The 52958-nt window shown below is 39.7% G+C and overlaps 1 protein-coding gene and 1 long non-coding RNA gene across 2 annotated transcripts; both read right to left on the bottom strand.

Annotated features, from left to right (window-relative positions):
• Positions 1-3596: 3596 nt before the first annotated feature.
• Positions 3597-5246, bottom strand: LOC119002221 (uncharacterized). The gene is made up of 2 exons (XR_005069709.1): positions 5113-5246; positions 3597-3863 (listed from the first exon to the last, which is right to left on the bottom strand). It is a non-coding gene; the product is annotated as an uncharacterized LOC119002221 (long non-coding RNA).
• An 836-nt stretch (positions 5247-6082) lies between these two features.
• On the bottom strand, positions 6083-46011 carry LOC119002429 (antigen WC1.1-like). Its single transcript, XM_037068350.1, has 15 exons — positions 45945-46011; positions 36755-37069; positions 31473-31781; positions 31063-31380; positions 27513-27602; positions 27122-27436; positions 25718-26032; positions 17313-17354; positions 16906-17223; positions 16424-16456; positions 15701-15838; positions 15210-15305; positions 14210-14344; positions 6436-6513; positions 6083-6204 (listed from the first exon to the last, which is right to left on the bottom strand). Exons 1-15 carry the CDS (start codon positions 46009-46011, stop codon positions 6083-6085), a joined length of 2691 nt encoding a protein of 896 aa, XP_036924245.1.
• Positions 46012-52958: the final 6947 nt, after the last annotated feature.

The raw sequence follows: 52958 nt of genomic DNA, 5'->3' as shown, positions 1-52958 counted from the left end.
TTTTCCTTCCCCTCGCACTGTTAAGGCTACATATATTTCATTGCTTAAGTTAATGTAGTAACAGGGTTGTGGATGACCATTTAATCTCATTTTTGAGTGACTAAGTTTTTTTCCACTTTGGGACAGCAGATCAGAGGAGCTGACTTCTTCCTGGGAAGATCCTCACAGAAATCCGCTAGGCACAAACATAGCCTGCCCCTGCAACATGACCTCCTGGCTCCTCTTCTCTCTGTCTGTTGGTATCCTCACTGGGAATTTGCCCGGTTGTGCAAACAATTTAATTGTCTTGGTCTCTGCAGTGTCATTCAAGGTTAACTCAAGAGGCTCTTTCACAGTGTGAAAGACTAATTAAATTGTGTCCTTAGGCAAAACAACCCTTTCTGCACTTCTTCTTTTTTTATTTTTAATATATTTTATTGATTATGCCATTACAGTTGTCCCATTCCCCCCCTTCATTCCCCTCCACCCTGCACACCCCCTCCCCCACCATCCCTCTTTTAGTTTATGTCCATGGGTCACAAATTCTTTAGATTCTATATTCCCCTACTATTCTTGCCCTCCCCCCTATCTATTTTCTACCTACCGTCTATGCTACTTATTCTCTGTACCTCCTCCCCTCTTCTTCTCCTCCCACTCCCCTGTTGCTAACCCTCCATGTGATCTCCATTTCTATGGTTCCACTCCCGATCCAGCTGTCCTCTTGGTTGGCTTTTGTTTTAGGTGTGGTTGTTAATAACTGTGTGTTTGCTGTCCTTTCACTGTTCATATTTTCTATCTTCTTTTTCTTGGATAAGTCCCTTTAACATTTTATATAACAAGGGCTTGGTGATGATGAACTCCTTGAACTTGACCTTATCTGAGAAGCACTTTATCTTCCCTTCCATTCTAAATGAAAGCTTTGCCGGTTAGAGCAATCTTGGATGTAGGTCCTTGCCTTTCAAGACTTGAATACTTCTTTCCAGCCCCTTCTTGCCTGCAAGGTCTCTGTTGAGGAATCAGCTGACAGTCTGATGGGAACTCCTTTGTAGGTGACTGTCCCCTTATCTCTTGCTGCTTCTAGGATTCTCTCCTTCATTTTAATCTTGGGCAATGTAATTATGATGTGTCTTGGTGTGTTTCTTCTTGGGTCCAACTTCTTTGGGACTCTCTGAGCTTTCTGGATTTCCTGGAAGTCTATTTCCTTTGCCAGACTGGGGAAGTTCTCCTTTATTATTTGTTCAAATAAGTTTTCCACTTGTGGCCATTCCTCTTCCCCTTCTGGTACCCCCAAAATTCGGATGTTGGAATGTTTAAAGATGTCTTGGAGGTTCCTAAGCCTCTCCTAATTTTTTGAATTCTTGTTTCTTCCTTCTTTTCTGTTTGGTTGTTTCTTCCTTCCTTCTGGTCCACTCCCTTGATTTGAGTCCCAGTTTCTTTTCCATCACTATTGGTTTCCTGTGCATTTCCCTTCATTTCAATCAGTTTAGCTTCCATATATTCCTCTAATTTGCAGCTAAAATCAACCAATTCTGTGAGCATCCTGATCAGCAGTATTTTGAACTGTGCCTCTGAAAGGCTGGCTATTTCTTGGTCACTTAGAATTATAGGCTCTAGGGCTTTGAGCTGTTCTTGAGTCATAATATTTGGTCTGTTTGCACCTGTTATGTATGAGGGGCAGAGCCTTAGGTGTTTGCCAGAGCAGGGCAACTCAGTCGCTGGGTTGTGATGCTGTATGTGGGGGCGGGGTCAGAGAGGAAAAAACAATGGTGCTTTGCTCTGCTCCGCTCTCTCTCAGATATTTGTCCCCTCTTCGGCTTCCCACAAGCAAATTGGGCTCCTCTGGTGCTGGTTCCCAGGTGTGTGGGCCGTGTACTCTCCAGGACCCTGTGGGTCTCTCCAACGAACTCTCTGTGAGCCTGGGAGCCTTTCCTGGCCTTTCCACCCCGAGAAAGTCTTTCCAGATGGTGCTTTCAGGCTCTAATTCCCATCGCTGAGGCCCTAGCCTGAGCGGTCTGTCTCACTGTTCGCTCCTTTGCTTGGTTTATCTGCGTGTGAATGTGTGACTGCAATCAGCCAGCCGCCCTGCGCCCTCACTGGGTCCGCCTGTCGCCACCCCACCCTGGGATCCACCAACTGCCTCCACCTCCGCTCCTGGGTGGGTAGGACCGAACAATCTTTCAGCCCAGTCCCGCCCCGCCACTGACTCCGCCCCTCTTACCTGTCTGGCTGAGTGGGTTCGTTGTTGTCGGACTTCCGTACAGTTCAATTTTCACTGTTTTGGCTGCATTTTTGTTTCTAAAACTTCGCTGTCTTTAAATTTAGTTGTGGGAGGGGGCACAGTGTTTCCACCTATGCCTCCATCTTGGCCGGAAGTCTAAACTGTTCTTCTTTAGCCATAATGTTTTGGTCTGTTCTTATCTGTTATGTATGAGAGGCAGAACCTTAGGTGTTCACCAGGGTGGGGCAACCCAGTCTCTGGGTTGTGACTCTGTATGTGGCGGCGGGGTCAAGTTGGTTGTGCGAGGAGGGACCGTGTTTCCACCTATGCCTCCATCTTGGCCGGAAGTCTCTGAGCTTTCTAATGTAGTGTGCTGTTTCCCAAATTTTTATTTAAGGTAGCACATGGGAAGTTTTTAAAAAGTACATTTGTACATATAGTTTGTGAAGTTCAGAAAAATTTCTATTTTGGATATTTTTGGTAGTAATATTCTATGATTGAATAAAATATTTAACTATCTTTTTAAGGTAACAAATGTAAAGAAAATCTTGGTTATATAGTTATGCAGTTAAAATATAGATATGGAAATATTCATTATGCTGGTAGGAAGATAGCTGAGTTTTGGAAATTTTGGTATAACTGATTATAAGTCAGTAGTGATTTTTATGCAGGGGAACTACATTGTTTGGCATGCCTGTCTTTCTTCTCTCCTTTCTTTTTTTCCTTTTATTCAGCCCCAGTAAATATGTAACAATCGTTTGGGATGGGAAGAGTTGAAAGTAAATAGAGGCACTTAAAAAGCTCTTGCAATTGGGAGGTTAGAATTGTTTGGTGTCTGCACAAATACAGTGAGAGAAGAGAATGGAAAAGAGATACCGTTAAGAAAGAATAGAAAACAATTATGGTTTTATGAACCATAAAATGTACAATTTGATGGAGAAGGGAGAGATTTGGGATGTTGAGGAAAAACTGGAAAAGAAAAAAGGCAGAGTAAAATATATTGTTATATAGTAGGTATTTAATACTAATATTCCATAAAATTTTGAGCTAAATAAGAAGAGCTGCCACCATTTCCCTTCTACCTACCAACCTTCACTTTGAGCCTCTCTTTTAGGTTTTAGAGAGGTGAAATATTTTGGAATATTCAGTTATGTGTTTCTGAGTTTATGTTCCTAGAGTAAGCACCTAGTTCAGGACCAGATTTCTGAGTTTTATGCTGGTTGAGGGAAGTGTGACCTTCTCTGATCCTAAAGGAAGGTGAGAACACAGTCTGAGGGGAGGTGACAACACTGACTGTTCAACGAGATTTCATTTGAGGAAAGAAGGATGTTTCTAGACTGAATTTTACATAATTAGATGGGTGAAAATACCTAGATACTTAAAGAATAGCATTCATCTATGAAGCTCAGAGTATTTATTATGGATAATTTCCTTTCATCACAGGTACAGGTAAAAACTCTGCAGTAAGGAAGAAGACAGGGCTCTCATTTATTGAAAAACAATGTTACAGAAGATTCTTTGAAGAGTTACTTGCTCCCAGAATGGCACTACATGGTGCTAAGCTCAATATCATCGTACCCTGGGTCTTCTTGTCTCAGGACCAGACAGGATCCTTTCTCTTCCACGCTGGTGCTGACAGCTTTGCTAGGAGACTGCAGAGAGATGCCTGAAACAGTAAGGAGGATTCTGATTTCAGGGGTGACGAAAAGACAAGACAGAGTCCTATGAGGAAGGAGACTAGTACAAAGTGGCTGCCAGATATGTGTGGGGGCCCAGAGCTTGTGTGAAAGGCTAGACAGAGCGACTTTAGACTGATTCTGCTTCTCTGTGCGGTGTTGTCTTGGTCTCCAGAACTTGGAAGGAGGTGGAAGGAGAATAAAAAAGACATGAATGCTCTCTTCCACGCCAGTGACTTGGTATCTTAAGAAATGGAGGCAGGAAATGACCTCTCAAGAGCACCTCAGATGACCTTGCCTCAACACCCCAGTAACAGACCAAACCTGCCTAAAAGTTTCATGAGAACAGTCTGGGTCCTCTGTCGGATGCTCAAAGGGAGCAGCTCAAGCAGATCCCCCTGCTGCCCAGGGCCACACGCTCACATATTAACAGAAAGCCTAGTCCTAGGGAATGGAGGTTTTTGTCAATTAAAACACTGAGAGGAAATTGTGCCTTAGTTTCCTTTCAGTGCTGAGATGTTATGACTCCAATTTAGGCCACTGCATATTCTGTGTTAATAGTGGGCAATGTCAACTTAAAACATTTGGTTACATGGTTCTTCCAAAACAAATTTTTGTAGTTCAGAAATTTAATTTACATTGATATTAAAAAACTTTCCAGATTCCTTCTCACAATCTGAAGGAGACCCATAATTATTGTCAGAACATATACTTCAGCTTAAGGTATAAAATGGGAACAAAGCCACTGCAACTTGTAGAGATGTTTACATCGATTGATGGTGGACATGCACACAGTATGTTTCTCCTCTCAGAAGAGGTGAAATGGCTACAATATATTGAGATAAAGAAGAAAAAAGCAAACAAAATATAACCAGAGACATTGAAATTAAGAACAATCTAACAATAGCCAGAAGGGAGTGGGTAGAGGTCAGTGGGGAGAAGAATTTTCAGGAACTACTACAAAGGACACATGGACAAAACCAAGGGGGAGGGTGTAAGCAAGGGAGGGAGGTGAGTTTGGCTGGGGTGGAGGGGGGTGGTGGGGGGTAAATGCAGACAACTGTACTTGAACAACAATAAAGTAATTTAAAAAAAGAAGACATGAAATGACTACAGTATACTGGGATAAAGAAGAGCTGATCTTATCTAAGTATCCAAATAAAGACAAACTGACTGGTCCATACTCATCTTCTCCATCACAAGGAAGTGAGGCTACTGGAGACCAAGCTGCCCACTCACCTCTTTGGGAATACCAGACATCACCTCGCTCTTTTGGGAAAGAAAAATTCTCCCTCATGCCAGGGGAAGAAAGAATTTCAGCAACAGGTAACTCTTTAACATCATCATAACCGTCTCCTATGGCATTGACATATTGTCCTGGAGGCTCTGAAAACAGACAAGGATGTAGGTGAAATATCAGAATAGGATTAGACAAGTTGATGCCCTAAGTCCCTTGTAATGCAGAGATTCTAATAGCTAATAAATGTAGATACCATATTCCATTATTGTCTCAAAGGTATATGTTTGATCTCAATATTCTCAGACATTTTTAAAATCTTTTAAATATTCTAGTATATCAAGGTCAATAATATTTTTTTCTAACATGGGCTCTTATACCATAAAACATTAACAAAAGTTATTTTGCTATGAATTTCAGGTACTATTTTCAAGCATATGGTACCGAGTTGTAACATGTATTATGCACATATCAGTGAATAATGGAGGATGAATTTGGACTATGAAAACCTGGGCTGTCCACGTGCCTTCTGAAGCTGTAGGAGATACAGAACTCTTAAGTTCTTCTCCTAAGTCCTTTATAAATAAGAGCTTCTGGTGGTTGATAAGTATAGGCACCAAGCACTCCAATGTACTTCAGGGTTTACTAAAATACTTTTTGGATTAATATACACATAATCCACTAAATGGCCCAAATATACTATCTCAGGATCCAAACATACTTCCCAATGTTCTTTCTTGATACAGAATTTTTAAGGTGATCAGTTTTAGGTGTTTTAATAAATGGCTTTTGAATCTAATAATAATAGATGCATTATAACTGAATGGAAGTAACTGTGGATACAGAAACTCAGTCTGATCTTTTCTTTCTGTGGTCACAGAGTGGGCAGATGGAAAAAACTGTGAACTGGAGAGAAGGGATTCTTTCCATCCTAATCATAAGAGGAATTCTCCTCAGAGGGATTTTTCCTTTTCACCCCCGTCTTCCAAGGGAAGACCAGTCACTACTATCTGGAGCAGAGTCAGAGTCTCCACTCCCCTCCTCACCCCCTGTATAATACAGCAGCTTAGTCACTGAGTCATTAGATGGGTCACCTGATAAGGAGAAAAACATTATGGAAAAATGGTAAAACGTTTTTCTGTAGTAGGAGGTCCAATGTCATTGTTCAAAAAGAAACTTGAGACTTCAGACTTGTAGAGAGAGGTCTTTCAGTTCCTGGGTTAGCAGGAGGCTGATTGTGTGAGGTTGAGTTGGTGGCTGGGTCTGTGTTTGCTGAAGATAACCAGTGACCAGCTCGTGAACAGAAAGGAAGGCATGGAACCCACCTGAGCTGTCCAACAAGTCCTCCTTCTCTGGTTTTACCAGGTAATCAATCTCCTGGTACATGACCTCATCGGGAGCACCTTTGACAGCAGATAGAGCTGGGGAAAGTGACATGAGTGTAGAGACCGCCCTGCAGATGTTCACTTTACCAAGAGACAAAGCCATCAGTGTTCTCCAATGCTCATCTTTGAAACCCGCCCCCGTGGGCTATCAAGGTCCCTTCTTAGCCCTGTGCCCCTTTGGGACGGATCTAGGTTTCCCAACTCTGATTTTGACCCTATGCTGAATTCCGTGGGCACTATTCACATAGGAGGTCATAATTTTTTTAAAAGGAAGCCTACATTATTGAGCAGTTTTATATTCAACCCAGGATAAAGGATTCAATCCTTTCAAATTTTGAAGTCTGTTGAAGAGAAAGGGGAGCTTTGCCAGATAATGGGAAGAAGATCAATACTTGTGCACTTTTCTTTTTAAAAATATTTTATTTATTTATCTTTAGAGGGGAAGGGAAGGAGAGAAGGAGAGAACTATCAATGTACAGTTGCTTCTCATGAGTCCCCTGCTGGGAACTGGCCTGCAACCCAGGCATGTGCCCTGACTGGGAATCAAACAGCGATCGTGTGGTTCGCAGGCCCACACTCAATCCACTGAGCTACACCAGCCAGGGCACTTGTGCACTTTTCTTTATACCACAACTGACCAGTTCAATACCCTTCCCACTACTTTCCAGATCACTTAGCATCCCTATGGCCCACTGTGGTGCTCTGCTCTCTATCTGTGTAGCTGAATCCCCAGGATGGTAAGGGCCAGAAAAAAAAAAAGAGCCCCCAGTATGCTACAGAGGATCTCAGTAAGGAGGAGATGCCAGAGATGAGCTGATCTGGTCTGGTGCCAGAGGAGAGAAGTGGGTTGTGCATGCGGTTTTAGAGAGGTTGATAAATCCAGGAGAACACGTCTTTATCCTGGTTATCTCCTGGGTCCTCAAGACCATGAAATCACCACTCACATACAGTGGGTCTGCCTGAACCCCAAGATGTGATCAACCCAGGTCCTGCCCTGAGCTTTGTCAACCCAAACTGAACCTGGTTTTAAGGAATTTTTACAAAATGTTAGCTGGTAAAACTTTGGAGAATCATAGCTCCCACAACTTTGTAGGATTATTAATACCTGATCAATAGGGCTTTCCTATACTGACATGATTGATTTTTGTCAGAAATATGTTAATTCCATTGTTCAGGCCCCTAATATATATGGGTGTCTTTTCTATCACAGATCAGGCAATAGTCTCTCCTGCAGCCAGAGCACAGAATAGCAGGTTAATTGAAGAAGTACTTTTGGGTACAAAGTCATTTCTCCTTCAATCATAGCTCAAAGCCCTGACCTCTAACTCCCAGAGCACCTCACTCCAGCATCCTCCTTGTGCTGGCCGTTGCTCTGCTTCCAGGGCTCTGGAGCACAGGCCCACAGGGAGGACTCTCTGCCCCTGCACTGCACCTCATCCAGCCAGATGTGCCCTTTTCCTGGGCCAAACGCTGCCTCCTGCAGGGCTTCCAGGGCAGAGCCACAGCCCAGCTGCTGACACACCACCTCAGCCTCTGCCAGGCTTCAGGAGTCATCACACACTGTGCCCCAGGAGCCACTGTGCCAAACCTCCACTCGCCCCGAGCACTCAGTGTCTCTATCCCTCAGTTGGAGCTTGTCTCTGTCTGACAAGGTGGCAGTACCTTGTTACCACCCCTGGTGGGAGAGAAGGAGCCCTGGGAGCCCACAGGGGAGGTGGGAGGGGCTGATGTACCTGTGCAGGGGCCAGCAGTGGGACAGCTCTTGAATCTCATTCCTGCAGAAGCAGACAATGGGGAAGCACTGGGTCAGGGACACCTGGGTGTGGTCTTGCCTCACAACCAGGTTGTTTAGGGTCCTTGACTCAGTCCAGTGACAAGGGAAAACACAGGCCTCATAATTAATCTAATGGCCTGAGTTACTGAGACATTCACTGGATCTTAGCCTCTAGCACCAGAATAAATTACTTTTACTATTTACTTGTTTATCACTCTCTCCATTCCACTACAAACAGAAACACAGACACTCACACACATACACTTGAATGAAAGCTCCCTAGAGTAAGGACCTTGAGTATCTTATTCACCTCTGTGTTTCTGCTATCAAGACAACACCTGGCACATTGTACGCATTCATTCAACAAGTATACATTGAGAATCTCCTATAAATACTCCGTATAAATGCTTGACAAATATTTATTGAATAAATGAGTAGATGAATAAAATCCAGTGAAATGTAATTCTTTTATATTCTCATACCTCAGTAAGAATATAAAGGAAATACAAATTAGTGATAGTGCTTTGTGGTAAAAAAAATAGTGTATATTAAAATAATTAGTTAATAAACACAGAATTGATTTATATTCAATATTGCACTTACATAATTTGTAGTGGAGAACTATAATATTAGTTCTAAACTACTCATCCGTTATTCAGTATGACATGTGGGCAAGCAAAAATTACAATAGTAAGAGGAAACTGCTAAAAAAGGTAATACTCAGAATAGAACAAGTAGAATTCAGAGAAAGATAGGTGAACAATATTGAGCTATTAATAGAAATGTCTGCATAAACATGCAGTAATAAAAATTACATCGAGAGGACACAGAGATAAAAGGGTAAAAATACAACAAGGACATATACATAAACACAAAACAGAAATGTACATGACACTTACAAAATATCAAAATCTGTATATCCTCTCCACATCATTCTATCCAACCTCTACCCTATGCAGAGAATGCCTCAGAGAACGATGGCAGGAATTCTCTGTGGGCTGGCTGCTCACTTTCACGGTCAGAGACTTCACTACCTCCCAATTCATGATGCTTGAGTAGGAAAAATATAATCAGTATAAAGTCGAACATACAAGGTAGGCAAAAGTTGGTTTACATACAGTTGTGAGTATATAAGTTTATGCTAGTTTTTTAAAATTAATTACTTTATGATTTATTTGTATTAGAGCAATAAACCTACTTTTGCCCAACCCTGTATGTTTGGTTTTCAATAGGGAAAAACAAAGAGATGAGAAAAGAGTCAAGGAAAGGAACAAGTTCTGCCTATGATATATCTATTGCCATATTCTCCCCAGCAGTGAATTTCAGGCAACTCCTAGTGTGTTGTTCAAGGCCTACCTGAATGGGCTGTGTATGTGCATGTGTGAGAGAGAGAGAGAGTGAAAGAAGGTAAAATACATTCACCAGTACATAGAGATTATATACAAATAGTGTATTACAAACTTTTGTGTAGATTGGAAAAATGGAAATCAATGTTACTACCAACAAGTAGGCAAATAGTTGCACAAACTGTAGTACTAGTCTGTTATGAATAAGGTGTTTGCTGTTGTTTCACAGATGACTTACCTGGAGGGACATCCATGATATAGGAAGTGATAAAAGCCAATATAAGGATGATATGTATGATATAATTTCAATATTGTGAAAACAAATATCAATACACCACCAAATAAACCCACTTATGGGTATTTACATTGTACTCTTCCCATCCCACATCATCCTTACATGTTTACTAGAGCAGAACCAAAAGAAAGAGAAAGCTGGGAGGAGAGGGTCAGGCATGTCAAACAATGTATTTCTCCTGCCAAAAAACCACTACCATGGAAACTATTCTCATGATTGTGAAGCCTGCAGCTATGGGCAACTGAATATTGGAGGCTTCATCATGACAACGCGCCCACTCACGCATCACATCTGATGCAGTTTTTTCGTGAAACATCAAATCACCCAAGTGACTCAGCTCCCCTACAGCCCAGATATGGTGCCCAGCAGCTCTGGGCTTTTCCCAAAACTAAAATCATCTTTGAAAGGGAAGAGATTCCAGACCTTCAATGAGATTCAGAAAAATATGACAGGGCCGCTGTTGGCAATTGGGTGAACTGTGTGAGGTCCCAAGGTGCCTACTTTGACGGGGACTGAGGCAACATTGTCCAAAGTACAGTGTTGCTTGTATCTTATTCAATCAATGTCCCTTTTCCATATTACGTAGTTGAATAGTTACTGCACAGACCTCATATATTACTACCAAAAATATCTATCATAGAAATTTTTCTGAACTTCATAAACTATATTTACATTTATTTTTTCCAAAACTCCCCATATACTACCTGAAATCAAAATTTGGGAAATAGTACACTACATTAGAAAGCTCAAAACCCATAACCTTTGAAGCTCTCCACATTTGGAACTCTCTTCTTCAGTGCCATTAGCTAGTTCCTTACAGTTGTTTTAGGAACAAGCAATACTGAACTGCTCAGCATTTCCTAAACCATTAGGGTCTTTTGAAACTCTGTGATTTGTACATGTTTTTCCTTTCTGAAATGACCTTTTTTTACTCATGAGCCTTTAATTTATTTTCACTTATCTCTCCCAATTTTAAATAAGTTGTCACTTTAATCATGTCAGTTCAATATGTTAAATTGGTTTAGTGTAATCAACGAATATTAAATGAAATAGGGTCCTGCTGAGGAATATTTATATATTATTTGTTTTGTACTCCCCAAATAACTTATTTAAAAAGTGAATATATTTCTCACTGCAGAGAATATATGTTTTTGCTTTTACTACCACTTTTAATAGGTTCATGACTTGACTGAATGCTCTCTGGCTCTTGTTATCACAATTCCCTTTTCCAGACATGGTAAAACTAAGGTGGGTTCTGTCCCTGTGTGCCACATTATTCAAACACAAGGGACCAACACAGCAACTTCACTCTAGCTAACCAACAATACACTTTTAGAATTTCTGGCTTCGTTCAATCATCAAATGAGTACCATGGCCAATTCATTGCACATCACTTTTTCCTTTTTGTATATCCTGCCAGAAAAGTTTGACTGGATCTCTCTAAGTGGCAGTAATTGCCTGGACACAGTCTGAGTTTTAATCCTGCAATAATCGTCCTAACTACACAATATTAAATGTATTTCCCAGTTAAAGAAGACTAAGCTCCCATTGAGAGGAAATAAGATTGAAAGAGAATTAAAACCTCTTTACTAAGACAGACTCAGACTCTGAATGGCAGCATAAAGCAAAGAGAAACCCTGTCTTTGAGATGCTGAAGACCCTCTTGCTCTAAAGAGGGTTTGAGAGAAAGACTTTGCACCAAACTTTGTGTGAGGACTACTTTCCTGTCACTATCTCCTCTGATCTAGTGCATATCAACCCATTAGTCCCAGAGTCAGCTCTGGGCCAGAGTCAGGTAGATGGATCTGGAACAGTTGGGGAACGTATTTTTTTCTGTTTAGATATAACCTCAGGAATATGATTTATAAATCCAAATCAATATCCAAATTAGAGCAAGAGAAATAAAGTGAAGATCCGCACGGTAACATTCTTGCACTTCTACTCTCCATCACTCAAGAAAAGAAGCATACAGAAATAAATGCTTAGCACTTTTCACAAGAGGCTGTGAAGATTATGTGTTGTGAACCAGAGTAAAAAGAGCAGAGGGACTACAGAGAAATGAGCATGTTAAGTAGAGAGTTAATTTTGGTTTCTGAATCACTACAAAGGAGGTGGTTATTTGAGGGTGTTCAAAAGTTAACATAAAAAGCTCACATCCATTGAAATATGTAAAAGATTGTGTAAATAACATAGGAAAACTACTCATCACTTTGGAAGCAGTAAGTGTGGAAGAAACAAGCAAAGATGTAAAAAAATGATTATGTGTATTTGTAGATCTAAACAAGAGGGAAGTTTAGTATTACACTTCAGTACCGAGCAATCACCTGGTAACTGTTATTCTATTCTCCATCTATATAGTTTTGTCATTTTCTAATGTTATATAAATAGAATCATATAACCTTTGGATGTAACATCCTGCAACTTTTTTCACTGAACATAATATTCTTTTAAGCCCATTCAGGTTGTTGTATGTAAGCCCATTCAGGTTGTTGTATGTATCAGTAGTCCATTCCTTTTTATTGCAGAAGTGTGTTCTTCTGTGAGGATGTATCACACAGTTCAACCATGGCCCCTTAAAGGCATTGGGCTGTTTCCAATATTTTGTTATTACAAATAAAATTGCTTAGAACATTTGTGTAAAGGCTTTGCATGAACATAAATTTTTATTCTCTGGGTTAAATGTCCAATGTAATGCTGCCTCATACGGTAAGTGCATGTTTAGTTTGAAGACACTGCCAAAGTTGGTGTACCCACCAACAATGTATGAGAGAGCCAGTTTCTCTGCATCTTCATCAGTATTTGTTGTGATTGCTATTCTTCATTTTAGCTGCTCTGACTAATGTGCAGTAATCAACCTATGCCTTTTAATCGGACTATTTGGTTCATTTCCATCTAATATAATTATAAAATGGTCAGGTTTAGCAATGCCATTTTGCTCTCTATTTTCTATTTACTCTTTTTCTCTCTTTTGCTCATCTTTTCCTGCCTTCTTTTTATTTAACTGAACATATGTAATATTCTGGTTTAATTCTTCTACTGGCTTTTTAGAGGTTCCAATTTTTAGTGGTTCCTCTAGAAATTAGAATATGCACCATTATTCTATCACAGTCTTGTCAGAGGAAATACTGTACTACATCAGGTAAAGTATAAGGACTTTGCAACAACATGTTTTGATTATTCCCATGTTTAGTGCTACTGCTCTCATATGTATTGTACCTTGTATGGATTTTGATGATTATACCATATCTTTAAATATGTAAAACTCATAAACAAAAGTTCCTGATTCTTCTGTCTATACTCCTTCTGGATCGTCTCTGTCTAGGTCTTCTATTTTTTGCTTTCTTGTCCACTTAGTTGCAGGTCTGGCACAGTGCCAATTTGTCCTCCATCAACTTCCAATGGAGAGAGATGAGTTGATGTAATTTGCTTAGAGTGATTTATAATTAGACAAGAAATGACAAATGGAGAGGAAGTGAAGAATTAAGAGGAAGTGATGGAGAAGAAAGTCTGAATTTAGAAGGATTTGATAACTGCCCTGCCCAGTGAGGCTCAGTTAGTTGGGCATCATCGTGCCAACTGAAAGGTCATGGGTTTCCTGGTCAGGACATATGCCTGTGTTGTGAGTGTAGACACTGGTTGGGGCTTGCACAAGAGGTCCATTTACACAATGAAATACTATGCAACAGTAAAAAAGAAAGAATTCTACCATTTGCAACAATATGGATGGACCTGGAGACTATTATGCTAAGTGAAACAAGCCAGTCAATGACAGACAAATACCATATGATGTCACTTATAAGCAGAGCCTAATTAAAAGCAGAAACTAACATGCAAAGTAGAGGCAGAGACATTGAAAGCATGCAACAGACTGACAGCTGTGAGAGGGGAGGGTGGAGAAGGGGATTGGTTGAAAGAAGGTGAAGGGACTAGTCAATGCACATATATGAATGACCCATGGACATGAACAATGGGGTGGGGATTGACTGTGGGAATGAGGGGTAGGCTGGGTGGAGAAGGGCAAAGTGGGAAAATTAGAACAACTATAATAACATAAACAATAAAATATTTAAAAGAAAAAAGGACAAAGTTATGGAAAAACAGCTACCAAAACTGCAGAGTGCATCCTCGCTCTCCAGGAATCTAAAAGCATGGGAGGATGGCACGGGGTCTAAGTGATGCCATCAAACATATGTAGTCATCCACATTAGAATGTAGAAGAAGAATGGGCTTTAAGAAGTTCAAGTTCATCCTGTTTAGGCCAGAGACAAAATAGGACAGGGATCTATTTGTCCCACTCACCTGGCTGAAAATCTCTCACCCCACTCTTCTTTGGGGGCACTTCCCATTCACCCATCTGAGAGGCAGAAGGAGACTTTGGCACTGGTGCCACTTCTGCATTTTTGTAACCCTCACGCAAGGCGTCAGTCCTCTGGGCTGGAGCTTCTATGGGCAGACAAGGGGGTCCAGTAAAGCCATAGTAAATGGGTTTGTTGAGTTGAACCTGCAGTCCTTTCTGACCCACAGATTCTAATGGCTGCTAAACAGGGGCACCATTCACCTCATGCTTTAACAGGTCTTTCCCCGGCCATCTATTTCATTTCTGTATGCCAATAAACGGGAAAATGATCCAAATAGCTCAATATTTTTCAAAGTAACTCTTATACCATGGGCCATTACTAAAATATTTTATCAGGTTATACTTTCCAGATGTTACTTTTAAAAACAATTTGTGCTCTTGTGACTGAATGAGGGTGGTTCTGGATGCTGAGAGCTTGGCCCCAGCAAGAGGCATCGCAGGGCTGCCAGAGAAGAGAGAGACTGGAGCCCAGTGAGACAAGGAAACCCTCTCATCTCAGTCAGAGGGAGACTATTCCCCCCGGCTCTCATCTCTGGGGAAGTTCCCTTGCCCCCAGTGCCCAGCCAGGGCAGATATCCACCTCTCCTACCTGGAACAGATTTATAGTCACTATTCTACTCACCATCCCTGGTGTAATATGGCAGTTTTGTTACTGAGTCATCTGACAGGAACTCTGCAGTGGAGAAAAACATCGCAAAAACAAACAGAACAATCCTTCCTGCATCCAGAGGCTCCACAGTAAGGCCAGAAGAAATGATGGGTTAGCATGGCTCTCGTGGTGTCAAGGGAAGGCTAGGAGGTCACAGGGGCTGTGAACAGGCCCCTCTTGCCTCTGTGAGCCTGGGGTACATGTGGGGTCCGCAGATGCTAAGAAGACATGGCTCACAGTCAGTGGATGACTGAGAAGTGGAGGTCCCAGGAGAACAAGGCAGGGACACTCACCTGGGCTGCTCAGAAAATCCTCTTTCTTTGGTGTTACGAGATAATCAATCTCCTCATATATGGCCTTGTCAAGAGCATCTTCAAAGCTGGATAAGCCTGAGAAAACCACCAGCAGGTCAGAAATTACCCCTTGACGCAGCGATGAACCAATAGGCTGATCCTTCATTGTCTCCTCTGCTCACAAGTGGAAAAATCCTCAGAGTTTCCAAGCCCCACCCCTAGTCTTATGCCCAAAGCACCATGTCTGCACCTTCTTTCATTGTCTGATCCAAAGCTCAGCTCCTACTTTTTCATCTCACATATAAAGCCATGATTATGAGAGCTAATAGCCCACTCTCCAAAATCAGCCATTAGAGGCTAATGAGGGGCAGATGGATTTTGCAAACTAAGGGCTAAGAACAGATACCTTGCCCAGTTTTCCCCTTGGCACTCCTGCCCCATTTCCTGCCTGCATACACTTTCCATGTTATCCAGTTCCCCCTGCAGCCCACCTTTGTGCTCTGTTCTCCGTCTGTGCAGCTGAATCACCAGGATGATGAGGACCAGGAAGAGAAGGGCCCCTAGAATGAGGCAAAGGGTCCCAGGCAGGAAGAAAATGCCAGGGACAGAACTTGGGCCAGATCTGTTCCCTAAAAGAACAAAGCCAAGAAGATTTGGAGAAGGACATAGGTATAGGGAATCTCACACCAATATTTCCAGAGAGCTCAGGACAGTGACATCCCAGCTTCCAACATAATGGGATTGACTGTGACCCTAGAGGGCACTCTACCAGCCAATGTTCTAAGATAAATTCAACTCTACTCTGGTGTGGTCCATGGAGTGCTGGGGGTTATTAGGAAGCCCTGGAACTACAATAATCTCTGAGGGTCAGGGCACAGCTTCAGCCCCTTCTCTAGAGCATCACCAGACTAGAGCGTCAAACAATCTTGGTATAGGTGTCACCTGCTGAGGAGCAAGGCTCATGGGCAGGTAAAGAAAAACAGATTCTGCAACACAAGAACCAGTGCCCATGGCCTGAGTGTGTGAGAAACTTCTGGCACGGTGAACCTAAGAAGGGGAAGTTTGTCCAAGGAAAACACCCTGATAACTACCCACCACCCAGTTGCTTCTTAGGATCTTTTCTTTTCTCAGTTGGCTAATTCTGTCAGAGATCCTACAGAACATTTCCCAAGAATTTGACCATGGTCTCATATCCATGGATCATGGCACTGTACCTGCTGTAGTGGTTGGTAACATTGATCTTTTACCTAGAGAGAAAGACAGGAGTTGGGAACACAGGAATTGGCCAGAATGCAGGGTAACCCACTTGTCTCACCTAAGCCCTGAAATCTCCCTTTGGTTAGCACAATATCACTGCTGAGTCCTCCCAGCTCCCCTTTTCCCAATTCAGGCCTACAGCCCCTAGATATTCCTTAATACCAACTGCCCATCTTACCCCAGTCCAGCCCATTCTCCCACCCCTGCTCCAGCTCAACCAGAGCCCAACCCACTCTCCACCACTCACCAGAGCACCTCACTCCAGCGTCCTCCNATTCCATTGTTCAGGCCCCTAATATATATGGGTGTCTTTTCTATCACAGATCAGGCAATAGTCTCTCCTGCAGCCAGAGCACAGAATAGCAGGTTAATTGAAGAAGTACTTTTGGGTACAAAGTCATTTCTCCTTCAATCATAGCTCAAAGCCCTGACCTCTAACTCCCAGAGCACCTCACTCCAGCGTCCTCCTCATGCTTGCAGTCACTCTGCCCCCAGGGCTCCGCAGCACAGGCCCACAGGGAGGACTCTCTGCCCCTGCACTGCACCTCATCCAGCCAGATGAGCCCTTTTCCTGGGCCAAACGCTGCCTCCTGCAGGGCTTCCAGGGCAGAGCCACAGCCCAGCTGCTGACACACCACCTCAGCCTCTGCCAGGCTCCAGGAGTCATCACACACTGTGCCCCAGGAGCCACTGTGCCAAACCTCCACTCGCCCCGAGCACTCAGTGTCTCCATCCCTCAGTTGGAGCTTGTCTCTGACTGACAAGGTGGCAGTACCTTGTTACCACCCCTGGTGGGAGAGAAGGAGCCCTGGGAGCCCACAGGGGAGGTGGGAGGGGCTGATGTACCTGTGCAGGGGCCAGCAGTGGGACAGCTCTTGAATCTCATTCCTGCAGAAGCAGACAATGGGGAAGCACTGGGTCAGGGATGGCTGGGCGTGGTCTTGCCTCACAACCAGGTTGTTTAGGGTCCTTGACTCAGTCCAGTGACAAGGGAAAACACAGGCCTCATAATTAATCTAATGGCCTGGGTTATTGAGACATTCACTGGATCTTAGCCTCTAGCACCAGAATAAATTACTTTTATTATTTACTTGTTTATCACTCTCTCCATTCCACTACAAATACAAATACAAAGACACACATATACACCCCCGAATGAAAGTGTCCCTAAATAAGGGCCTTGCATATCTTTTCACTTCTGTGTTTCTGCTATTAAGACAATGTGTTGCACATTGTACACATTTATTCAACAAGTATACATTGAGAATCTCCTGTAAATGCTATGTATAGGAGCTTGATGAACATTTATTGAGTGAATGAATCAATGAATAAAATCCAGTGAAATAAAATTCTTTTAAATCTTGCTGATTAGCAAGAAATTAACATTAATGACATGTGGTAATAAATAGTGAATGTTAAAAACAAATAAGTCTAAAATCATAGAAGTGATTTGTATTCAATATTGCACTTATACTTTTCAAAGGGAAATTATACAACAAATTGTAAACTTTCCTTATAATTTTTTCAATGTGAAAAATGGACAAGCCAAAAAGATGACTATAGGGTCAGGACACTTTTTTTTAAAGAACTAGAACAAGTAGAATTAGAGAAAGATAGATTACTAGTTAGTTAGTTAGACAGAAGTGTCTCTATAAGACTCAAATAAAAATACTAAAAAAAACTACATTAAGAAGACACAGAGATTCAAAACAAAACACACGTAAGAATTGAAACCAAAGAAAATAGACACAAATTCAGAACAACACAAGAAAACAGAAGTATACACAGTACTTGCCATAAAATGTCAGAGAAGATATTATCTTTCCATCTCATCCTGTCAAACCTCCTGTCCTATGCAGAGAACATCTCTGAAAATAATGGCAGGACCTTTCTGAGGTGGTTGTGACTTCAGGATTGAAAACCTCACTACCTCTTATTTATTGTGTTCAACTGATGAAAATTACCATTACTGTAAGGTCTTATCGTTTAATATTTCTTCAGTCTTTCACAAGAGTAAGAAGACAAAAATGAAGAAAGAGAAGCAAGGAAGGGAGTGAGACTCTGCCTATAAAATATCTATTTCTCACTGGTGTGGATTTCAGGCAACTGGCATCATATTGTCCTTATTGTCCACACTACCTGAATGGGGTATAGTGTGGTGGAGGGGCGGGAACAAACCATGAGATGGGAAAAAGTGTTGAGGGAAGAGAAAACACTGTGAAAATGCAAAAGAAGGAAGGGAGAGACGGAAAGAAGAGAGGGAAGGAAAGAAGGAGAAGGGAAGGAGGAGAAAGAAAGAGAAGCAAAGTAACTGTTACCCTTATTCAAACTTCAAGTAGAATGAGACTTGTGGGCTTTGTAAGCTTATTGATTCTGGAGTGCCTATGCGGTTTGGCTTAAGAATCAAGTTGTCGAAAAATCTCAGCATCTTCTATCTAGTTACGAAGAAGACAATTCAAAATAATTAACCTGAGAAAGTAATTTGACCATATCTAAGATTTGTGTGTGTGCACATACCTCCTTATCCTTTGATCTAATAATATAAATATTGGGAGTAATCCTATTGCAATAAACTCACTAGTTTGTAGAGATACACTATGATAATATCTATCAGAAGATTATTTGGATAGGGAAAAATTGAAAATAATTGGACTTCCAATAAATAAGCAAATGTTTACAAGAACTGTAGTACCGACTTCATGTGAATAAATAATTGCCATTATTTAAATGAATTACCTCTACCTGGAGGACAGTGTGGTGACTGAGGGGGAGAGGAGGTTAGGTGGAGGTGGAACAGGATATGAGAAGGATAAATGGTAATGGAACAGCTACCAAAAATAAATAAATTATTAAAAAATCCAATTTAACAATAATATATATGGTTGAATCTCAACTTTGTAAAAACCAATACTAAAACACCATCCACATAAATTCTTTTCTGGGCATGAATTTGGAAACGCTTTAGTGAAAATGGATGAACTAAGAAAATGGTACTTACTAGTCCATTAATCTTGTTTGTGTCAGGAGGATATGAATGAACAAGGAGTCATGGGATAGGATTCTCCTTTTATATCTTATGTCTTTCCTGCTTACAGCAAGGAAGCATTGTTTTTGTAATTTAAATGAAAGAGAAAGGAATTGGCCTTTTTCTAATCTTAAACTAGTAGGAAGAACACAAATTCCCTAGTGCCAAGCCTGGTGCAGACCCAACAGGAGCAAGTGCAGCTGATTCGGTGAAGAGACAGAGACAAGCCAAAGGGGATATAAGGAAAGGCTGGCAGGCCAATCTGCTTGCCTCCAGTGTCTTTTATGTATAACAGTGTTCACTCCCTGGGCGACCATATCAGAGTGGCAAGAGTCTCTTGCGATACTTGCGCTTAGAATAAACCAAAACCTGCCTCCTGGTAACCTCCATCCATCTTGTCAGGGCCCCGCCCCCTTGAGGAGCTCATGGTGAGTCCCCTCCTTTTGCATGGGAAGTCCTCCACAGTGTGAGGCCAATAACCAGGCTACATCTACTCTGGTATTTCTGCTAATTAACCTAATTACAGACTCCCTGTAATGTGGTTTCCAGTTGTGTTTGCAAATGGAACACATGCACCTAGACAGTGAAATGTGCTAGCATCACTTCTAAAGGCAGTTCATGCTACTATGGGTCAACACATTAATCACCTTAGTAATGAAAAGAAATTTATTTCCAGCATTGGATACAACATTCCAGCACCTTAATTCCAACTTTCCACCTTTCATTCACTAGTTGATTCTTGCACCTTTCATGGTTTCTCAAAAGCGTTGTGTGCATTTTCCCCATCACCCTATCCTTTGATATTTTTATTTCTGGTTTCCACCCTCTGCCCAACACTCCACTCTAAAAAGAGGTCTAGTTAGGACAATGAATGGCATACAATGAATTTAATGGGCACACTTCAGTTCTCATTTACTTAGTATCTTAGTAGTATTTAACACATAAGAGTATTCCCTTTTCCTTGAAACAGAATGCCCTGCCCAGTTTTTAAATGTTAATGTTCCTTGGATTCTGTCCTAGGAATATTTATTTTCCTATGATATCATCCATTCTGATGTAAGCATCTCTATGACAACATCCAAATTTGTATCTCCCACCCAGATTTTCTTCCTAAATTCAAGTTGCCTAATGACAGCTGCCTGTACCTGAGTATTCTTATTCTTTGAATTTAACATACCCAAATTGAGCCTGTGGATTTCCTCCCATAAAGTTCTGTTTCCCATATTAAGGAAAGGCACTGCCATATCTCTAGCAGTCAGCTGTAACTCCTCCAAGCTATATTAAGTCACCACTATACCACGGTGCATGTACATTTCCCCTGCAATAATCCTTCATTTATCTTGTACTCAAACGATTTTTTATTTTTATTTATTGCTGAGAGAGAAAGAGAGAGAGAGAGAGAGAGAGAGAGAGAGAGAGAGATAGAGATCAACTTGGTGTTCTACTGATTACAGCATTCACTAGTTGATTCTTGGATGTGCCCTGACTGGGGATTGAACCTGTAACCTTAGTGTATTGGATGATGCTCTAACAACCTGAGCTACCCCACTAGGGCCAAAAGATGTTTTTTTTAAATGCAAAATTGATCAATTTACTTCCGAGTTTAAAAACCTTTCAATTAGTTTAGGTTATACCTTCATGAAAATATTTTTAATTTTGACTACACGCACAGGTTATTAATTTATTCAGAACCCCTATTTGACTGTCTACTGCACGCCACATACTGTTACAGCACTGGACATAGAGTGGAGAATACGAAAGCCAAGCACATCCTAGATCCTATGGGATTATCAAATTAATATGATAGATGTATAATAAACATAAAAATGAATAAATGATGATTTCACACAGTAAGGAGTACTATGAGAACCATAAAATATGCTATGAAATATAAAATTGGTTGGGCAGAGGAATGGAAACCATGCAGGAGAGATACTGAGAAAAGCAATCCGTGTGTTTAGGGATAATAAACATGAATGTCAGAGATATATCATAAGGAATTTTGGGAGAGTAATATCATTTAAATTGGTGAGGGGCCTCACCAAGGAAATAATACTTAAAGTGAGAACTGAATGATAAGAAGTTGACCGGGAAGCCAAACAGATAAAAAAAACGACTTAAGGGCATAAGGTGAATAATACCATTGGTCTGGTAAAAGAATACAAATTAAGGGATGGCCAGTCTGCCTTCCCTTACTTCCCCTGGCCTCTTATTTCATGAATACAAAGAGAGGCAATATACACACGTGCTGAGCGGAAGAGTGATAGGAGAGGAGGACTGAGTGGTGGGTAGGGGAAGGAACATATATGGCTTCGTCGACCAGTGTAAGAAATCTGAGTTTCATCTTAAGCTCCTTAGAAAGCTACTGGTGGCTTTAAAAAAGAAAGGACAAGAAATGAAGAGTAAAAAAAGAGAAAATATATACAAACTAAATTTTAAAACTTGTCTCTGGCTGACAGAGAAAAAAATATATTATGGAAGAGAAAGAATGAACCTAGGTGACCACAAGCAACTGTTGGCTAATCCAGGCAAGAGGTTCTTTTCTGGACTAAGATGATGATGAAAATAGAAAGAACAGAAGGTTAAGGATAGACCCAAAGAGAGAGCCAACAGAATTTGCTGTTATATTGGAGTAGAGGGGAAGGGAAGTGAAAGAAGTAAAGATTCTCTCCTATCTATTGAGCTTAAGTAATGGTAGTGACAGTAACTGCAATGAGAAATATAGTAGGGAGGAAAGATTTAGGTACAGGGATTGAGTAGGCAGAATAAAATATCCTGCTTTGTAGTAGCTAAGTGAGGGGAAGTAGGAGGTGAAGGATTGAGCGAACAAAAAAAGAGCTCATGGATATAGACAACAGTATGGTGATTGATGGGAGGGTGGGGGTATAAAGGGACTAAATGGTGACAGGAAAACTAAAATAAAGATTAAATTAAAAATCCTGCTTTGGAATAAATTTGAATGGCCTATTAATATTCAGTGGAGATATCAGGTAGCAACAGAAAATGGGTTTGGAGTTAATGACAAAGAACAGCTGTGGAGTTTGCTGTCAGTAGATAGAAGTTATTTAGGTGATGGGCCTTAGGAAGGGAGTCCAGGAAGAAACAAAGAGGAAAGTGTGTGATACTGAGCCCTAAGAGTATCTAAAATCTCAGAGGCTGAAGACAGGACCTCCAACTCTGTAAGAATAAGAGCAACAATCAATGAGGAAAAATAAGGAGAACAATCAGTGAGATAAAGAGATCATTAGAAGGCAAAAAAAAAAAAAAAAAAAGGAAAGCGAAGTCAACCTGTTGAAAGTCGCTGAAAGGTCAAGAATAATGAAGACAAAAAGGTTTGTTATATTTTATTTTCTGACTGATTCTGAGAAATGGTGGAGCCTAAAACTTAAATGGATAATGTAGGAATAGTGTAAGACACAGAAGTGTGGATACAGTGAGTCATTAATGACCATACTTTTGAGAACAGGGCTGTGGAGCAGAGAAAATAAGGATGGGGTAGTAGGCAGGGAGAGAATCTAGGCTGAGGAAGAATCTAGGTTGTTTTTCAGGTATTTTTTATAATGTGAGACACTTGAGGCCATACCAAGAGACTGGGAGAAGTTGATGGTGCTGAGGAAGAGGGCATAACTGAACAACTGAAGACGTTGACAAGGTGAGTGTGTTTAGAATATGCTGCCCAAGAAGAAGAGCTGGCCTACGATTTGGACTAAGGCCGCTGATGGTGGGACCAAGTAGAAAGGCTGTGCACAGATCACAAGTTGGTAAATGTGTTGAAAGGAAGATGAGGAGCTGTTTCTATTCTAATTTGTCAGTGAGTTAAGACGCAAGATTGTGGTCTTGAGAATGGACAGTAGGAATCAGGTTTTTCTTAATATTCTTCTATTGTTCAATTACAGTCATCCCCCTTTTCCCCATTTTGAAGTATGAGGAGAACACTTCATATGTAAAATATAATTTTAAAGACAGGGCAAGTACACATATTGGAGAAGTACAGAAGAACTTCAGGGCAGTGTGGAATGCTCATTAGAGATTGTGTCCATGAATTCAAAAGTAGACTAGCAACATGCTGTNTGCTGAGGAAGAGGGCATAACTGAACAACTGAAGACGTTGACAAGGTGAGTGTGTTTAGAATATGCTGCCCAAGAAGAAGAGCTGGCCTACGATTTGGACTAAGGCCGCTGATGGTGGGACCAAGTAGAAAGGCTGTGCACAGATCACAAGTTGGTAAATGTGTTGAAAGGAAGATGCTGTGTGTTCTTTTCTTGCCTTATTAATCTAGTACAGGCAAAGAGTAGTTAGGTAGTTGACTCTAACCATCCTAATGTGTGTGTCTGTTAAGACTGACAAAGAGGAGGAAAGGGAGTTGAATGTAGTTACAGGAAAATTATTATAATGTTGGATCATATTATCTAATCTGGCTAAGGAAAATGTGAAGACATGAGGGGAGAAGAAACATAAGAAAAATCAACAGTGAAAAGCTGGGCATTTCCATGATGATCAAAATTGTTGGAAAAGGATCATTAAAGTTTGTGAGCCATAGGATAAGAATCAATGACCAGAGAATGGAATCAAGAAGTCAAGATCTCAAGGTGTACAGTTACTGATGGTTGGTAGGGTATGCATAGCCAGAGGTTGGATGGAAGGGAAGGTGCTTAGAAATGAGGAATTTAACAAACTGAGAGGCCAGGATTGTTGCCTTAGTTGCATTTAAGTATATTAAAGTAACTACTGATGGTTCCAGGAGTAACATATGAATGAAGAACCTGGTGAATCTGATGCTTCAGTCTTTAGTGGACAAGGTGGGGGGTGGGGGAGCACTGAGCAGAAGTTTGGGTGATGATAGCAACAGGCAGAAGTATTAAGTGGAATTGCCTCATGGTGTCAATGTCAATGTAAAGTGATGTTGAGAAGAAACACAGAAGAGGAATTGTTGAAAATGACAGCTGAGAGCAAGGAGCATGTCTAATCCAAGTCTTAACACAGGGAAAAGTGTGTTGGAAGAGAAACACACAGCCTCCCAATGATAGGAAAATCAGTATTTTCATGGAAGAGTTAGATTTTGATCTGAACATAAAAGTGAAGGAAATATTAAGGGTATAAGGGAATGATTGGGCTTCAAATTTCATCAGGCTCTGCAAAAATTTTTGGGAGAATGGAATGAGAGAGTGTAAATGTACACAATAGTAAAGGAGAAACTCCCAGGAGATGAATAATCAACCAAGAAGACCAATATACTGAGGGCCTCTTAGAAGAGACAAATTTGAGCAGAAAAATATGGGGAATGAGGCCACGGACCTCCCAGCAGTTCCCCATGATATGGCAACAAAGAAGTAAAAAAACAAAAACAAAAACAAAAACAAAAACTTTTTAATAGGATTGTTCTCATTGGTACCGCCTAAGAGAGGTCTTCGCTTTGTTCTTCATCCCAAGTTAATCCCTTGCCACTCCTGTACCCCTCTCCTGTACCCTGTTTCTGCTCTGGCCATGACGGAATTTTCTCAGTACCTCAAATATTCCATGTCCTATCCCAACTCAGAATTTACAATGACCAAAATGATCTGTCTCCTTTCTTCCTTTGAGAAACTCATACTGATTTTGTAGGTCTCCATTCAAATGATTCTTCTCTTGCCCCGATTACATGCTTCCAAGCCCTTTCTCATTTTTCATGACACTTGAAACTTCTGCCTCGTGAGCGTTTTCATCACTGGATTGTAAGCTCTGTGAGAGCCATGACTATAATTTTTCTCTCCACTGTCCTCTTACTTAAAGTACAAATTTGTTCTTACAGGCACTCATTTACTATGAACCAGCAGACTGACTAGAGAACTAGTCTAAGTGGTATAGATGCATTTCAGAGTAAAATATCATAAATTTAAGACATAAACCAATCAGGATTGATTCTCTGCTCCACCTCTTACTTCTATTAAGGTGCTGAGCAAATCTATTAAGTACTCCAAATTAGTTAGCACTTCCTTAGAAAGTTTATCAGAGTATTAATAGTGCTCCCACATGATTTTGCCTATCTTTCTGATATTTTTCACATAATTTGCTGTGATCACAGGTTTTCTCATTTTTTCCTTTGAACCCAGATTGCAACATGTGGACTAAATCATATTCATCTGACAGTCACTCATCTTAATGTCTTCTCTCAGATTTGAACATATTAATATCACTAACAGCATCCTACAGGGGTGGGATGGACACATAGAAACAGACAGTAAATACTTGCACACGTGATGTAAGCTTCCTCCTTTGGACCGCATGAACTGTATTTCCAAGGGTCAGAAGGGCACTGCCAGAGAGACATATCAGTGTTCCGACACTGGATTCCATCGACCCACCGGGGTCTAGAGCCTTCCCTAAAATTAACAGAAGTGTCAAGGGTCCCCCTGTCCCCACAGCCAAGGTGTCTGCAGATCGTGGACAAGGTCATGGCTTCCATGGGGCTGTGGCAGACACTGCCCCAGGTCCCATTGTAGAAAACTTCCAGCCACCCAGCACACTCCTGGTCGTCGCTCACCATCCTCAGGGCCAGGAATTCTAAAAGTGAAAGGAGGAAACAGGGCACAGTGAGAGGCCCACTCAAAGCTCTGCATTCTTTCTCTCTCCTAGAGGATGTGAATACTCGTCTCTGACTTTGCTGAGGAGACACCCGCTAAGTGGCAAGACTGAAATTTGTGTCTTTTCCCTGACTTTGTCCCTTTGCGTCTGTGTATCTCTACCACAAAAATGCAGTGGAACATGAACAGAGAGGAACACCAGCCTGGGCCCTCTGCAAGCAGAAGAGCCCAACCCTGCTTCCGACAAAACCTCTGACAGGGTGTGGAAGGGAGTGTGGATAGTGGTGGCAGGTGGAATAAAGGACCCCTAAAGATTTCTACATCCTGCCCCATGGGACTTGGGAAATGTTCCCTTTTATAGCAAAAGGGACTCTTTAGTTAGTATTAAGATAAGAACCTTGGGATGGTGAGACTAACCTGAGTTATCACACATTAACCAGGTGAGTTCAGTCTAATCACATCCTTAGACCCACTGCCCTTAAAAACAAACTTTCCCAGCTTCAGTTCAGAGGGAAATGTGGCTAAAGAAGAATGGTCAGAGGGAGGCAAAGTTGTTTGTCTGAAGAAAAAAAGGGAGCATGGAGCCCGGAATGAATGCACACCAGCTTTGGAGGGTAGAAAAGCCGGGGAGAGGAAGTCTTCCCTGGAGCCTCCAGAAACAGTGCAGCTCTGTGGACACCTTGGTGTCAGCCCAGTGAGACCCTTGTCAGACTTCTAATGTAGAGAATTATAAAATAATAAATTTGTGTTGTTTTAAACCATGTGGTAATTAATTACAGTATCAGTAGGATCTCAAGATTTTGCTACAATAAGCAACTGAAGAGCAAGCCCTGTTTTCAATGGAAACTCTGTAAAGCATGGCTTTTATTACTGAGGAGGGAGGCCCAGAACCCCAGCTGCTGCAGGAAGAAAGGAAAGCACCAGTTGCTATAACTGCTAGACAGACAAGTCCTGTGGAAGGACACTTACTCTTCGATGGTCCTTTTTCACCAACACCTGTCAGAGCTGGGACTCCCATCCTCTAGGGCCCTGCCTCCGCCCCAGCCCATGGGCCATGTGCAGCACAGACCTGAGCAGATGACCCCGGCATCCTCCTTATGCCAGCAGTTGTGCTGTCCCCAGCCCCGGGAAGGGCACTTCCACAGGTGGGACTCCCTTCCTGTGCAGTTCACGTCATCCAGCCAGATCTGGCCTGATCCTGCCCCGAAGTGAGCAGAGACTGTGGCGTTGAGGGCTTCCCCACAGCCCAGCTGTCTGCACACCACCTGGGCATCGTTCAGGTCCCAGCTGTCATCACAGATGGTGCCCCAGGAGCCCTGGTGAAGGATCTCCACTCTGCCGGCACAGCGACTGCCTGCGTCCGCCAGGCGGAGCTGTCTGCTGTCTGAGGAGAGAGAGGCCAATGCGGCATTTACACAGAGAAAAAGGGGAGGGTTTTCTTGTCCTGTGGGAGCCCTCACCTGAGCAGTTGGCAGCGCTGTCCTCCGAGGGTGCAGAGCCTTCGGGTTCAGACAAGGAATTGCACTGAGGCAGCACCTGCGTCTGGTTTCCTGCAGAAACAATCAGAGGGTTAGTAGGGTTGAAGAGCAGGAACTTGAATTTCATAATAACCTAGTGATGGGGTCTGAGATGAAAGCTGTAAGTTAAGAGCAACGTTAATATTCGAGTATTACCTAATATGTGATAACATTAGAGTTCACCTTCTTTATGGAGAGTTCTGTCTCTGAAAATGATTTCTTTTTTAAGCTAAACATTGCATGAAAAGTGAGTTTAGAAAAAAAATTGGCATGCATTAGTACTCTTTGAAAGTGTTGTAGAGCTTACCAAGGCAGTGACAATTTTAGGATTGAAGCAGTGAGAAAAGAGTTATGAGCAGTGGAGTTGTGTGAGTTCTTTATATATTTTGGAGATCAGACCCTTGTCCGAGGTATCATTGGTAAATATATTTTTCTATATGGTTGGTTCCTTTTTCATTTTGCTAATGTTTTCTTTAGATGTGCAGAAGCTTTTAATTTTGATAGAGTCCCATTTGTTTATTCTTTCCTTTATGTCCCGCTGCAAGCAGCCTAAGTGACCTCCAGTAAATGAGTGGATCAAAACTATGGTACATTTACACAATAGAATGCTACACAGGAGAAAGAAAGAAGAAACTCCTACCCTTCTTGACAGCGTGGATGGAACTGGGGAGCATTATGCTAAATGAAACAAGCCAGGCAGTGAAAGACAAATACCATACAATCTCACCTATTAATGAAACCTACTCAACAAAACAAGCAATCAAGCAAAAAATATAACCAAAGACGTTTAAATAAAGAACAAACTGACAGTAACCAGAGTAGCCAGGGGAAGAGAGTAACAGGGAAAGAAGGGGAAAGTCATCAAGGAACGTGTATAAAAGACTCATGAACAAAGCCAAAGCAGGATAGGATTGAAGGTGAGAGGTGGATGTGGGTGTGTGGGGGAAGGTGATAGGGGAGGAAATGAAGACAACTATACTTGAACAACAACAAAAATAAATAAAAATTAGAAAAAAGAAGTAAAGAGCAGAGGTGAGCCACTTACCTCATGAGGACTTCATCCATTCAAAGGTTATAGCTGAGACTCTGAACAGCTCAGCAGGGATTTTGCCAGACTCACAGTGTTTGGGGAACACAAAGTGTAATTCAGGGTAAGCCATGGACAACCATGCCTGTGAACCAGAATCCTTGTACCAAAGAAGGAAAAGTAAACTAAGAATGTTCCTCACAGGAAGTGATGCTCAGCTAATCACTGAACTTCCTTTTAAATAAGGCAATCCACCCTTAAATCAGGTCCCCAGAGGAAGCAAAATAAAATGCTTTCTGGAGGATTTCTACAACTCTTATCAACAGTGCCTGACATTTAAAAAATTCTTTCCATGTGAAAGAGATCTCATGGAAAACCAAGAAAAAGAGGCAACATTACAAAGATTTTCACAAGGCATCTAGCTTGGAGTTACCTGCCAAGGAGTTTAAATAATCGTGATTAAATGTTCATAGAATTAAATGACAAAATGCATATCTTGGCAGAGAAGTTATTACAAAAAACAAATAAAAATTCCCAGACTTCAAAAGTCAGCAGAACTTAAAAAAAATGAATGTACCAGCACATTAGACTAGCACATAGTAGAAACAGTAAAACAGAAGATCAGAGGCAAATATATAGAATAAAGCACAGAAAGGTGAATAATAGAAAATATAAAAAGGGGAACAAGAAACATGGTGAAAAGGCCTAACCTTCATGTAACTAAGTCCTATTTTTATAAAGCAATAATTGATAAAACTGAAAGTATCAGGAATTAGAAAATGCACACAGTGGGATATTTAATACACCTGTGATGATTTTTTAAACATTTCCACAAAATCTTTGATAATGCATTCTTGGAGAAGTGAGGTCCATATCTCTTTCACTTGATCTTGGCAAACCTTCGTGAGTTGTTTGTAAGCAATAAAATGCAGTGAAGGTAGCACTGCTTAATTCTCAGAACTCGGGCTGGAGAACCGTGTAGCTTCCCCGAGTTTCATGTAGGATATTTGCTTTACGGGAAGTCTGACTCTGCCGAGACTGTCATGTTGGAGAGGCCATATGCAGGTGGTCTTGTTAAGCTGAAGTACCAGGTGGTTTCCATGTAAGGGAGCCATCTGGATTTCCAGTTCAGTCAAGCCTTCAGATGACTTTACCCCAGGTGACATCTAAGTGAAACCACATAAGAGACCCCAACACAGAACTGCCAAATTGAGTCTTTCTCAAGTTCCTGACCCAGGAAATCATGAGCAAAATGACACGTAGTATTTGTTTTCAGCTGTTGAGTTTTTTGGGAAAATTTGTTAGTCCATGTTAGTAACTAGGACACTTACTATGCTATCTAGAATGCTGAATAAAAAGAGAAGTGTTTGTCCTTAACTAACTTCTACTAAATAGAATTAAAAATGTTTGTCTGAATAAGGACTTGAACATGGATGTGTATAAAATCTTTAGTCATAGTAACCTCAAACATGTGCCATGTCTTTTCTGGAAAATATTCTGAGTCAATTGGTTATCCATGAAAAACTGTGGAACTTGACCCTTATGTATCTATGGTACATAGATATTAATCCCCTAGAAGGATTGACAATCATATGCAAAAGAAAAATAATTAAGCTTTCAGAAGATACTCTTGGAGAATATTTTATGATCCTCAGGTAGGCAGAGTTTTCTTAAAAAGAATGTAAGAAACCCTAAATGTACAGGAAATAGTTGATAAGTTACACTTCACTGAAATTAAGAACCTGATTCAACAAAGAACACCATACCATTAAGAGAGTAAAAATAAAACGCCAGGGATCAAACACACAAAATAAATATACATACCTGTACCAAAAATTATTGTTATGGTAATTCCCAACACCATATTTGTAATACTCAGGTTACTGGAAGCAACTTAAATCTACCATCAGTTGCATTGATCAATATGTGGTCATGTGATCATTCAATGGAATCCTCTATAGCAATAAAAATGAATAAAGTGCTGCTTAAACAATAACATGAATGAATTTCAAACACAATGTGGAGTCAAAGAAGATAGACACAAAAGAAAACATTTCATGATTTTGTATAAAGTTAAAAAATGACAATAATATTCTATGTAGTAGAAGTTACAAAAGTGGTCTTGATTGGTGAGGAGGGAGGGTCGAGTGAATGGTGGAAGGGGAAGGTGACTTCCTGGGTGCTTTTAATGTTCTCTTTATTAACCTGGGGTGGCGTACATGACTGAGGTATACACTTACTACTTATATATTCTCTGTGATCATACTTAAATAGAATGTTTATTTGAAAAATATTATTCTTCTTAACATTCTTGCATTGACCAAAAAAGATGGCTGAACAATGAGAAGAACCATATTTCACCACGAAATACCTTACCTTTGAAGGCAACTTTTCCAACTTTCTGCTGTTAGGGACATTCATTCAAGAAATACCCTTAGTACCAGGTAGCCCTTTTCTTTCTCTTACCTGAACAGATCACAGAGGCTGTGTTCCCATGGGTACAGTCAGGAATGCCCAGGGCAGTCACGGGGCAATTCCACAGGAAGGATTCAGTCCCTGAGCAGTGAAATTGGGCTTTCCAGATCTGATCACCTCCTTCTACAAAGTAGGCTCCTTTTGGGGTAGAGATGGCAACTCCACAGTTGAGCTGACGACAGACAACATTGGCATTGGCCATGTTCCAGTGGGAGGCACAGAGCATTTTCCATTTGCTAGAAATATTCATCTCCACTTGTCCTTCACACTGAGAGGTGCCATTTTTCATAAGCCGCACTTCTGTGTATGCTGGTAAAAGAAAACAGGATTTCATCAAAATCTCATGTTTTTCTTACCTCAACAGAGTATGCAAGGAGGTTAGAGTCCTGCTCTCATCTCACCTGAACAGACAACTTGAACAGCCCCACTGTGCTGGCAAGCACCTCCTGGACAGGGCACTCTGGGGCAAAGCTGGAGTTCAGGCTCCTGCCCCTCACACCGGAACTCTTCAGCCCACGCCCATCCACCTGACTTTCTGAAAGGCATACCCACCAGGACAGATGCTGCTTTGCCGCACCCCAGCTCAGCACAGATGACCTGGGCAGTGGGCCAGGTAAAGTTCGCATCAGACACTGGAGTCCATTTTTTTCCAGAGTGCACTTCTACTCGCCCTGAGCAGGGTCCACCCCCTCCAGCCAGACGCACAAATCCTGAGAGAAAAAACAAACCCAGTTTAGTGTCCATGATCCTGGCTTGGCAACTGGAAATGTGTCATAGACAATGGTGTGAAAGTTTTACTTTTCTGGTGGTGGGACGTGGAAAAGGATTGTGACAATTATTGTCAGAATTGCATTTTCATAAACAAGTTTCTGAGGAGAAATGCACACTTTTGAAGTTGGTTAGAAATGAGAATTCTACTGGGAATATAAGGCAGAAAACTGTACTTGAGCAAGAATTAAATAAAAATAAAAGTAAAAAAAAAAGAAAAAGAAAAAGAAATGAGAATTCTGTACCTAGTGGCCTAGCAATTACAGGGCCCAAGGAAATTGCACTGTAGAGCCCTTTCAACTTGGGTGCAGAGGTATAAATAACTGAATTAACCCATAGTATAAAAAAGTACTGGGAATTTTCTTCCCAGATGGGGCAATTCCAGTGATTTGAGGTCTATTAAGCAGACAAGGTTAGAAAGGTATCCTGAGATTTCTGGGGCTAGAATTCTGAGCAGCTTTATCTCAGTAGCCAACCTTCAAGTGACTGAGGATAGGGAAAATCATGAGGGTTGGATTCATGAGTGCATGCCAAACTATAGGCGTACTTGTAGCTGAAGGGAGGGAATATAGATATAACCAGTCCACTTTTATGATTTCACATTTTATTTTTCCCATAATTTTTGATGGCAAAATTCCAAGAATCTTTTAGGTGACCTGGTGTGAAAGAAGTTGTCCAAAGATGAGTTTGGATGTTAAGAAAGCTCCGAGACCCACAGGAAAAGGAGTGAGTGGTTTTAGTCATCTTTCCTGAACCCTAGGATTTACCACTGAACTTGAGAGACAGTGAGTTTTCAGGAGGAATATGTAAGACAGCTAAGTCTGTTGATCACTTCATATTGGGTTTTTCTTCCCAGACAGGGGAATCTTAGCAATCATTAAGGAGTAAGAGTGATTGAGGTACATTAATCCTATCTATATTCTAACTGTATATCCCTCTTCTACTTGGATTCTTGAGTAAGAAGCCTGCGTGCTGTAAAAAAGGAGAGGGAAGCATGGAAACAGAGACCAAACAAGCTATCATGTGGAGATTTCCAAATTGCAAACACTATAGTATAGTTGAAAGATAAAAATATTTGGAATAAAGTGAACAAGTTTTTAACACATTGTATCACCAGTGCTCTGACCTTCTACCACCAAACCATAAAGTACCAAGAGAAAAAATAAATTTATTTATATATATAATTTATATGACTATATTAAACTTATATATATGTGTGTGTGTATACATACATATACACACACATATACATACATCTGTATCTGTTGAAAAAGGGCTGATTGTAACAAAGACTCATTCTGGGGCACCCCTACCAACATACATTTCTTCAGCATATCGCCTAACATGATCCTACATTTTCATATTGACTGAAGTGGTTCACTGCTGTGATGTGACAAGTCCTCCCATTAGTCTGGGATTGGTAAGGAGATTTTAGTATCTGTGCAAGACTGGTATTGCTAGTGAGAAGTGAAGTTTTAATAATTGAGTACTTCCATAGATGCCATTATCTGAGGTAAAATAATATTGGAACTCACCACTGATACTATTTACTTGTTATGTGCTATTTCTATGTTAATGGGAAGGTAAGTGAAGTTTCTGAGGGTGAGGGAAGAATCTGTCTGACATAGAGATTCTCACTGAACTTCTGACTCGCTTATCTGAGAAGAAAGAGTGAGTGACACTTTCAGGGTAGATACTGGGCTTGCACTGAGAGCTCCTGTCCAGCTCTTGACCATTTCACTGAAAACTGGTCTTCCTGACCTGACCTGAAAAATGTCAGGACACATTTCCAAAAACCTGCCTAAGCAGAAGAAATGACAGAGGACAAGTAGTTTTATCAAGAAATACTGAATTTAGAATTAATATGCTTAACCTAATACTACAGAAACCCCAAAGTACCAACACAACAAAAATAGAAAGTTAGGAAAAAACCTAAAATTTGAAATCTGTCTTGCACGGTAGAGAGCTGTGCTCACATCTTGAGTCATAAATATGAAGAGATATGGGCATACCTCTACTGGAATTAAAAAGGAGGGAGGCACCCAAGCCCACACCAAGCAAAATATGGACTCTTTCAGGGGTAAGATTAAAGATCAACAAGCTTTAAAAGCTACAAATAATACTGGGATCCTCAAGCACTATGCTCTTATTTTAAGCCAGAGAGGACAGAATCTGGGGAGGCTTTATCGTAAGAGGGACTTGTTCAAGGTTGCAGAATTGAGGAATACTGTTGGCTCCAGACTTCACTTCCTCTGAGCCTGCCTTGTGCTCTCAATGCCATCCCCCCGTCCCTGGTTAGTACAACACCTCACCCCCCTTCAGGCCCACTGCCAAGCATGTATATCATGGCCCACTCTCCTGGGTGATTTACCTCTCCTCTTCTCTCCATTTTCCAAATTTAGCTTGTTCGCAAAATAGACATCCACCTGAGTTACAAGAGGGATCTCAGGGGGCCAGGTCTTTAGGAAACTACTCTTTCTGCACCTGTGACTGAGTCTGGGAGATCCCCAATTTTCTATATCTCAGCTTGTGCTCAGGGTTCCTTATGCCAGAGGAAATATTCCCTCTTGCCATTATAGCTTTATTTTGTCTTGATATTTATCTAGAGAAGCAAGAGAGCAAGGATGACCAAATTGGGTATCACCATCTTTCGTCTCGGTTCCGTTTTTATTACTTCACTTCTGGCCAACGCTTTCTTCTCCATCCTGCCTGTAGCTGTGACTCATCTGCATGCACATCAACAACTCTGAAGTCTTTTGATGCTCAGCCTCACCTATGCCTGCACCCGTCTAGCTCCTATCCTTCAATCCGGGATCCTACAATTCTGATGGAAACAGAGAACCTTGTTGTCTGAGATGTGGGAAATGTCTCCATTTGTTGTGGTATTTGGCCACTCAGAGACCCACAAATACCCAAGTGTCTTCTTAAGACCAAACTTGCCCCATGCCCTTGGGCTGTGCATTCCCTTATAAAGCCAGCGGTGGTCAGCATGAACTTTCCATCAGGATGCAGCAATGAGCAAGGAGAGTGGGACATTGGAGGCCTGGAAATAGGCAAACATGGAGTCTCGGATCGGCAAATGATGAAAAGGGAGAGAGAAGGGAGGCTTCAAATGAGGCATCTCTAAACCCACTGCCCAGGTCTGATATTTAGATAGGAAAAAGGTATTTGAAGACAATATTGAGAGTCTATTTTATTCAAAAATACAAACATCTTTGTAGAGTTCACCATATTTCAGGAACTTTGATAGGTAAATCACAATAAAAGAATGGAAATTACAATAAAAGAATGTTCTGATCTTTGTAGGGCTTTATTTCTAGTGGAGGATAAACATGAGTACACAGGTTTAAGACCTCTGCTAAATGTATGAGAGACCCGGCTAGCACAAAGAAAATGAAACTGCTTCTTCAGAGGGATTTGTACTAATCAACCTCACCCAAAGCTGAATGAAAATTATGGTAGGATCTGTCCTTGTCTGGTGTCCTGCTATAAAGATATCCTGTGTCCTTAGGCAAGTTACTTAAAATTCCACTTACTAGAATCCCTGGGATCCTATTTCTATCACTCTGACCTTTTCCCTAGGTCAACCTTGAGTCCACCTTACAACTCATTCTTTTCAATCCCTACAACCAGCCACACAGAATTCACATAAAGGTACACAGAGCCTCCTCTATACCACCCCTGGACTCTTATTACTGCTCAGAGAACCCCGTATGTGTCCTTTGGAAGATCCCATTGCCATTCTTACCACCCACAGCTACTGGGAACCCTTCCCTCCTTCTTCATAAATTGTTTGTTCCTTTACTGCCATTCGTATCAAATAAACCTCCAAATGCACTGAGTTGTCAAGTAAAAACTATATAATTCTTACCTAAAAGACACAAATTAATACTTTATTACCTTCACCACTGATTTGCCAGTGCAAGTGTCCCTCCAAAGTTTGAGTTTATACAGATGTTTTTTTAAAAAAATGAAGGATCTTTTCGTGTTACAATGAATTGAGAACCTATGACTCAAAGCATTTCTTCAAAAGATCTTTGGTTCTACTGGCCAAAGACTACAAACATGTAGGCTTGAATTTGCAAAAGAGAATTGCAATTTGTCATAAATCCCCAAATTCCTCTCTGATTTGTTTAATGATAGCCTCCGTGCCTCTATTTTTACTAATCTAGTCCAAAACAGTGTTTTACATTAGATACACAGAAAGACTTCAACCCAGGAAAGTACATCCTCATTCTTGACCCTCCCTCTGTTAGGCTGGCTCACTATGCAAAGGGAATGTGTGTAGTGATTTGCAAAATCACTTACAAAATCATTCTTAAAAAAGTAAAATTTTAAAAAATCATAAAGATTGAATTTAATCGAGATAATACTAGAATGAACTATTTTGTTACCAAAGAAGGAAAGAATAGCAATTGAGACAATAAGAAGAAAGTAGAGAAATCCTATCATTCACAAGTATTTTGTGCACTTGGGGATGATGGGTAGATGTCTCAGATTCTCTAGCTGTCCATCTTCTATTGCCCCAGTGATCAGACACCAGCTTCTTTGGGACTTGCCATTCTCTCACCTGGTGGACAATGCCCTGACCATACCTGAGCAAATGCTTCCTGCATTCTCCCCATAATTGCGGTGTAATGGCCCCCAGCCCTGTGAAGGACACTTCCAAAACAGGGACTCCTTTTCTCTGCACTTTACACTGTTCAGCCAGATCCATCTTAATCCTGCCCTGAAGTAAGTAGCCTTGAAGGCTTCTCTGCAGCCAAGATGTCTGCTCAGGCACAGTGGAAGGAAGCTTTCTTCTCCTCTGTTCCTTTCCTCGATACTCGCCTCTCCCCCTGACCCCAGGGTTCAGACTCTCATCCTCAAATGCTCCCGTCTCCTCCCCAGGCAATGGACATTGTGCCGAGCAGACCTGAGCAGATCACGCCGGCATCCTCCTCGTGCCAGCAATCGTGCTCTCCCCAGCCCCAGGAGTTGCACTTCCACAGGTGGGACTCCTTCCCATTGCAGTCTATACCACTCAGCCAGATCTGGCCTGTTCCTGGTCCGAAGTGAGCAGAGAGCATGGCATTGAGGGCTTCTCCACAGCTCAGCTGTCTGCACACAACCTGGGCATCGTTCAGGTCCCAGTCCTCATCACAGATGGTCCCCCAAGAGCCCTCGTGAAGGATCTCCACTCTGCCGGCACAGCGACTGCTCCCGTCCACCAGGCGAAGCTGTCCACTGTCTGAGGAGAGAGAAGCCAATGGGATATTTACACAGCGAAAAAGAGGAGGGTTTTCTGGTCCTGCAGGACAAATTCACCTGAGCAGGTGAGCTGTACTAGGATCACACCTGGGTCTGGTTTCCTATGGCAGTAATCAGAGAGTAATAGGGTTGAAAATTAGAAGAAAAACAAAAACAAAAAAATTAAGCAGAAAATAATGGGGTGAGTCATCTCAGACAGAAGTGTTATTTGGGTGCTATCAGAGTTCATCTTCTCATTTGAGAGTTCTGCATAACACCTGTAAAAGATAGACAGAAAATGTTAGAATTTCTACTCTGAGAAAGTAAATGAGTTTAAAGTCATTGTAATGGGTGACCAGCTGGTTGGATTTCTTATAAACCACACACACTTTGTTTTCATTGACCCAAGAACTAGAAGGATAAGATTAAAGAGAGTGGTGAAAGGAACTGGAATGAGCTCATCAGAAGTCTCAGGTAGCAGCCATCAGTTTTATCCCATTCACAAATGTTCTTGGTATACAGTGTTCTGAGCTGAAAAATAGACCATGAGACAGGCCATGGTTTACCCCAGAATACTTCCATTATTATTCTAAGCTTCAGAATCTGGATCTGGATATTTAGTTTAAAAATACTCTCCTTTTGTTTTTGCTATATCGAATGGGATATTTTTTCTTGATTTCTGCTTCTGCTGATTCATTGTTAGTATACAAAAATGCCTTTGATTTCTGAATATTGACTTTGTAACCCGCTGTTTTGCGAAAGCATTATGCTGAGTGAAATAAGCCAGGTGTTGAAGGACAAATACCATATAATCTTACCTTTAACAGAAAGCTAAACAACAAAACAAACAAGCAAGCAAAATATAACCAAAGACACTGAAATAGAGAACAGGCTGACAGTGACCAGAGGGAAGAGGGGAGGGAATTTCAGGGGAAATAGGGGAGGGATTTAGAGGAACATATATAAAGGATACATGGACAACAACTGAGAAGGGTGAAAATGGGAGGGAGGGGGGAGCACGGGGGTGGGATGGGATGGGAGTAAGAGACAGAAAACTGTACTTGAAAAATAATTAAATAAATTAAAAAAATAAAAAAATAGAAAACACTTTTCTCTGAGTAGATTAGGCAACCTTACATGAGAGATGATGTCAGATGATATTGATTGACATTGACCACCCATTCCACTTGGACTCATATAATGTTGCTTCTTCTCCCATGCAAATCTAATCTTCATGTCAGAAGTTGCTATTATTCAAAATATGGAGTTATTTTTTTTCTCTAGGGGAAAATATGTATTTCTAACTTGACCACAGAGCAGAAATAGTATATTTCTGCTCTGAAAGTACTTGAACAATTTTGACAGATCTACTGCATTATTATTCTCTAGTTTTTACACAAGAAAAAGGGATGTAAAGAGAAGGTAGATAATGTCTATCAATTTACTTCAAGTAAGTGATGAGTAGAGACTAAAACCTAAAAATTTTGTTTTCATAGAGAATGGAGGTATTCACAGCAGACCAATGGTCCTACTGGGTACAAGCAAAAAAGCTGGAAAATTGTATCTGGCAAGATGGCGGAGGAGTAAATGGAAGTCACACTAACCTCCTCACAGCACCAATCTAGAATTACAAATAAATTGTAGACAAATCACCCAGAATGAACAACTGAACAGTAGCAAGAGAGAAACCTATAACCTTGGACAGACAGAAGCAACTTCAGCACAACCTGACTGGTAAGGGCCTGGCTGAGCACCCACAGGTGGCGGCACTAGGAAGATAATTAAGTGGCTGGTTGGATCCCTCTAAGAAGAATGGGGTCTAAACCCCAAGGTGGGATTCCCAGTGAAGAGCACCAGAGCCCCCAAAGTACACAAATAACAATTAGTGGTGAAAATTGGCAGGATTGCTCTCTGCCAGAGATGAATGGCTGGAGATGCAAAGAGCCATTTAAAGGACTAAACACAAATTTTCATTTGCAGCCACTTACCCTGGGCTTTGGCAAAGGGGTGGGGGACAGGAGTGGGCTAGAGATGCCTGAGGAGAGAATGAGGACGACTTCAGGAGGGACTCTGCCCTGGTGCTTAAGCCTGACTGCTGAGTGCAGAGTAACTAGACTAACAACTGAAGGAGACAGCCACAGACAGTAGTTCCCTGAAAGTCTCAGATGGGGTCAACATTTGACATCACCAGAGGTGGATCCAGAATGAAAAACAGTGGTAAGTACTAGAGTCTACTGAGACAAAATCCACTGAGGTCTTCTCCATGATTTTCGATATTTTCTTTTCTGCATAGCTTTTTAACATTCATTTGTTGTCCATCAGGTTTGTGCATATTAAGTCACTAGATTTTATACTGTAGTTTATTTCAATTCACATATTTTGCCCCTACCTTCTTTTACCTCATTTTGGTTTCTTCTTTCCTCTCATTATTTTCATTTTAAAATTTGTTTTCTCTCTTGCTACAACTTGTTCTCATTTCGCACTCTTACTATTTCTCTCCCGTCCAGCCACACAAAAGTAATTTTCATGTCATTGGTCATCTCACATTCTTTTTCCCTGCTATTAAAATACCCATGTTCTCTCTCCACCTTTAGCAGTCTTTGCTAGTTGGTTGTGGATAGGGTAGTTGTCGTTGCATTTTTTAAATTTTATCTCTAGATCTTCACTAATTTTGTATTTTAAATCTCAAATTTTACCAACTCCCTCTCCTACTCTTTTTCACCTCAAATTTTTAATTTTGCCCTGTCTTAGCCTGTTTTTTTTCTTTTTCTCTTTCATCCTGCCCTTTCATTTTTCTTTATGTTCCTTTTTTCTTCTTTATTTTTGTCTCAAATTTTCGTTTTCCTTGTCTTAGCCTGGTTTTCATTCCTCACTCTCAGCATTCCCTCTTCCTCTATCATTTCAAAGGCACTTCCTATTCCCCTAGACATCTCTTAAACTTTTCTTTCTTTCTTTTTGTCCTCTTATTCCCATATAACCTATTTTAATTTTAGCTCATTTGTTGTTGATGGTGCTGTGGTGGATCTTTCTCTCCAATTTGGCTCCTATATTTTTATTATTTTTTACCTTTTCCCTTCCTTTTTCTTTTTCTCTCTCACTTTATTTTTACTTTAATTTCTGTCCAAACTCAATACTATATGCTTCCCTTCTCATACTTGATTCCACCTTCTTCATTCCTTTTTTTATTCATGATGTGAATTTTACTTTCTCTCTTCCATTGCTCCAAATCCCAGCTCTTATTAGTGCTCCTCCCTCTACCCTCTCAAATTTTTTTCAGTAAGTTATCTCATATTCACTGTCTTTTCTTATAATAGTCTTAATCTCTTTACACCCTTATTAATACTGGTTCATTTACTATTGATAGTGGGATTGTGGGCTGAGGGTTATTTTGGGGGGTGTGGGTGTTTTCCCTGAGCTTTATGGTTTTGCTTTGGCAGCATCTGCACAACAGCACACAAGATGTGGTGGGCAGAATGACTCTCAGTCAACCAGCTGGATGGAAGGACCCACCAAAGGATGACCCAACAACAATCAAAACTTGATTATATCCAGAGAGTCAACCTAAGTGGCATACAGGGCACCAAAGAGCATCAAGTTCTGGAGATCGAGGAGTCTGCACCACTGAGTCTCACAGGTCTCCTATCACAGAAGCTCACCACAAACTCAGGGAGTCAAAACAGATCAATTCAACACACAGAAGCAAACAAGAAGAGTCTCACAAATAATAGAAAGACAAAGAAACAATCTCCAAATGAAAGGGAAGGAGGAATCCTCAGAAAGTTGCTAAATGAGATAGAGGCAAGTCAACTATCAGATATTGTGTTCAAAACAATTTTTATAAGGAAGCTCACTGAGCTCACGGAGAATTACCAAAAACTACAGGGAAACTATGAGGAACTTACTGCAAACTCTATCAGCATGAAAAAGGACAAAGAAACTATCAAGAGCCAAGAGTAAATGAATAATACAATTTCTGAATTGAAGAACAGAATAGAAGGAATCAAAAGCAAGCAAGGCAAAGCAGAGGATCAAATCAGTGAGCTGGAGGACAAAGTAGGAAAAAACTCCCAGAAGGAGCAAAAAAAAAAAAAAAAAAGGAAAAAAACCCTCAAAAATAATAAAGAGGGGTTAAGGGAACTGCAGAACAACATGAAACATAATAATATCCATATAATATGGATACTGGAAGGAGAAGATGAATGGTATCCAAAAAAACCTAGAAAACATGTTTAAAAATGTAAAGGTATTAGATATTTGTGGATTCCACATAGATTACATATGCTAGAAAAATAGAGATTATTTTAGTGTTACCAAGGATCTACAGCTTTTCTTTTCTCTATAGGATTTTCTTTTCTTTTTAAAAATTATTTTACTTATTTATTTTTAGAGAGAGGGGAAGGGAAGGGGAAAGAGAGGGAGAGAAACATCAATGTGTGGTTCCAATGATGTGGAAATATCATGTGCCCTGCACTGGGGACCTGGCCCATGACCCAAGCATGTGCTCTGACAGGGAATTGAACCAGTGACCCTTTGGTTTGCAGGCCCATGCTCAATCCACTGAACTACATGAGCTAGGGCTATGGGAATTTTTCAATTCAGTTCATGGGTTAATAGCACAGAATCTGGGTTTAAGCAAGGCAGAAGACTCCTGTTGGGATAAAGAAGCCAGCATACCTTTGGGGGTTACCTGGTGCTGGAGTGACAAAATTGGAGGCTTGCAGGCCACTCTCACACAACAGGTTTTCTTCTCAAATGTTTGCCCAATATAAAAACTGAGAAGGGAAGGAGGCCAAAGGACTAAGTCAAAAATTTTGAAAAGCAGAGCAGATATTCCCTCATTCTCTTGGGTGCTAAACTACCAAGACATGTAGGCTTTCAACTGAGATCCCTCCGATTCCATGCCATAGAAATAGAAAAAAAATCAGAAGTAGACTGAGTGTTGCTAAAACTGTAACCCAGACTTATTCTAGCTCAGTTCTAGATTGTATTTAGATATTTTGGTGATCAGCACCACTACCCCACCTGTCTAGCAGAACAGAAGATGAATCCTTTCATGTATTAAACTATATACCTGGAGTATTTTAACTTTTCCATATACAATTTCTAGCATTCAATAAAAACTTACATGGCATGTAAAGAGAGGGGATTATGTGACGAAATAACAAAATGGAAAAAAAAGAAGAGACAAAAATCCATGATAAAGATGGTGAAGTTAGCAGATAAGGGTTTCAACTATGACTTATGTATTTAAGAAAAAAGAGGAAAGAAGGAAAAAGGTAAAAATATGAAAAAATAAATGAAGAATTATAAATATATAAAAATCAAAGTCACAATGCCAAATGGAAATAAAATATCTAGAATTAAGAATTAAATGAATTGGGTTTTCTATGTACACTATCATATCATCTGCAAACAATGACAGTTTTACTTCCTCCTTTCCAATTTGGGTGCCTTTTGTTTCTCTTTCTTGTTTGATTGCTGTGGCAAGAACTTCCAACACTACATTGAATAGAAGTGGTGAAAGCAGATACCCTTGTCTTGTTCCTGTTATGTCCCCTAAAGCAAGGGATATAATGGAAAAAACAAACAAATGGGACTACATACAATTAAAAAGCTTTTTCATGGCTAAAGAAAGCATAAGCAAAATAATAAGAGAACCAACCATATGGGAAAATGTAATTGTCAATGATACCTCGTACAAGGGTTTGATCTCCGAAATACATAAAGAACTCACATGACTCCATACCAGGAAAACAAAAATCCAACTAAAAAATGAGCAAAGGACCTGAACAGATGCTTTTCCAAGGAGAATATACAGAGGGCCCATAGGCACATGAAAGGATGCTTAACATCACTAGGCATCAGAGAGATGCAAATTAAAACTACAATGAAATATCACTTCACACCAGTCAGAAAAATCATCATAAACAAATCAACAAACAACGGGTGCTGGCAAGGTCGTAGAGAAAAGGGAAACTAGCCCATTGTTGGTGGGAATGCAGACTTGTGCAACCACTGTGTAAAGCAGTATAGAATTTCCTCAAAAAAATGAAGATGGAACTGACTTTTGATCCAGTGTCCACTGCTGGGATCATACTGGAAGAATCCTGAAAGACCAATCCAAAAGAATTTATGCACCCCAATGATCAAATCAGCATTTACAATACCCAAGTGCTAGAAACAGCCTAAGTGCCCATTAGTAAATGAGTGGGTCAAAAAATGATGGTACATTAACACAATGGAATAATACACAGCAGAAAGAAAGAAGGAGCTTCTACCATTCGCCACAGCATAGATGGAACTGGAGAAGATTATGTTAAGTGAAATAAGCCAGTCAGTGAAAGATAAATACCATATAATCTATAAGAGGAACCCAATAAACAGAATAAACTAATGAACAAAATAGAACCATGGTTATGGAGATAAAGAACAAACTGACAGTGACCAGAGTGGAGGAGTAAGGAGGATAACAGGGAAAAGAAGGGGAACGGTGAAATCAAGGAACATGTATAAAGGATCCATGGACAAAGACAATGGAGGGGAGGAATGAATGTGGGAAGTGGGGTGTAGGTAGGGCAGGAGAGAGTAATGGGTGAAAAATGGGGACAAGTGTAACTGATCAATAGTAAAAAAAGAATTAAATGAGTAGGTTAAAAGAATTTTAGATACAACTTAAGACAGAATTAGTGACTTAAAGGAGAGAAGAAAAGGAGGATGAGGGATGGGGAAACACACACAGAGGGAGACAGAGACAAATAGAGCCTCAGAAGTACTATTTGAAGAAATAATGGTTGAGGATCTAAAAAATGAATGAAAAGTATCACACACATATTCAAGAAGCTCAAAGAAACCTAAGATATAAAAAGCCCCATGTCTAGTAAAGCTGTTAAAAATTAAAGAAAAAGAGCAAAATCTGGAATAATAACAAATGTGTCTAATATAAAGAAGGAAAAAAGGAGAGAAAAAGGAATATGAAACATGTGGGTCAATTAAAAGTAAAAGGCACACACTGACCAAACAATATCATTAATTGCATTTAATGTAAATGGATTAGATACTTCAAGCAAAAGCCAATCTAGATAAAACAACAAAATTAGGGTAAATGCTATATGCAAGATACCTTATATAGGAGGCCAAAAAAGGTTGAAACTTAAATGAGGGAAAAATGTATTTATATATGTAAATGCTATCATTAAGTGGAGTAGCTATATCAATATCACAAGAAAGTAGGCATCAAAGCAAGACACACTAATTTAGTTAAGGAGAGAATTTTCATGACTATAATGGGAAGCCCTTAATACAGATAAAAAAATATCAAAACCAATCTTTATTAGCATATCACCCAAGCCCAAGGAACTGGAAGTTTCAAGAAATATAATAAAGGAATGAGAAACAGAAATTCTTGCTCCTGTTTAGAGGAGTAGAATTTCCCAAAGAAGAGAAACAAAGACTTCTGACTGGAAGGGTTTGAAATAAAATGGAAAGATGGGAGTAAAAGACAGAAAACTGTTCTTGAACAACAATTAAAATAAATTATTTTCAAAAAAAGAAAAAAAGGAAAGATGGGTTAGAGGAAGGAATAGAGAGCTGAGGAGCATTGCAAAAGCAGCCAAAGGCGAAGGCCCACACCTATAAGAGACAGCTCTCCAGGCATGTGGCTAGATTATTCACATTTTAGGGGCTCGCACATTGATATCTTGAGTCAGGGGCCCAATGGGGGCCAGTTTTCATGGAGGATCTGCGAGAACTAAAAGAGAGAAAATTTGCCATAGGATGTTAGTAAGCACAGGATTCTTCTGAATTAGCAGCTCTTTTAGGATGTCACAGAACAAGCTCATGTACCCCAGTGGGGCAGGGCAAGGTTGACCAAGAGAGGTACACCCTGAAGTCTCTGAGGCTCCATTCCCCTTCTGCCTTCAATGCTAATATTAATTCACCCGTGATCACCTACATTTGGCATCACTTCTCTCTGTGGCATACTGGGGTTTGAGGACCATCAATCCAAGAGTTAGGAAAGGAAAACATCACAGACAGGAAGGCAAAATTCTGCCAGGAACCCAATGCTATGGAAAAACTACAGTAAAGCAGAAAAACATCAGAGCTGTGGGTTTGTGGGGAAGATAAAGAATCTCAAAGTCAGGCTTAGATGCAGGTGCAGGGTTATCCGGCAACATAATTATAGTTCACATTGGGAGGGCTTTCATGACAGGCAGGAAGGTTTCCATTTTGCCCTCATCATATGCACACACACATGTGTCATCGCCACCACTACCACTTCCTCCACCAAGTCCAACAGTCTGGCATAGAGAGTGTGAGTTGTATGGATTCCTATCTAAAATGTTGATTTCCCTGGGCAGACACATTCTTGCTTTCATATTTAACCTTCACACACTCTTCAAACTTTCTCCCACCCATTTCTCTTTCTCTTTCTTTCCAACAAACACATGTACATGTATATACACACACACACACACACAATCTATTAGCTGAAAGAGCAGACATACCAAAATACCAGATGAGAGAGACATAATACAGAATAGAGGAAGGACAGATCACAGACCCAGCCTTGGGTAGACTGTCAGCCATAATCCATCACAGAAGGTGATTTGAGCTTCCAGGTGTCTGAGAGGCATGAAACTCAGATTTGGGTCAATCTGAAAACAAGGTTTACATCTCTGCAATGTCTCACATTTAAACTTGAAAAGCAGGGTCCCCAAAGGAGAAAAATCAATGTTGACTGTCACTAAAGATTACATTTGGTGAAAAACAATGATCTGTAAGGAGGCATTGTTTTTACAATCCCAGGGATCATCTCCCCAGATGGTTAGAGTTAATCCAGTATCACCGCTGATTTTAAGAAGTGAGGCTACACTTACCTTGAGCACTTGCTAGGACACTGATGAGGAAAAAAGCAAGTCCTTGGAGAAAGCAGTGTCCATTCATGGTCGTTATGACCCTCATGTATACAGGTAACAATCTTAACTTTCTCAAACTGTACAAGGATCCTCCTGATCATTAATGGGGGCTCCTACAGCAGGAAGGGGGTTATATAGTCCCATCGCCTGACATCGCCATCTTCTAGCAGCCAATAGAAACCCTAGTTAACATCTTCCCTGCAATTACAGACCATATAAAAGGAAATTTTCTGAAATTCAAACACCAATTAGATGCTGAATCTTAAATATCTCCTTATATGAGATACAAGATTTTCTAATGTCAAGGGCTACTTTGTCCACCCTCCCCTCTCCTACAAAGCTGATACAGTAAATCTATAGTTAAAAAAATATGTGTGGCTTTTTCTTCTCCGCCCCACAGGTCTGGCTCAATGGCTGGCTCAGCACAGCTGGTGAGATCAGTCAGATGCACTGTTTCTGGGACAGTTCTACCACCCCATGGACCAAGTAAAAATGACTTTTGTTTAATTTGGTCTAGATCTTCGATGTCACATGTTGTGGGTGCAAAGAAACAAGAAGCATCTAACAGGAAAAACCAAAAGTAAAGTTAGCGGGAAATTAGAATTAGAAATATAAAAATTCTCAGGTGTTTTGGGTTTCTTTGGATATAGATTGAGGTGGGCAAAAGGGGTTGGGAATGGGGATGGAAAGAGACTTTCCTTAGGGTGATGGGGGCATGATGCTGTGTGTAGATGATGTTTTGTTCAATTGTACGCTTGAAACCAGTGTGATTTTGTGAACCTATGCCAACCCTATAAATTTAATTTAAGTGGTTATCAGGTTAATGGAAAAAAAAAACAGTGAAACAAACACCGGGGGGACATGATTATTGGCTTCATAAGGTGGGCTTTCCTCTTCCTTTATTTCTGATTTGTGATTAAAAGCCTCATTAAAAAATAGAGCAGTTGATGGCGATAAGTATAAAGTCTGTCTTTCCTTCTCTTGTTTCAGAGACTTTATTGCTCCCAAGACAAATATAATGAGAACAGACACTTGTCCTAGGAATAATTATAGTTTCCTGAGACATGGTGGTACTACAGATTACAAATGGGTTACAAAATTAATCCCCATTTTACAATATGGCAATTTGCACTGGACAATCTATTCTTCAGTGGTTAGAAAGTGCATGCCCTTCTGATCCTGGGTCCTCTTTTCAACACTTCTGCTCCTCTTCCTCACTTTCCATTAATTTTTATATAAACCAGTCAGTCCACTCTCACATTCTTTTCATATTTCTGAATAAATGAAGAAGGTGGCTCTCATGAGAGTGTTTGAAAATGGAATAAATTTTACACAATTTTCTTATCTTACTCTTGAGATCAACAAAATAAATACTAATATTATCATTTAAAAATAATATTAGTAGTGTTAGCTTATACTTCTATCATACCACATACTTGTCTTTTTTGTGATGGGAAAAATTAAGATCTAACCTCTTAACAACTTTGAGGTTGATAATACATTATTATCTGTAATCACTATGCTGTGCATTAGGTCTCCAAGATTTATTTATGTACCGGTTGCAAGTTTGTACCTTTGAACATCTCCCCAACTCACCCACTTAACTCCTGGTAACTTCTGTTCTACTTTCTGTTTTGATTTTGTTTTTTATTTTGCATATAAACGATACCATACAGTCTTTGTCTTTCTCTGTCTGAGTTATCTCACTTAACATAACACCCAGTTAGCATAAAGTAATAGCACTTACTGAATTTTGCTTTTTTTTGCTTGTGCTTTTGGTGTCATCTCCAAAAAATTATTTATTGGCAGCATCAATGTCAATGAGGTTTCCCTACATTTTCTTCTAGGGGTTTGATGGTGTCATGTTAGGTCTTATGTTAAAGTTTATTATTCATTTTGAGTTTACTTAAAATAGAAATACAAATTTGTTTTTTTCTATGTGGTTATCCAATATTGTCAACATTTGTGGAAGAGAATATCTTTTCCCCCTTAAATGTTCTTGATTTCCTTGTCAAATACTAGTTGACTGTATACATGAGGGTTTATTTCAGGCTCTCTATTCTGTTCCATTGGCCTCTGTGTCCATTTTTTTATGATAGTACCATACTGTTAATTACTATTCCATTGTTATATAAAATAGTTTGAAATCAGAAAGTGTAATGCATCTGGCTTTGTTCTTTTTCATAATTGCTTTCTCTATTCTATCTCTTCTGTGGTCCTGTATGAATTTCAGGATTGGTTATTTTTTCTATTTTTGGAAAAATTGCCATTGGGATTTTGATAGGGATTGTGTTGATTCTATAGATGGCTTTGGGTAGTATGGACATTTTAAGAATATTAATTATTTTAATACATAAACATTGTAGCTTTTCCACTTGTTTGTGTTTAAATTGTTTTTACAAAATTCTTGTAGTTTTCATCATTATAGATATTTATTTCCTCGGTAAATTGATTGCTTTTTGGTGCCATTCTGAATGTGATAGTTTTATTTCTTTTTTAGATGTTAGTGTGTAGAAATGCAACTGATAGCTGTATGTTGATTTTTATATCCTGCATTTGTTGATTAGTTCCAATAGTTTTTTTTGTTGTTGATTCTTAGGTTTTTTTAAATAAGATTACATCATCTTCAAGTAATTACAATTTTACTTCTTCCTTTCTGATTTAAATGCCTTTTATCTTATGTCTTTCCTAATTGCTGTAGTTAGGATTTTCAGTACTATGTTGAATAAAAGTGGTAAGAATGAGCATACTTGTCTTGTTCTTGATCATAGAAGAAAAGCTTTCAATTTTTCATCATTGAGTATAATGTTAGCTGTGGGTTTCTTGTATATGACCTCTATTTCATTGAAGTATGTTATTCTACACCCATTTTGTTGAGGGTTTCATTTATTTATTTATTTATGTTTTTTAATATCGATCTCTTGCCACTTTAAAAATATTTTATTTATTTATTTTTAGAGAGAGGGGAAAGGAAGGAGAAAGAGTGGGAGAGAAACATCAGTGTGTGATTGCCTCTCACGTGTCCCCTACTGGGGACCTGGCCTGCAACCCAGCATGTGCCCTGACTGGGAATCAAACCAGTGACCCTTTGCTTCACAGGTCTGTGCTCAATCCACTGTGCTACACCAGCCAGTGCTGTTGAGGGTTTTAATCATGAAAACTTGTTGTGTGTTGTCAAGTGGTTTTTCTGCATGTATTGAGATGATCATAGGATTTTTATCTTTTGTTTTATTAATGTGATGTATCATATTTGTATAAGCATATGTTGAACCATCCTTGCATCCAGGTTAGGGTGCATAACCATTTTAAAGGTGTTTTTAAATATTGTTTACTAAGGATTTGTTGAGAAGTTTAGCATCTACATTCACCAGAACTATAGCATCTATAGTTCTTTGTTTTGTTTTGTTTTATTTTTTCCATGCAGTGTGCTATCTGGCTTCGGTATTAGGGCAATAGTTGGCTCATAAAATGAGTTTGGAAGTGTTCCTTCCTCTTCAAGTTTTTGCAACAGTTTGAGGAGGATTGGCATTTATTCTTTAAATGTTTAGTGGAATTTGTCAGTGAATCTATCTGGTCCTGTGTGAGGAGAGATTTTTTTCTGTTCTGTATTTCTTTATTTTATTTTTTATTTAGATTTTTGTTATTATTTTATTGTATTTTTCCATTACCATTTAGTTCCCTTATACACTTCTCACCCCAGCAATCACCACACTGTTGTTCATGGTCATAAGTTTTTGGATTACAGATTCGATCTCTTCAGATTTTCTATTTCTTTCTTATTCAATAACTGTAGGTTGTATGTTTCTAGAAAAGTATTCATTTCTTCTGTATTTTCCAATTTGTTGGCATGTTAATTTTCATAGTTGTCTCTATGATCCTATATATTTCTGTGATGATGTTTGTTCTTTCATTTCTGATCTTAAGTCTTTTTTTTCTTGGTTAATCTTGCTAAGGTTTTGTTAATTTTGTTTCTAGTTTTTGAAAACCAGAGGGGAGCAGGGAGGAGGGTAACAAAGGAAGGAAGGGGAAGGGTTGTCAAAGAACATGTATAAAGGACCATGGAAAAACCAAATGGGGGGTAGGATTGAGGGTGGGAGGTGGGGATCAGTGGGGTGGAGGAGAGTGGTGGGGGAAAAATGGAGACAACTCTACTTCAGCAACAATAAAAAAAGAAAAATTAGCTCATTGTCTACTGACTTGTCCATTGTTTTTATGGTCTCTGTATCATTTTTTTTATGCTCTGATTTTTTATTTCCTATTTCAGCTAACTTTGGGCATGGTTCATACTTTCTTTTCTAGTTCTCTGAGATTTTAGCCTGGGTTGTTTACTTGAGATTTTTCTGTTTCATTAATGCATACATTTACTGTTATAAACTTTCCTATCAGAGCTGCTTTTACAACACGCTCTAGGTTTTAGTATATGGTATTTTTATTTACATTTGTTTCAAGATAGTTTTAAATTTGCCTCTTGATTTATTTTTGACCCATTGGTTGTTCAGGAGTGTGTTATTTCATTTCTACATATATGTACATTTCCCACCTTTACTCTTGTTGACTTCTAGTTTTATACCACTATGATTGAAAAAGATTCATGTTATAATTTTAATTTTCTTTAAATTTGCCAAGAATTTTTTGTGTCCTATCATATGACCTTTCCTGGAGAATGTTCAGTGTATAGTTTAGAAGAATGGGCATTCTCCTGCTCTTGCTAAAATGTTCTATGTCTGTTAGGTCTGTGTGGTGTAATGTCACAATTTTCAACTTTTTTCATCTCATAGTACATGTAAACTAATTACTAAAATTCTGCTGTCCATCAAAAATGTATTACATTTTTGCCAATCTGACAAAAATAGATATAAAAAAGCAAAAAGGATAATAACATTTATCAATATTGTGAATAAAACTGAACACAATAACACAAAGTTCTATGTAATGTTTCAGTTGTAGAAATTTTTTCTTTTTTTGGTGAAGTGACTAACTTGAACCTGAATCATGGCAACATGATTCCGTTATATAAAGGTATGAGTCTTTATATGTCTCTGTATATTTATTTACGTAATGTAGTGCAAACCGTAGATATGGTGAATATGTTTAAAGACCTTTCAGAAATTTTTTCTGGTCATCTTGTTTACGTCTTTTTTAGTGGGTTTTGAATATTCCTTATTAATTCTTCATGTGATTTGTGGTACTTATTTATAAATTCAAGGTTTGGAGGATTTGTTTTATCCTCTGGGATTCTTAAATTTAGCATAAGATGACAATAAAATAGCTAAACAAATAAAAAAAGGTATAATTTTGATTGTCACAGCACATGGTTATTGTTGTGTTGGCTATTGTCATTTTTAACTTTGACAGTCTAAGGGAAAAGAGGTCAGTGCACATGGCTAAACAATCAGGTATTTCATGTTTTAAAAATTCTTGCAGCACACTCATTCTTGTAGCCTCTTGTGATACACTGGTTGAAAATCTCTGGTCTAATGTATGGTTTAAGTTCAACATTTCGTTGTTGATTTTCAGTCTAGATAATCTTTCCATTGCTGAAAGAGAATTAAATTCTCCTACTATTATTGTCTATTTTCCCTTCGGGTCTATTAGTATTCGCTTAACACATTTAGTTGCTCTAATGTGAGGTGTGTATATGTTTATGATTGTTATATTTTATTAATGAACTGAGCTCTTTATTACTATATAATGATGTTCTTTGTCTCTTTTTACTGCTTTTGGCTTAAAGGTTGCCATGCCTTGACATGTATAATGCACCTTTTTGCCCAAATTTTTGCAGGAAAAATAAGAATACACCTTATACATGGTTATAATGATTATATATTATATGTATAATAAAAGATGTAATAATCCTGTGTATAATGTGCACAAAAGTGGGTGTGCATTATACATGGCAAAATATGGTATTTGTGTGCATAAGTATAGTTACCCTCTCTTTTGATGTGCCCTTGAATGAATATCTTTTTCTATTTCTTCACTTAAATCTATGGTATGTCTTTAAAATGTGAGTCTTTGTAGGCAGCATACTTGGGTCTCTTTTTTTAGCCACTTAGTGCCTTTTGACTGGTGAATTCAATTTATTTAGAGTAATAATTGTTATGTAAAGACTTACTAATGCTACCTTATTAATTCTTCTGTAGCTTTTTAAAATTTGCATTTTTATGGTTTATTTTCTCTCTGTTTCTGCCTACCTGTTAAAATAATTGATTTTCTGTATTGGTGTGTTCTCTTCTCCTTTCTTTATCTTTTGTGCATCTACTCTAGGATTGTGCTTTTCGGTTACTATTAGACCTACATAAAACATGTCAGTCATCTTAAGTCTTTAACAACTCAATTTTGATTGACTACTAGAGCTTCACCCTTTTATATTCTATGTATATTTTTGATGTCACAGTTTACCTTTTTATGTTGTATATTTGTTGAAAATTATAGTAGCTATACTTATTTTTAATAATAATTTTCTTTAACCTGTATCTATAGTTAAGTTGTTAACACACCATCCTATTACAGAATTAGAATATTCTAAATTAAACCTTTCCCAATTTGTTATATTTTGTCATATGTTTTCGTGTTGCTGATTAGCATTTTTTTTTATTTCAACTTAAAAAATTCCTTTCAGAACTTCTTTCAAGTCAGGTTTAGTGGCGATGAATTTCCTCAGCTTTGTTTTCCTGGGAAATACTTTTTTTCTCTTTATGTGTGAATGGTAATTTTTCTGTAATCTTGGCTGGAAAGTCTTTTCTTTCAACCATTTGGACATATCATTCCACTCTCTCCTGGCCTTTAGAGGTTTCCGTACATGTTTAATTCTTTTTCTTCCTGACTACTTTTTAAAAAATAAAATCTCTCTCTCTCTCTCTTTTAAAGATTTTATTTCTTTATCTTTAGAGGGGAAGGAAAGGAGAGAGGGAGAGAAATATCAATGTATGGTTGCCTCTCATGTGTCCCCTGCTGGGAACTGGCCTGCAACCC

This window comes from Sturnira hondurensis, unplaced genomic scaffold (genome assembly GCF_014824575.4).
Source record: "Sturnira hondurensis isolate 20B ecotype Veracruz unplaced genomic scaffold, ASM1482457v3 Scaffold0017436, whole genome shotgun sequence".
Classification (NCBI taxonomy): domain Eukaryota; kingdom Metazoa; phylum Chordata; class Mammalia; order Chiroptera; family Phyllostomidae; genus Sturnira; species Sturnira hondurensis.
Note: the sequence above shows the minus strand (reverse complement) of the source record. Positions and strands in the feature narration are given on the sequence as shown.

Bases quoted from the DNA above. Each gene is read 5' to 3' on its own strand.
- LOC119002429 (XM_037068350.1), bottom strand. From the start codon at position 46,011: ATGAATGGACACTGCTTTCTCCAAGGACTTGCTTTTTTCCTCATCAGT. The intron at 27,437-27,512 runs GTGAGGGCTCCC...CTCTCTCCTCAG, and splicing joins CAGCGCTGCCAACTGCTCAG to ACAGCAGACAGCTCCGCCTG. The intron at 17,224-17,312 runs GTACATCAGCCC...CCACCTTGTCAG, and splicing joins CACTGCTGGCCCCTGCACAG to TCAGAGACAAGCTCCAACTG.